The sequence below is a fragment of the Olea europaea genome, chromosome 4, assembly GCF_002742605.1.
Source record: "Olea europaea var. sylvestris chromosome 4, O_europaea_v1, whole genome shotgun sequence".
Taxonomy (NCBI): Eukaryota; Viridiplantae; Streptophyta; class Magnoliopsida; order Lamiales; family Oleaceae; genus Olea; species Olea europaea.
Genome location: NC_036240.1, coordinates 5,823,591 through 5,895,679, shown reverse-complemented (window position 1 = coordinate 5,895,679; position 72,089 = coordinate 5,823,591). Strand labels below are relative to the sequence as shown.

At 34.7% G+C, this 72,089-nt stretch overlaps 1 protein-coding gene and 1 long non-coding RNA gene across 3 annotated transcripts; both read right to left on the bottom strand.

Annotated features, from left to right (window-relative positions):
- Nucleotides 1-16,709: 16,709 nt before the first annotated feature.
- LOC111393393 lies at nucleotides 16,710-20,659 on the bottom strand. Of its 2 annotated transcripts, none has more exons than XM_023018900.1 (3): nucleotides 20,463-20,659; nucleotides 18,954-20,317; nucleotides 16,710-17,191 (listed from the first exon to the last, which is right to left on the bottom strand). In XM_023018900.1, the coding sequence occupies exons 2-3, from the start codon at nucleotides 20,262-20,264 to the stop codon at nucleotides 17,015-17,017; spliced, it is 1,488 nt and encodes a 495-aa protein (XP_022874668.1). In that variant the 5' UTR covers nucleotides 20,265-20,317; nucleotides 20,463-20,659; the 3' UTR covers nucleotides 16,710-17,014. The 2 variants fall into 2 exon arrangements, with proteins under 2 accessions (XP_022874668.1, XP_022874667.1); XM_023018899.1 differs by having other exon boundaries at nucleotides 18,954-20,347; nucleotides 20,463-20,658.
- Nucleotides 20,660-33,033: 12,374 nt separating this feature from the next.
- LOC111393392 lies at nucleotides 33,034-39,345 on the bottom strand. Its single transcript, XR_002702412.1, has 2 exons — nucleotides 39,100-39,345; nucleotides 33,034-33,283 (listed from the first exon to the last, which is right to left on the bottom strand). It is a non-coding gene; the product is annotated as an uncharacterized LOC111393392 (long non-coding RNA).
- Between the last annotated feature and the right edge of the window lie 32,744 nt (nucleotides 39,346-72,089).

Below are 72,089 nucleotides of genomic sequence, written 5' to 3'. Positions count from 1 at the left end.
TTAACTTTGATTTTCCTCTATTTATAATCATAAAGAGAAAATTGCACACGTATCACTTTTTGGATTGACAATTACAAAAAAGTCGCATTTTAAAGAATTTGACAAAACCGTCACTTTTGAACTTTTTTGAATTTTTAAATATTTTACATATCCTTCATTAATTTTTAATTTAACTAATTGAAAACATCACACCAAATCCATCCCCACCTCATCCTACACTTGCGTACTAAACTCACAGCCCACATCATTGCTAGAATTTTCTCCACTTCTTTCTCACATCCTCTTCATTATTATTTTCATTTTGTTGACAAAAGAAGCTCCAACAGCAACTGAGACGAAGAAACTTCTTTTTTTTTTTTTTTTTTTCCCAAATAATGGAGAAATATGAAACTCCGACTCATGAAAAACTCAACACACTCATTATCCCTCAAAAGAAAACTGATCTCAAGTTAAATTTCTTGTTTACTATCAGCCTTGAATTTATGGCTTGCTATTTATAATTTTTTAGCTTATAACTTTTTGATTTGATTTTATGCGGCAGTGGGACAAAATCTAAGCTAGAAACTAAAAAGGCAAAGGAAATCATGCTTTTGGCTATTAAGTTCACAAAACCATTCATCCATCGTCGTTGTCTTAGCTCCACCCAGTATGGTCCAAAGTCTAGTTGAATCTGTCATCAACGTCCCAGTTGCTGCTATTGTTTCAAAGGCTGTTCTCACTTTGGTCCATATCCCTCCTCATCCCTCTTTGCTTCTGGTAATTAAGCTGCTTAAATTTTTGTTTTAATTTCTTAACAATTTGTTGATTTTATGTTCTTGAATTTTGTAATTTACATGCTATTTCTTTTTATATGTAGATTTACGTAACATATAACAGGCGAAACTGTAGAGAAATTCAAAGAACTGTCGAGATCTACTTTTGAATTGTCTAAACTAAATGCTATGTATTATTTTCGGCATGCAAACGAATGATTTTCTAAATAATTTAATGTTTATGCGTAGTTTTAGGATTTTTGGGAAAATATATTTATGTTCATTGTGGATGTTTGTAGTTTATGTTCATGTATGAAAAATTAGTTTTATTATGGAGTACATATCAGTTCGTAAGTTGATTATCACGTAATGTGTAGCACGACGAATTATCGATGAACATAAAATCGAATTGTCAAGACAAGCACTACAACTATAGGACATGTAATGTTTTGTATAAGTTTAATATATCGAACTTTAAATGCATACACAAGACACTTACAAATAAATTACACTGACCAATTGCAAATTTGTTAGTAAAAAAGTTACAATGTCTATCCCAATAGTCTAGAAATGTCAAGATTGACATTTAAATCGTCTATCTTAAGAGTTAGCATCTGACGAGATAATTTTTAAGGTGTATGATAGAAAAACATTATTGATAAACTATTAAGTATGTTTATCATTGCTCAACAACCAAATGATCAAATCTTTACAAAGAATTTGCACAATGCAATATTAGATTTTGAATATTCCAAAAATTTATAGAGAAAATTACTATATTTATCCAAGTTCTCATGTATGGGGGTAGCCCCAATATTACAAAGCACAGTTTCAATAGCATTCTCCTTTGTCACGTTTTGCATTTCTTCGACCACGTGATGTTGTAAGTTTCTCCATCAATATTGTAGAGTATGAAGTTTTTCTATTAATCGTAATGCAAGTCCTGTTAAGATTATATTACTTGAAACTAAGATTGAAGTAGTGAAGCGGTCTTGTTTCCTTGCGATTTCCATTTGTATCTACGTGGAATTGTTCCTCACATGAGACGATGAATATTAGATTATTACTCACATTTGAAAATTTGAGATACCAACGATAACCATTTGGTACATTAATATATCAGATTTTAACATGTAAGTGACAACTACGAATAGATAATACTGAACAGTAGCAAATTGGTGAGTTTTAACTGTAGCAAACCGGCATTTATAAACTGTCAAGTTCGACATTTTAACCGTCAATTTTCACAGTCTAGTTTGACAGTTGACTTGTCAATATTTACGGTTCGCAACTGACGGGAATCATTTAATGGGTGTGATTGGAATACATTCTTCATAAAATTAAGTGTGTTTATTAATGCTCAACTACCAAAGGCCAACATTTTATGGAAGATATTGTCATTCAAAGAAATTTTTAAAAGCAATCCAGATGAATGAATAATAATTTGCAAATAGATATGAGCATACTGTATTTAACAATTCCATACTAATAAGTTATAAAATAAAAACATTAAACAATTTATAAATATTAACCCTCAAACTTGAAGATGAATCCAAAACTACTTTCTTCTTATGTTTTACAATGGAGAAGACTAAAAAACCTTGTGTTTTTTTATGGACGATTATCACTCATTTACATAGCAAAATGTTATGAAGTAAATTTAAGTATTTATTTTTTGGTTAATAATTCTTTTACACATTGTATATTAGATATATGCATAGGATTTTCTTACGCATATCAACTATATAAATCATGATATTAATTAGCATTAAATGTATGCATAATAAAAAAGGTATGCATAATCAAAAAGGTAAATACAAGGGTGTTTTGGACGTTTTGCACCCCAAAAATGACATTTTTGGGAGTGACAATTTTTTTTACAATTGATAATGTAAGAACATCTATACAAAATCTCATATAGTTGTTTCGCGCGGGTTCGTTGCTAACAATTAAAAGGGATCGGACGATTGTGTAAGGGACAAACCTCTTGAGATAAAGTCCCAAAAATGAGCGTTCTTTATTGACGATGACTTTACAATTGGAAATTAAAAATAGAATGTCTCCAAGGGGCGCAAACACACGAGTTATTAAAAGAAGTGTTTAAATCTAAGTTAAGAAATTTAAAATTACATGTTCTCTGTTCGAGAGTTTTTTATTCGGGGGCCTTTTGCTCTATGTCTTTTCTTCCTTTTATACTCCCTGGATGATTTCTTTGTGATCAACCGCCTAAAAACTGCTTGATCATTCTATAACTGCCCACTTTCCTCGTAATGGCCAATTTGTCATGGAACTGCTTTTTTAACTGCTTGCCATTACTCTTCGTCGTTCAACCGTTTTCGATTGAATTCCTTGAATCGTAGAACGTGATAGGGCTGCTTAATAACTGCTTTGATAATTGCACTTCTTGATAACCACAACACTTCATGTTTGCTAAAACCTTGGGCGACTCGAAGGTTTGGGCGAGAACAGAGTAGCATTTCTGGGCGACTGCATGGCACTCCATTCACTCAGGTCCTGGGCGATTTGCAAGCTTGGGATATGGTGTTACCGCGTTCCTAAGCTTCCGTATTTGGGCTTTCACCCTGAATTGTCTGATTGGACTTCATTCTTTAGGCTATCTGATTTGGGGATCCTCCCATTGAGCTTCATTTCTTGGGTCGTTCGATTTGGGCCGAATTTTTATGTGTCAACAATTACTCCCCAATATGGCAGAATTAATACCAATTATTAAATTTTGCCATATTCACTTTTGTGTTTCCAGCAACATTCGAAATTTCCAAGAATTTCAATCATTATTTTCTTCCATAATTTTGAAAAGGTGAGACGTTTTGCAAACCCTTATAACCCCCAAACACGTCATTTCACTGCACCATTAAATCACGCCTCACTTTTTCGCGTTTCTCTCCCACAATTTATTGTTCATCTCTTTGCTTCCCTACTACGTAACTTTGAAAAATTCCGTTTCGTCCCTAATGGCTACTTCACAGTCTCAATCTGACGACTCCTTTAGTTTTGATGACTTTCAGAAACTCCTTAATCGTTTATACATAACTCCGAACTTTCTCGCATCCGCCAATGTCGAACTCAATGAGTTCTACCTAGGTACTTTCTTCAACAATGCAGAGGCAGTCGAACAAGCGGCAGTGGGCCAACTGTTTCCTTGTATTCAAGGCCCTCCATTTCTAAACTCTCTGCCACTGGGGCCACTTTGCGAAAGAGGTATTCGTACTTGGCCCAAATCTGACGTAATTTTCCGTAGGTGGCATGCTCGCCTTGTGGACCATGATCCTACTAAGGCGCTTTTTGATAATGCTAGGATTTCTAATTTGTTAGAAATCTCTCTTCAATCCCCTACTTTTGATTCAGTACTTTTTTCGATCGCTTTAAGTTTTTGGTCTTCTGAATATAATACCTTTGTTTTCCCTCTTAGCCCCATGTCTATTACTTTAAGGGATGTTGGGGCCCTAGTGAATCTGCCACCTTTGGGCGATACCATTTTTCCTGGTATCTTGGTTTCTGGTGGTGCCCCAAAGTTTGGTAAGACCCTCACCGAGTCTTATTTAAGCCTGCAAACCCTTCATAACCATTCGAGCACTGAGTCTTTCCATACTGAGCGAGTGGCTTTTCTTCTGGTTTGGCTTTGTAAATATGTTTTGTGTGTGCCAAGTATAAAGCCGTCCCTGAGTTATTTACCCATAGCGCACGAATTGGCGCGTGGCAGGCCTCTGAATTTATGTTCTTTTTTTTGGCTGCCCTCTATAGAGGCATGGCTCCTCTTCAAACTAAATTGAAGAATGGTGCATCTCCCACTGGCAGTGGACCTCTTTGGTTCACTCAAATGTGGTTGAGATCCTATTTTTCATTGCTTGGAGCTCCATCAATTTCTCGTCCTTCTGCTAGCTGCTATGGGCTAGCCATTGAGCCCCTGGCTCCTGTAAATATGTCTAGAAGGGACATTTTTTTCATTCTTTTATTCTTTGAATTCAATCCCTTCCTTCTTTCCTTTTCATCCCTTTTTGACTCCAGACTATGTGCATCCTCCCTCTACTATAGACAGCGCGAGCAACTCTCTGCTCATTTGGATCCAGTTTTTAATCGGGAGGGAGTTATTTCATGATATTTTGACTGGGACCAATGCTAAGGCAGGGGTAGAAATATATGCTCCCCAAGTTTTTGCTCGCCAACTTGGTTTTGGCCAAACCTGGCCTGTTCTTCATTGCTATTCAAGGAACTTGATAGACCGCTTCCATATTATTAATAAGGCGGATGCAGAGGTTATAAATGATTGCAATCTTCTTTTAACAAGCCATTTTTCATTAACCCCCTTCAATTCTAGCCATGCCATCCATCCCCCTTTTGAACAGCTCTGGTCGTCAGTGAAGCGCAGATTGTTTGCAACTGATGCCAATCGTCCCTTTCATTCACTGGACCAGCCGAGCATTTCTTCCCCTCCTCTTGTTTTAGTCACTCCTTTGTCCATCCGGAGTCCTCCTCCTCGTCGCGCTAAACAGTCTGCTCGTCTATCTTCTTCTCTCCCTGCCAAGCCTACTGCAGCCAAGAGTGCCCCAAGTCGTAAACAACCAGCCTCAACATCTCCCATCCTGGAGGATGATGTTGATGATGATAATGATACCCCTCTTATCATCAGGAGGAAGGTAATTAAATTGGTTTACTCACAAGCATACTTTTCCATACTTGAAAATTTTCTGTGTGCTGATGATTTATTTGGTCTTCTCAGAAAAGTTCAGCCTCTCCTTTAAAGGCTTTAGTATCGGCAGCTCCCGCTCCATCATCCTCCGCTGAGGCTGCCTCATCCAAACCAGCTGATGAAGGGACTACACTTAAAGAGATATCTTCAGTCCTAGAATCCTCATCACAACCAATGAATGAGCCACCTTCCTCCCAAAGCGTCAACCCCCCAAACATTGAAGTAGAAGGTAATTCAGTTTTTTGATGCTTTACCTTTGCTTGTGCTATTGATTTCTGATTTGTTGCTTTTGAGTTCTGCAGATGCTCCTATGAGTTTGCCCGTTGTGGCAACATCTTCTCGCTCAGACAAGGAGAAGTCCTCGCGAATGGTGGAACCACAGGTGGTAGCCTTGGCTGAGGATATGCCATCTTCCAAGATTATTGATGAGGTAATCTTTGCTTCACTTTTATTTCCATCTTGTTCGTTGTAGTGAGAATTTTCAATATTGGCAATTTTCTTTGCAGGATGCTGATAAGATTGTGCGTTCCATCCAAGACTTGTTTGCTTCCTGGGGGCAAGTCAAGACATTTCGCCTGCTCCATCTGGTCGTCCTGCTACTTCTTCAGAGGAAGATATGAAGTTCCTCAAGTAGTTGATATTTGAGTACGTGTCCTTCATGGATATGGACATTGGTAAAGCTAGTGCTGCCAGACATAAGGATAAGCTTGAGCATTTGAATGCGAAGTTAGAGCAAGCACTGACACTTTCGTCGCTCAATCTTTCTGCTGATTTTAAAGCGACGTTGAAAGTTATCCATTTCGAGGTCCTCTCCTTGCTGGCCAAGAATGCTGTACTGAAGGCCAAAAGTACTCAATATCTTCGCGCCGTATCTGAAAAAGAGTCTTTGTGTCAGGAGATCAACAAAGCTGAGGACGAGTTGAAAGAAATCTCTTCCGAAGTCATGATCGAAGACTCTTTGATGGCTAGTTTGGCTGCTCAGATGAAGGAACTTCAGGCCAATATGAACGACTGCAAGGCGAGAATGGCTGCGAAAAAACGTAACGCCTCCCAAGAAATTGAGCGAACTAAGTCCTTGGTTGAGCAGCACAAGAAGTTGGAAGTTGATGATGATATCGTGGCCGAATTGAACATCACTTCCTCTCGGCAGAACGAGGATTAGGAAAAACTTAGGGAACGAATTCGTTCAGTATGGGGTGGATTGTAATTAAGACATATGACGCCTTAACTTTTTCTTTTTGTAATTTCGTATTTGACTTTTCCTTTGTAACCTTGTTCATCATTAATGAACATATATGTTAACTTCTTGTGCATTTATTTGACGTTTGTCTTTTAATCGCCAATTCTTCAAGCATTTAATTGCTTTGTGCTAAAAATCTTGCACATTTTCTCTTGATATTTCCACCTCTTTTCCCAAGACTTTGGGCTACTTAATTCCATTTACTAGGCAGAATGTGGCTGCTCATATTCTGTCTCTTCATCTCCACCCCCTATAAATGTACGTATGCTTCGCACTTTCCATCTTCCATCTTCGTTTTCATTTTTTTCTTCGAAACCAATTTGCTGCCATTGTTTGGCATTCTGACAACCAATCCAAAACCTTCGTCTTCTATAAAAATAGATTGTTTTGGTCCGCTCATTTTACTATTTGCCTTGATGTCACCTTTGGTATGGGAGGTATAGAAAATATTATTTGGCAAGCAGCAAAGTTTTTCCCATCAAAGTTTTTCCCATCGTCTCTTTGTCCTTTACAAGAAGTTCAATGATAGAAGGCAATTTTTGGGATGCTTGCGGGCCACCTTACTTGCTGAGAGTGCTTCTTAACTTCTTTGCCCGCCATTGTAGCGATGCATTTAGGAAGGCGGTGCGAGGCCAATCCACCCTCTTACTCGACGGTCGACCGGGAGATTAACTTACTTTTAATTGTAGCTTGTAGAGCATCTATTATTTGTATCTTGCAACTTTGTAATGAATGTTTGATAATAAAGGACTTTATTCGAACGTATTTCGCTCTGACCTTGTTATCTTTAAACGTTCAACATGTTTTGATTACGCTTTTATCTGTTCACATTCCCATAAAGAAGGAACATATTTTTTCAAATATTTGCTGTTAATGAATCTCACGTGCTTGGTGCCATCTAAATCTTCCAAATGATATGCTCCATTGGGCAACACACTGTTTATTTTGTATGATCCTTCCCAATTGGGCGACCACTTCCCGTACTTTGGATCCTTGCTATCCAAAGGAAGTATCGTCTTCCAAACTAGTTCACCCAGGCTGAACGACTTGGCTATGACTTTTTTATTATAAAACCTAGTCATTCTTTGTTTTTGAACTTGCAATCTATCTAAGACGTCCAACTTTAATTCGTCCAACCCCAATAAATTTTGAACTAGTGATTCGGTATACTCATCATCATTTAACTTATGTTGCAAGAACACTCTAATCGATTGCACGTTGATTTTCATAGGCAAAACGGCCTCCTGTCCGTAAGTAAGTTGGAAAGGAGTAATTTTGGTACTTGACCGAGGTGATGTTCTATAAGCCCATAAGGCCTTATTCAGACATTCGTGCTAATTTCTGGTATTTTCATCTATCATCTTTCTGATGATATTTTTTAGAATCTTATTAGAAGATTCTGCTTGTCCGTTGGATTGAGCGTAATATGGTGTGGAGTTTACTAATTTAACCCCAAACTCGCTCAAAAACTTGTTCACTTGATCTCCATTCAAAGACGTTCCGTGATCCACCATCAACGTTTGTGGGATTCCAAACGTATAAATGATGTGATCACGGATAAACTCTATGATATTCTTTTGGGTGATCTCTTTCAAAGGTACCGCCTCTACCCATTTGGTGAAATAGTCGATTGCAACTATAACAAAAGTATGTTACTTGGACGATGGGAGATAAATCTTCCCTATCAGGTCTATCGCCCAACCCTTGAATGGCCAATGTTTAATAATAGGTGCCATCTCTGGTGCTGGCGCCCTTTGTATTGGAGCATACTTTTGGAATACTAAACAACTCTTTGCATACTGAACACATAATTCTCCCATCTTTGGCCAAAAATATCCACTCCTAATAATTAACCATCTCATCCTTTGGCCAGTTTGATGAGCTCCACATATCCCTTCGTGCACTTCAGCCATGATCGTCCTGGCTTCTTGCAAATTTACACACTTTAGCAAAACACCATCAGAGCGTTTTTTAAACAACTCTTCATCTATTAGTGTATAGTTCAGCAAACATAGCTTCATTTTTCTACTAATCCCTCCATTAGGTTCTTTAAGGAACCTTTTAATCTCTATTCTCTAATCCATTGCATCTTCATTGTATGCAGTGAAGTTTAATCCTTCTCGCCCTTCTTTGAGTTACGGACAATATGGTTTCATACTCACAAGTAGACTTTCGATTCGAAACCTTTGAGTACCCTGAGGCCATTTGGGCCAACTCATTTGCCACGTCGTTATATATCCTATTAACGCATTGAAGTTCTACTTGGTCGAATTCTTCTAACAATTCTTGGGCGATCTCATATTGACTTATAATGGAATCACTTTGACATTTAAAATCACCAATCAATTGGTGAATTACCAATTGAGAATCGCCCCTAACGATCACATTTTTTACCCCCATTTCTATCATTAGTTCTAGGCCTACGATTAGGGTTTCATATTCGGCCTGATTGTTGGTGCACATTCTGTCTAAAATGAACGCGAACTTGTAGCAAATCCCTAAAGGATTAATCAATGCTACTCCTACTCCTGCACATTTAGAGGTTTTTGACTCATCGAAATACAACACCCAAGGTTTTAGCTCGAACAAATTGATTTCTAATTCAATTTTTTCGGGCATGTCAAGGCATGGATGATCGGCTAGAAAGTTAACCAAAGCCTGATTTTTGACTGCCTTTTGAGGTATATATTGTATCTCAAATTCTGATAAAGCTAATGTCTAAAGGCTTACCCTTTGGTGTAAAATAGGGAACGAGAACATATACTTAACTAAATTTACTTTAGAAATTAAATAAACAGTTACGGGTCGTAAATAAGCCCTTAATTTTGTACATGTGAAATACAATGCAAGACATAATTTTTCGATAGCAGAGTAATTACATTCACATTTTGTTAATCGTCTACTTAAGTAGTAAATTGCCCTTTCTTCACCAAATTGGTCTTCCTGTGCGACCATTCCAGCTATTGATTCTTTCTCAGCCAATACGTACACTTTCATTGGCCGTCCTTGGATTGGTGACACCAACACTGGTGGACTTGATAAATATGTCTTCAGGCTTTCAAAAGCCTTTTGATGTTCTTCTTTCCAGACGAATTCGTCCTAATTTTTCAACTTTAAGAGCGGCAAAAAGACTTTAGTTCGCCCTACACAGTTAGAAATAAAGAGTCTTAAAAAGTTTACTTGGCCTAGAAACCTTTGCAATTTTTTTTTGTTGCTAGGTGGTTTGACCTCTAAAATGGCCTTCGCTTTATTTTTATTAGGTTCATCCCTCTTTTGTGTACCAAGAAACCAAGAAAGTTCCCTGCGTTAACACCAAATGCACATTTCAAGGGATTCAACTTTAGCTTATATTGCTTCATTCGCTCAAACGAACATCTTAACTGTTCGAAATGGTCCTCTTCTTTAATGGATTTGGCCACTATGTCATCTACATACACTTCAACAAAATTGCCTATCATATCATGAAAGATTAAATTCATTGCCCTTTGATAAGTTGCCCCTGCATTTTTTAGGCCGAAAGGCATAACCACCAATTCAAAACATCCTAAAGACCCAGGGCATCTAAATGCAGTTTTGTGTATGTCTTCTTCAACTATATAAATTTGATTGTATCCTGAATACCCATCCATGAAAGAATACATGACGTGTCCGGCAGTTGAGTCTACTGAAGAATCCACTGTGGGCATTGGATATTCATCTTTGGGTGTAGTGATGTTTAAATTCCTAAAGTCTATGCACACCCTTAGTTTACCATTCTTTTTTAGTACTGGCACGATATTGGACAATCATTCGATATACCTGGCTGTTCTAATAAAGCCTGCTTTCAATAATTGTTTTATCTCTTTCTTAATTTCAGGGAGTACATTAGGAGCAAAACGTCTAGGAGGCTGCCTATGAGGTTTAAAATTAGGCTTAGTTGGTAACCTATGTTCCACCAAGTCTTTATCTAAACTAGGCATTTGTTCATATTCCCAACCAAAACAATTTTTATACTCCTTTAGCAAAGCGATTAATTTATCACTAACCTTTTGATCGAGCATCTGGCTGATGAATGTTGGACGATCTTCTCCTTCATTGTCAATATTTACTTTGATCAGAGGGTCTTGTGCTTGAGCGTATCCAGGTTTGATGATCCGCATCATTTTGTCGTCCAGTTCCCTTGTAAGTACTTCTTCTTCTAAACAGTCCACCTTGTTGACTTCTCGGCCAATGTTTTGTTCCATCTCGAATACTGCCCATTTGTCTTTCAGTGCTCTTAAGGCTGCCTCTTCTTTTGTTTTGTGCTTGCATTCTTTATTGAAGCCATTAATCTGGCTTTGAAGGCTTGAATATCGGCCATTTGCTTTTATAACTTAGAATTCATTCAAGACTCCTTGATTATTCTTTTGCCAATTACTGGCTCTTCTAGGGCCACTATATTTGGCCTCATCTGTCTGAACATTTCAGTGAGTGCGTCCACTGAAAATGGCTCTTCGCTTTGCGCGACAACTTGAGTTTCTTCTCCATCTTGTACTACCCTGACAGGTCCATAGTTTCCTTCGTACATGAACTTTTCCACCGAGTTTGCTTCTGCGACAAAAGGCCTATGATCGGCCTGAACCACCTCTGCTTCGCCCTTGTTATTCCAAAAAATCAAGCATTGATGAAGCGATGAGGGTATACAACGACTTTCGTGTATCCAATCTCTTCCTAGTAACACATTGTAACTAGTAGGACCATCTATTACAAAGAAGACTGTGGTCCTAGTAGTTGTCCCTATAGTTATGTTTAATGGCATAACTCCCTTAGCTGAAGTTGCTCCTCCATTGAAACTCGTAAGGATGACTTCTGTTGGAATCATGTCACCCTTTGTCTTTGCAAATTTCCTCATCATCCTAGATGAAATGGTGTTTATAGCTGCTCCATTGTCGACAAGCACTTTTGCTACAGGGACGCCGTTAACTAGAGCTTTAACGTACAATGGCCTCAAGTGTTTACTCAATTTCATGGCTGGCCGTTTAAAAATAACCTTTTCGACAGCCTCTATTTCTACTTCTTACTTGTTTTCTGTCGAATTATCCCTCTGTGATAAATCGACGTGCAGCATATCGTGTTGAGCCTCTGTCTCCTGAATTTCCCCTTACTATTTTTTAATGCTTCCTCATCAGTTACCCAACCTGTGGGAGGGGGCATTATTTTTGGAGGTGATCCATACTTTTCAGAGCAAGACACTCTCCTCTTCCTTTTGGGCATCCCGTACAGTACGTAGAAATCGAAAGGACGCCCAGATGGCTCTCCCAACAAGTCTACTTCGTGAACTCCCTCTCGATGTAGTTGTTTCAACAGAGTATTGTGGGTACTCCTCTCCTTCTTCTTTCTACTTCTAGGTCGATTTTTTTTTCGATGTCTGTCATCCCATCTTCTTCTTCATCATTGTAGGCCTCTCCAGAAGTTTGGCCTTCTTCACATTCCAGCATGCAAGCCTCTCCTTCGTTGTCCTCCCTTTCTTCTCCTTCTTTTTCTTTATTCTTGAATTCATTGGCCAGTAAGTAATTATTAGCCACGACAGGAGGTAACATACCGAACTGGATAGTAAGGGGCTGATCTGGATCTTCTCCATCCCTTCTATCTCGCTCAAACTTTGATCTCCCAGAAGAAGTCTTTGGCAGTTCTTTCATTGATTCATCTGTACCGGTCTCTTCACTATCTTTGAGAACATTTTGATTGGCTACCTTGAGTAGTTTAGGCGCTTTAGGATGTGACACTCCCTATTGCTGCCTTATCATTCGTCCATAGTTTCGTTGGAAACGCCTTTATTGGGTTCTAGTCATCTCATCGAAGGGTACTGCTCTTCCTGCATTATATTGGAACGAATGCCATACATTTGGCCGGCGAGGTTGCGGCCTGAATGTTCTCTCATTATCTACTGGCCTGAACTGCCTCTCAAAAGGCAGTCCTTTATAGAATGATGTACCTCACCCTCTACCAGGCTGAGTGTTTGGGAAGAAAGTAGGGCGATGGGGATGCTGCCATATCCCTGGTTTCTCCGTATTTACACTCACTTCTCTTTTACATCTTGCACACAGGACGTCTTTGTCCTTTTTTGGTTCTTTCCCCTTGATTCGTTCAAAGACACTGGGATGTGGTCTAGGATCCTCTTCTCCATCATCTATGACCAACTTGAATTTTGGCAACTTGTTTTTGAAACCAGACGTCACCATGTTCACTCCAAGTGGCTGTGGAAAAAGATTTTCATCCACTGCCATCTTCTTCTTATCGTCGAACGTAATTCGTCCTGATTCAATGGCATCCTGCAATACATGACGAAAAATCAAGCAATTGTTAGTCAAATGTGACCATGCATTATGCCACTTACAATATTTTTTACCCTTAATTTGTTCAGGGTTTGGCAATTTATGCTTATCGCTCAACTTTATCTGCTTATCCCTATATAATTTATCAAATATAAGGTCAGCTTTGGTTACATCGAACGAGAACGTTCTAACCTTTATGTTTCCATCTTTAATGGGCTCATCTTTGCCCGATGGTCTAGGCTTAACCATTATAGGACAAGTATACGTATCTCCTTTGACCAGTTCGGCCGAACACATTTCGGCCTGATTGTATGACTCGTCGCTGATGGTATGAACGTCAAAATTTGGGTCTTTGTAATAAGTCCCTTTACTAGAATTTTTCATCTGCTCTTCCTCTCTTATCAGTCGTTCATATCTAATCACATTCGCACTCAACTGAAAAAAGTTAGGAAATTTCTTGTCCTGGAATTTCTTTTTTAAATCAAAGCTCAAACAACCCTGAGCGATTTTGATAAATTCTTTTTTAGACAGAGGTACAAAACACTTGCTTCTTGCTGTCTTGAACCTTTGGAGAAAACTTTCTGCCCATTCGTTTGGCATTTGACGTAGATTCGCCAAATTAGCCAAAGTGACTTCAGACTCAGTTTTATAAAACTGAGCGTGGAATAACTGTTCCAATTGTTGCCATGTTTGAACAGAGTTCGCTGGCAAGTTGATGAACCAGGAAAAAGCTACTCCTGTTAATGAACTAGGGAAAAGCCTCATTTTATGGTAATCAGTTACATCACCACTTTGCAATGTGAATCGCCCTATGTGTTCTAGAGTAGAAACCTCTCCTAAACCGGTAAACAGTGAGAATTCTGACACTTTATACCCTCTAGGCCATGGATATGCTTGGTTTACCCAATCAGGATATGGCTTTGTGTAAGTCGGCCTGATGACAGGACGCACCCCAAAAGCCACCTGATCCTGTACGATTTTCATAATCTGATTCCTCAACATAACGTTGGGGTCATATGGAATTCCTACAGGTTGGTTAACCGGTTGATTTGCATGAGGCCTGATGTTTGGTCCTCGATTGGCAACAAAGTTACCATGATTAGGGCCATTACCATTAGCTTAAACATCTATTCCCTCATTAACACGTGGGGTATTCTGTCCATTGTTTAGGACATTATCTCTTACATTTGGATTACCCCCCAAGTTAGGCATACCACTACCATTGTTCTGAATTGGCACTGCACCACCCCATTGGTTTGAAGTAGAGGGACCAGAAAGTGGTTCTACTCCTTGATTCGAATTTAGGACTGAGGGATTATGTCCCACAATTGTCCTAATTTGAAAGTGGTTTGCAAGAGGCATAACCGGTTGACATATTTGGCCTACTAACTTATTCATTATTTTGTTCAAAGTGTTTAGTTGTTTGGCCATGTTGTCATAATGTGCATTCCCATTTTGGGCAAATCTTTCCATATTATGAATATTTCGAAGATTTACCTGTTCAACGACATCTTGTGTGAGTTCTCCAAGTAGTGCACGCATGGTTCGAGGACTCAACTCTGTCATTGGTTCGTAACGACTGTTAGTGCTCTAATTCTGTCCATCTGTTCGTGGAAAGGTATGCTGTTCCTCATATCGCTCGATCATAGACTGGATTCCTCCCTGACTTGCTGCTTCCTTATCGGATCTCTAAGGTATATTGTTTCATCTTTTGTATTTTCAACACCAAACACCACTGTCCCATTGGGCGTGCCAAATTGTTTCGAGCGGGTTCGTCGCTAACAATTAAAAGGGATCAGACGATTGTGTAAGGGACAAACCTCTTGAGACAAAGTCCCAAAAAGGGGTGTTATTTATTGGCGATGACTTTACAATTGGAAATTAAAAACAGAATGCCTCCAAGGGGCGCAAGCACACGAGTTACTGAAAGAAGTGTTTAAATCTAAGCTAAGAAATTTAAAATTACATGTTCTCTGTTCGAGAGTTTTGATTCGGGGTCCTTTTGCTCTATGTCTTTTCTTCCTTTTATTCTCCCCGGATGATCTCTTTGTAATCAACCGCCTAAAAACTGCTTAATCGTTCTATAACTGCCCACTTTCCTCGTAATGACCAACTTGTCATGGAACTGCCTTTTTTAACTGCATGCCATTACTCTTCGTCGTTCAACCGTTTTCGATTGAATTTCTTGAATCGTGGAACGTGATAGGGCTGCTTAATAACTGCTTTGATAATTGCGCTTCTTGATAACCACAACACTTCATGTTTGCTAAGACCTTGGGCGACTCGAAGGTTTGGGTGAGAACAGAGTAACATTTCTGGGTGACTGCATGGCACTCCGTTGGCTCAGGTCCTGGGCGATTTGCAAACTTGGGTGATGGTGTTACCGCGTTCCTGAGCTTCCCTATTTGGGCTTTCACCCTAAATTGTCTGATTGGGCTTCATTCTTTGGGCTATCTGATTTGGGGATCCTCCCATTGTGCTTCATTCTTTGGGCCGAGTTTTTATGTGTCAACAATAGTCAATTTGTTATTTGAAATATGGCAAAAGTCTTTAAAATCAAAAGACGCCACTAGTAAATGTCTTCTCAATTAAGACATGACCATTACAAAAGGTTCTTCAAAACTTTTCCCTATTTCAACATAGCAAAATTTAATTTGGAATAAATGATAACCGAAAAAGGGAGATATCCCAAAAAGCGAGCAAAAGAAAGAGTGCATTTGATTATGAGTATGAAACTTGTATGGAAAGAAAATAAATTTTAGATTATTAAATTGTGTGGAACCTTATTTGTATGAAAATTATTAATTAAATGTGTTTGATTCATTTAGTTATTAACCTAGAAAATTTTATACCGGTCTACTTTTTAGTGGTGAGTAAATAATAGATAGGAGATAGATGGAAGAGAGAAAGTGATAATAAATTATCTAAAAAATAGAAATCACCATTCCCTAAAGAAAACGTTTTCCTTGTTTTTGAGAAAAATATGATCACGTAATCAAAAGTTAAAAAGTATTTTTTATGAATAAAATTGTCAATCAAACACCCCAAAAATAAGAAATTTGAATGGAATAAAATTACATTTTTCCATAGAAAAATAACGTTAACCGAACATACTCTAAATTCTTTTCTCAAAGAAACATGTCATTCAACTCCATTTGACTACAACCTTCTTTTTTGCTTTATTTCGAAAGGGAACCATTAGATTTAAGTAAGTTCATCTTCAAATTTAAAACAAAAAAGATTCACAAATTTAATGATTTTTTTACATGTGAACCAAGAAATGTAAAATATAGAAAGCGTAAATACATGTCGGTCTGTTGATTTTTATATTTAACGCATTAATTAAAAATAATGTAAAAAAAATTAAATCCTTACCTCTTGTCTCTCTAGATACAAAGAAAATTAAATTACGTGATAAAAATAAAATCTCAAAAATCATAAAAAAAAATCGTTGTCCAAGCTAATTTACCCACCAACACATTCACGGTCATTTACCCAAAATATCGAAATAATAAAAAAATATTTTTTTTGTAATAATTTCCATCGGTAGAGGTTTATGGTCACATGAGATCCAATACAATGAAATAAAACCATTGTGGTACTAAAATATTCAATTTTCAATTCCTACCCAGAGTTAGCTTTCTGTACTAGCTAAACTTAATTTTAGAAAGTCGGGACCATCCACAACTTTTATTTTATTTTTAACACAACCAAACACGTCAAAAGGAATCTACAATTCATTCAAGAAACATAACAGCAGAAAAATTTGAGGTTTAAAATTGCCATCACAAAGCAATCCTTGAAACAAAATGGACAACTTTCCTTCCAAAAGCGAGTGTAAACCATGATGTATGAGTGTAAACCATGATGTATGACCGTACGTAATTGCAAGACAACAACTGACTCAATATCAAATTTCCAAGAAATATTGGATGATGATTTCCAACATATTGTATTAAGAGGGGGAATGATGCATCAGACTGATGGGAGGTGAAGAAAGAATTTTCTTTTGGAAACTTCTCTAATAGCCAGCCATCTTAGTCAAACGATGAATGGTACTTCTAGCAACTCTATTGCCAGGATCGAGTTTCATAACAGTCCTGAGGTCTTCGGCCCCGAGCTTGTATTTCTCCATGCTCTCGTAAAGAAGAGCACGTTGTACGAGGACTGATACATTTGAGTCATCATGCTCCAGCACCTGCACAAGATAATGCAGCCTATGAGCCTTTTTTATCCTGAAGGGCAATGCAATGCCAATGAAATGATGCCACAACACAAAAATGAAGGTACTATCGCGTAGTGTTCATAGAAAAGCAATTGGAGACAAATTAGGTCATCCACAAACTGATGCTTCCTTTGCACAGATCAAACTTCATAAACTCCTTTTGAGACACACAACAAATAACATATTACAAATATAAATAAAAGTGGCTTTCGATTAAAATTACAGAAAGGGTAATGCACGTATTGTGACACTAAATTTCAACGTGCCAATTTGACTGGTACATAAATATTCTTGAGGGCAGAGCTAGACATTGAATTGCAAAATGCACAAAGAAAAATAACGAGAAAATGTAAGTGGTAGGGGCAAGATCTGCAGAAACATGTCCTAAATTAGACTGCCACACAGCAGCTTCCTTCTCTATATCTCATGAGCAATCATGCAGACAACTTGTGCACACTCAGTCACAGTCCTCTGTCCCTCATCCCATCCCACACGCGCAAGCATTTGCAAACATACAAATAGATCATGTTGGAGTACACAATTGAGGTGGTTATGGAGTCGATATTTACTTGCTGTGGCGATGATTAGATCTTGAAACGAGGAGGGAAGGGGGGTTGAATTTTAGGAGGTTCTCTTTATCTCTCTGCACATTCTCTGTTTGACATTGGGGGATAGCGGTCAGAGGGGGATGCTGCTACCAATGGCAGAGGCTGTAAGCCTGCGACGCCTTCATGCCCTTCATCTTCTCTTTTACTTGTAAGTTTGTAGAAATTTTCTGGGTGTCAATCATTTTAAGACAGATTCGAGAATTTGAAATCGATAAGGGGTCGAGAGTTGAAGGAGAGATGTAATCAATATTGGGAAGAAAATTGATTGTGTTGTTGAATAGTGAGGTATGACACTGGTTGTGGCAAAAGAGTATAGAGAGAGATGCCAGATGGCATTAAGTCGGCAGTGATCGCCAGCGCCTTGCAATAGCATTATGGTCTGTCAGGTTGTTGTGTAGAAAATGGAGGGCACAATATGGCCAATGAAAAATAAAAGCAAAATGCCTTGGTAGGTAATAAATTTGACAAAATTATAAATGTTAATACATCAGCAAGAATGACCATTTTGTTCAATATTACTTAGGAAAATGTTTACAACGGGGCACATTGACCAATTATAAAACCTAAAACAGGAAGATTCAGAAAAAAATTAAACTTGCAGGTAAAATCAAACTAGTGAAATTTAGTGATCTGGTAAAAAACACACTTCACACTTCTACAAAATTATTCGAAGAAACAGCAAGAATAGATGTGAAAAGCAAGCTTTATCATCTCTTTTGAGTAGAGAGTGATAACCTTTTCCCAGTTTTAAAGGAAGCTCGATCATCTCTTCACAATTAACCATTGATGTCAAATGAGCATAGAGATTGAGTTGACAACAACGAGTCTATACCACATTCATCCTCCAACAATCCCAATAGTTTCACTTTGAAATTGTGCCTTTCAATATCATTAGAAATCTATACAGAACATCTTCCAAGAATCATAGCATGACTTACCTTTTAAGGTTTTCAGAATAATATTTCAAGAAGCAATAATTAGAGCTAGCATAACTTTGGATCAAGCAAAAATTATATCCTCCGATTCCACTTTCTCAGGTTCAATTTATTTGTCAGGTCCCATAGACATCACAAATTATTTCAATAAACTGATATTGGGAGATGACATCGTTAACAAAACAATCTAACCTTTGTGCAGTCGGCCACAGCCTTTTTGTACTCTCCAACTTCCTTGTAACATGAAGCTCTGCAGGTTAAAACCTCTGTAGTCCCATCATCATCACCGGCCTTCTCAAGTAGAATAACAGCCCAAGACAACCATTTGATAGCATCAGCATACTGCCCCTGCTTAAGATTATCCATACCCTTAGTCTTTGCAGCTGAACCGGTAACTCCGGTGGGTGGGGGTGGAAGCCCTTCAATCTCGGTGGTCCCACCAGTATCATGCCCTCCAAATTCTGAATCCATACCCCAATCATCACCCCCTGAAAACTGCTGGCTTTCAAATCCTTGACTCTGGTTTGCACCACCACCGGAAGAAGAAAACAATGCGTCAAAATCATTTACCCCCACAGACTGCCCTGATGGCTGACTTTGACTCTGAGGCTGAGGACTTGAAAACCCAAAATCACCCATTGGATCGCTTTTAGTCGTGGGAAAAGCACTTGATGGAAATGACGATCCACTTGTCTTTGGAGCCACATTCTTAAAATCCCCAAACTCGTCTTCAAGACCACTCTTCTTGCTCCCTTTATTCTCTGATTTCATACCACCAGTTGGCTTAGAGCTGAAATCAACCAAAGATCCAAAAGGGTCCTTATTTGAACTCATACCACCACTTCCTGCCATACTCTTCATAGACGGACCACCTAGATTCGAACTCTTAGCATTATTCCCACTCAAATTCACATTCCCACCACCTATACTCGAACTCTTTGGATAATTTCCATCCCAATTCATAGTTCCACTGCTATAACTAACATTAGTCCCCGAACTTCCACCATTGTTCACAGAACTGTTCATTTTGGGCAATGAATCAGCCATTTCCCCCATCGAGAGCGTGCTTTTACTTGCAGTTGGAGCTGCGTTTTTCAATGGCACATTGGTGCTGTTCTTGTTGCCACCGATTGCCGAGCTCACCAAATCCCCAAACAAATTCGGGTTCTTACTATTCACAATCCCGATACCCAAGCCACCAGAGTTCATTGGAGCTGAAGAATTCCAGCTCTTCCCCAAAATATCTCCCACCATGGAAGTCGGGCCGGACAAAGACCCAGATCCACTAGACTGGATGGGATTCACCGGTTTATGGGTCCATGCCGGTGTCGTACTGGGCTTCGAATACGCAGATGAATGCGTATACGAGGTGGATGAATACGAGGACGTCTGTATTTTCTGATCGTTCAAAGATTTGGGGCGTCCCGTCCCGATCCCAATATCGAAATCAAAAGCATTCAGTGAGCCAGACTTGTTATTATATTTTCCATGACTCGAATTCATCCTTACTTCCTAGTTATTTTGTGGATTTTTGATTTCTCGATATATGATGAAAACTTTAAGGAAATTGGGGGAAAAAAATAAATCTGTAAATATATTGCAGATCAGAAAGAAGGAAAATGGGATATTGGGAAATCGATAAAAAAAAGAAAAAAAAAAAAAAAAATAATAATAATAATAATAAATAAAAAAATAACGTACCTGATTATTATCCGAATGTTTTTATTTTTTCCTCTGTTTACACAATAAAAATTTGGATCGGAGATAAAGAAGGGGGTAGTGAAAATTCTGCGTGTCGAAGAAGCTCGATTTTTCTGCGGCTGGAGCTATAAATTAAGGCGGTGATGTGTTTTTTTGGGATCAACGATTCTTCCAAATTTTAAGATGGAAGAGAATGGCGACGTAATTTCATGTCTAAAGAGGTAAAAGTAAAAGCCAATTTTAATGGTATGAGGTGAAAAGTGACACTTACTTAAATTTAGTTTCAACTTATTTATTCAGCCCTTAATGAAAAGTTATATTTTAAAATTGTATTCTCGATATTTTAAATATCGTTCTCGACATTTGATTTTTTTTATCAATTTATCACGAATTTTGAAAAGTGACTTTCATTAGAAGTTACATTAAAATAATGTTTCTAGACATTTCATACGTCATTATCGACATTTAAACACCGTTTCATTTGTTTAGAATTATATTTTATTTTGAATATGACATTTCTTTACATTTAAAAATGTCGTTCTCGACATTTCTGAATCAATGAAAAATATAATATTTATTGTGATTTGACATGTAACTTTTTGAAATAAATATGACAGGTTATGTGTGAAAATTTTATTGATCAATAACAATATTACAAAAATGTACATTTTTTTGTCTTAGTGTGGAATTATAAATTGTTAATAAGGATATTTTTGTCCAAATTCTTCCAAATTAGACATTTTTGCAATGATGGACATTTTTGGAAATAACTAGGTAAAAATGAACATTTTGTGAAATTTTCTCAAAGTAAAATTGATCAGAAAGGGGCTACTTTTAAAAATGGAATAGTCAAAGAATGGAGATTCTACTTCGACTTGTTCAATCCTCCTATTGAGTGTTAAAAGAAGAAAAATACCCTTAAGTATATTATATATTAACAAAAGGAGGTTTTGTTTAAAAGACATTACTCCCTTTTTGTTAATAAATAAAAATCAAACATTTTCAACTTAAAATGTCAAAATTAGCAAACTTCTCATATTTGTTTACTCAAACATAGATAAAAACACATTTATCTTTCATCTGCTTCAACCTCAAAATTGAGAAATTCATCGAACGCGGTAACTGAAATTCTTTTATATCAATCTTATTAAATCAGTAAGTTTATAATACACATATTTAATTTATTTCGTTAAATTATTTTACGTTTACATAGATAAAGGTTATTTCGACATATAATGTTAATGTGGATAATTTTATTAATAGATTTGTGAAAAATTTTAAGTTTTTGACGAGAAAAAATTAATCTGCATTAATATTGAAAAATTAATCTGCAAAAGTTTGGTGTGTTTATTCTGCCGGACAGCGAATTTGGACTGTCGCTGTCCAGTTAACAATTGAAAAAATTCGACTGTATAACCTGACTATTTAACATCCGACTGGACAGTTGGATTGAACAAACTGCGGTCGAAAAATGGTCGGCTATTTTTTAAATAGTCGGCTGTTTCTTAACTGCCGGCTGTTTAAATTTTTTTATTTCGTTCAATATTTTCTTACAATTAAAAATTCTTTTTCGTCATACAGATATGGTTATAGTCTCAATTTGTTATTTTGATAATTTCGAATTGGACGAAAGAGATCGATAGGTCTGAAAATGGATAAGTGATAAGCGTGGTGGTATCCCAATTTTCATAATAGAAACAACAACGTATGCAAAACTCCATAATGTTTTACAAAACAAACTAAATGTCGATCTCTCTCAGTATGACATGGAATTGAAATTTAAATTCAGCGATCAGGAAGTTCCGAGTCCACCTATGACAATTTCTTTTGATGTCAGAGTGAATTATCTGTTTGAAATGAACTATAAGCACTCGACTCCTATTTGAGTGACTTTAGTGTGGAAAAATATCTTCGAAGATGAACAAGTAGACTCAGATAGAGGGGATCACAATGCAACTGATTTTTGAGATACGGTCCACATAGTCCGTGAAGATGATGCGATTATTCCAGAGACAGTTACTCACAGAATTCTGTCTGTAATTCACGACAATGAGTGTGAAAATGCAAATACTTTTACAGACAATGATTTGATCGCTTTATCCCGACAGAGACATGAGCAGGGTCAGACCTCAAGAGCTGGATCGAGTGAACCGTTCTTAATTTCTCCCGTGTGGTTCCGATAGTGAGGATTTGTATGTCCAGCAATTGTTTGAAACGAAAAAGATTTGCAGGAAGCTGTGCATCTAATTACGCTGAAATACAACTTTGAGTTCAAAGTGAAAAAATCGAACAAGTTGTTGTTGACAATTGCCTGCATAGACGACAGTTGCCATTGGCGTTTGCGAGCGACGAAAATGAATATGAATGAATGCTTTGTAGTTCGCAAGTACACATGAGAACATACTTATGAAGTGAGATTACGTCGAAATGATCACAATCAAGCCCGAGCTTGGTTTATTGGTCGACAGATAATGTACAAGTATCAGGATCCTCGTACGATCTACAAACCATCGGACATCATTAACAACGTTCGTCGAGAGTACGGAGTAATTTTGAGCTACCAGAAGGCCTGGAAGGCCAAGGAATGTGCGTTCAAGGATTTAATGGGCTCTACAGAGGAGAGCTATGCTAAATTGGCCAGGTATTGTCATAACATGGGGAAAACTAATCCTGACTCGAAAATTTTTATTGAAACGGAAGGTGGGAATTGCTTCAAATTCTTCTTCATGGCTTATGGACAATGCATTCGGGGATTTCGAAATGCAGTGCGACCCCTAATTCTAGTTGATGGTACAACATTGAAATCTAAATATCAAGGTAAGTTGATTATTCCTACATGTCAATATGCCAACATCCAAATTTACCCTCTTGCGTTCGGCATAGTCGATAGTGAGAATCACCTGTCGATGCGGTGGTTCTTCACAAAGTTAATGGAAATAAACGGGGAAATCAAGGACCTTGCATTTGTAACAGATCGAGGACATACTTTAATAAGTGGTATCGCTGAAATTTTTCCATATGCACATCATCGGTATTACATGTACTATATTCAAGATAATTTGAAGACCGGGTATCGGAGCAAAGGTATCGTTTCATTATTTAGGAGAGCGACTGAAGTCTACACTGTTGAAGAGTGTAATAAATTCATAGTTGAAATAGGAAGTAAATCATTTGATGCATGGGATTATCTAACGAAAATGGGGATTGAACATTGGGCGCACTTATTTTTTTCAGGACGTCGATACAACATGATGACGTTAAACAATACGGAGTCTCTCAATGCATTATTCAAGAAGGATCGAGAATTACCCATTCTTACACTGATTGAGAATATCCGTATCAAGTTGCAGCAGTGGTTACACGATCGACGTGCGGAATCATAGAATTGCACGAGCGTGCTAACCCCGACACAAGAGGGAAGACCATTCAAAGTTGCAGAACTTGCAAGACAGTTGAATGTCGAACCACTAGACGAGCTGCGCTTTTCAGTGGAAGGTACACGTAATACGGCATACATGGTGGACTTAACTGATAACACATGCAGTTGTAAAAAATTTCAGTTGGAGACTTTTCCGTGTGAGCATACAGTCGCGGTGAGGACAGCTATAACATTGTACTTTTATTACTACACGATTGATTATTGAAGAGCTGCGTATGCTGAGACAATATTTCCTCTGTCGAACGAAGCTAAGTGGGAAGTCCACGATCATATTCGCCTACTGAATACATTGTTGCCACCTCTCATTGAACCGAGTGGTCCTGGACGTCCAAGTACGTCTAAAATATCATCTACCGAAGAATTCCCACGACCTCGTAGGTGTAGCCAGTGCAAATCAGTAGGGCATACTCGCCTATTATTGTACAAGTCACGTTCATCTTAGATCATTTGGTAATATTGTCCATCTGAATTAAACAGCGTTTGCATTTATTTTACGATATTTCAAAAGTCGTCGTAGTTAATAATCATTTCATAATCCATTACAGTGTGTTACAAACATTTCATAAATACGACAAATCAATATTTACAGTGTTTACAATTATTTCGTAATTACAAAAAATTACAACTAATAATTACAATAAATCTATGAATCATTTTTAAAATAGAATAAACGCCAACTTATTCCGCCAACTTTGTATCCAGGATTAGTTGATTCCATCAACCTTATGTGCTATACTCAGAAATTCGATGTACTTTAATGCAAAAATGGCACAATCGCCCCTACAACTCCTATCAGTTCTAGACGCAGTGCGCCGACCTCCCTTGATATAACTCTTGCACCATAAATTCAGTCAAGCGATGGTACAAATCATCAGAATAATCACCCTGAGGGAGAGGAAGTGACACCGGCAATAGAGGTGATGCCTTTGGCGGAGGTGATGCCCTCAGCGAAGGTGACGCCCGATCAACAGGCTCGCGGTCCTACACAAACTTACATATTATTAACTTATCAATAATTGCTAATTCATATAAAATATTAATGAATAATTCACTTACCCAGTCTCGATCGAGGATCGAATCGGACATCTAGTCGTCTTGGGTCATGCCTCCTCCTCCATCGACGGCATTAAAAGAGTTATTACTTCAAGCTAACATATTGACATTTTAAAAAAATAAAATCATGTAATGAGATTTTAAACTATGTACAATATAAATCACAAATTTATAATGCTCACCTAAAGATCGTCGAGGAGAGCCGATAATTATTTCTCAGTGGGACATCCTTCCGCTCGAGATGCTCGCCAATGGTGCATCCGAGGGCAGCGTATTTTCTCTCGCCGCGCAAAGCGGATACCCAATATGGGGATGGTTTCATACGCCTAGACCTGCAACACATAAATTAATACATACAAATTTAATAGAAAAAAATATTTTAACATTAATTGCGTTAATCACTTACCTGTAGCGCCAAGGGGAATCCATACGTGTCGTACTTACGAACGAGCCCCTTGGGCTTCGAGTGCAGTCTGGTGAAGTTGTGGACGATGTTCTCGAAACATCGGCGGCCCCATGGATAGCTGTTGAAGCGATCTATGTCGGTGACGATCTCGAGGTGGAAGAGGTCGATCGCAGTCTTCTTATGGTGACATCGCATCGCGCTCTCAATGATGTAGACCAGACCTAACTTTAGTCTGTCCAACATCTCGTCACTCCTCCTGATTGCGCCATCAGCTGAGACAAACCACCCCCCCGTCCCTAAAAGTAAGTGTCCTGTAGCCTATTTCTTCTCTGAGTCCCACCGTTAGCTGCCTCATCGCCTGTAATTTTCAATACAGTCAGCAGGGCAAACTCGAATATGGAAAATCTAGCGACTTTGCCCTCGAGGTCGAAGTGGAGGGCATCACTTTCAATTGGACTCAGCAGCTAACATAAAAGAGCATCGATCATCTGACCTGAATACTGCAACTCTCTTTTAGGGTATCTAGGCCACAGAAAGTACCGACGCAGTATATCTGCATGCTTGTCGTTCAGCAGCTCCAAGACTTAAGGTGAAACTGTCAAAGTTACTGTTAACTTTGCCTAACATCTGTCTCAGCTCTGTATCCAGATTATAATCCATCCTGCAAAAATTGAGACAGAATATTAGAAGATTGTATATGAAATAATGGAATGAAGCATAATAATCCAAAATTAAGCAAACCGAATTTTTAACCGTATTATCGAAAATTAATAATTACCATAGAAATAAAAATTAAAATAACAAAATATCAAAATAAAATGGAAATTAAAATTAAATTTATAATAACAATGTCTTTAACTAGTGTTTTCGTTTTTTTTTTTTAAATCAGTCAAAGGACAAAGTGAAAATAAGGGTGGGTCAAATGACCATTTTCACTTATTTCCTCTCAAAAGGAGGAAATTAGGCTTGAGCCCCATTTTCTTTAAAAATGATTTTTATAATAGTAATATTTTTTTTGATATGATTGAAAGTAAGATTTTTTTAAAATAATTTATTAACAAATTATTTTTTTGAAAAAAATGTGATTAAAAATAAAATTTTAAAATAATGAATTTTAAAAAAAGTGTCTCAAACATGAGCTTCGATTAAGACTAGACAAAACTCTTGACTCGAACTCAAATTGAGTGGTTATCTTAAATTAAATACTTGAATGGATTTTTGAATCGATAACCAATGAGTTCGGTTTAGTTCTCAATTCTAAACTAAGAATTGAATCTCCCTAATTTTATTAACTTAAATAAGTCAAACAATTTTATTTTTTCTAAATAAATTTGCTAATTAATTAATTTAATCCAAAGCCAAAATATGAATTTTCTATTTCTACTTATTAACCCAAGCCCAACTTAATCAAAGTTTTACCCAAATATCTCATTCTACCACTTTTTGTTGTTCTAGAGAAGTTGAATTGAAAGCTTGATTACGCATCTTTTCGTTATTGTGACATCGCTATTTTTCTCTTCATGTGATTTTAATGGTCAAATCTATAAAAATTCAACAAGGAAGAGGCGCAAAAAGATATTGAGATTGGACTAAGTTATTTTATAAGAGCTGGTAATGTCAAATTTCAAATTTTTACGAGTTTAGATATAAAAATGTAAAAAGTGACTATACGATAAAGTAAGTTTTATATTTGATTGTGCATTTTAAAATATAGGTTGAAGTAATCTCGGCAGCTTGGAGAATCCCAAAGTATCTAGTAAACTTACCTATTATTGTAGTTTGAGCCCCGTTCTTAGGAAAAAACGCATTATCAAACAATGTTTTAACATCATTTTAATCACAGATTCTTTAATAAAATAGTATTACGCACAAATTCAAAATTTCTCCTATTTTTTGACCTCAAATTTTCCATCAACGCATTATTTAAAAATACATTTTTTCCTCAGTTGTAATATTTATTTTTGCCTAATGCAAAGACAGATGGATATTCCAGTTAGTGCAACTTTGAATTTTATTGGCCACAATGTCCGAAACACTAAATTGAGAGATGGTTCCTCTTCATTTCCCTCTATTTTTCTATTTTATGAAAATTCAATAGACTTTTGGACTTGGTCCAGAATATATCATTCTCTCCATTAAAACTTGCAATTAGACCATCAAATTTAAACTCAAACATGATCTTCTCGTAAAAGTGAATACGCCTTTATCTTCTTGTCCTCAATTTTGATATTAGTACTCTATATCGTAAATTTGATTGATCATTTTAAACAAAAAGTTGCAAAATTGGAGATGAAAATAAAACGATAGATATCGTAGGTACATACTAAATAGGGTCACAATCATATCGATTATCACCACAATCATGATTCTAATATAAATATATCCGTGTATACTTTCTCTTTCTATCTTTTAATCAGTATTTCAAAATTTATTTACCTTTTTAATTTTTAAAAACAAAATGCTTATACAATTTTATTTACCCTTCATGAGGCCAGGTGAAAATGTAGAAACCTATTTATTCTTGTTATTTTAAGTTTTTATTATTTGTTTTGCTATTAGAAGTTTAAAATTGATACTATCGAATTTATCATTTTGATATACTATTTAGGTTATTGAATATAAAAGATATGAATATGACCGTTTCGTTCCTTCTTGCCATTATAATGAGTTTATGATAGTTGATTTTTTTTTTTTTTTTTAAAACTAAATTCTCATAGTCTTGATATTTTTTATTGCATAAATTTTCTTCAAATTCTTATTCATGTTTATATTCTTCTAATTATAATGTTGTCTTGAATATCAAAAGCAAGAAAAATAAAATTTAACATAAAGTTCACCTCAAATTTGTGAAATGATACATGCTCAATGATGGTTGAGAAGCGTTTGATTTGTTTTAACCTGATATTTTTAATCTACAAATTTAATTGTTAATTAGTTTAGCCTTGTTTTCATTGTCGTTTTATTTTTTGTTGAGTGTAGTAGGTCGTTTAATTTATTTTAAGTGATATTTTGCGTTTTATAGATTATATTTTAGTTGAAATAGCTACTTAGTGTAGCTTCCCTTGAGCTAAGTGCAATTTGGGACATTTTTCAACCTAGCAAATATTTTGCAGTTGTAATAGTTTATTCTTTTTATATTCGAACTTTGATTGCTATTTTTTTAGTTATTAAACAATACAGTATTCTCATACACGACTCTTCAGTACTATTTATTGTTAAAAAATCACTTATTAATCCTGACAAGGTCCCTTAAAAAATTTTGGCCTTACCCCCAGAATGCTTGAGCAAGATATGCTATAATTACATCAATGCAGAATTCATTCGTTGGTATGAAGATACATTATGTTTGTAACATTTTGTCAAATGCTTAGAGTTGTCACTCTACAGGCCTTTGAAAATTTATTGAAATAATTAGGATAATTCGGCTATATTTTTCCTTTTAAGAAATAACAAAAGTAAGAGCCAATGTAATTGCGACAAAAAAAGTCTCTTGTTAGAATGAAGCGGTCATTAAGCATAAAAATATATATCTTATGATAGCAAATCCCATGACTACAAGCGTGCTAGCTAAAGTTCATAAACATCGGATCGAGAACATGCCTTTTCTTTTCAATAATTTTGTTCTACATTTGGAACGATGTTGTCGGGCATCCATTGTGGTTATTGCAGTTTGAACCCCGAATTACATGATGTTTATTCGTAGAGCAAAGTACCTTTTTGGAGATGGTATTTGTGATACATGAAAGGAAAGTATTGTGAATTTCTATTGAATTACGTTGTTGGCGGTTTTAGTACATGGTCTGTTAATTACTCACCTAAAGGTTAACCGTCGAGGCTGTGACCAAGTGGAAGAATGTAACCATATACATGGCGCTCACATTTTTTTGGGCAAGATAGTTACAATATCATACGTCATTTTTTTGGATGAAGAAAGGGAATTGACAGGCCTCGAACGTACTGCTTCCGCCTAGATACAACAGTGATCTCTTCGGGGTTTGCTGTATCTATATGTGTCTGGAGATGGGTATTAAAGCTGATGAAACTTCAATTGTACAAAAAAATGTTACAATCCAACCCATTAGAACTTTGTGCCCTTGTTCACCCCGACTAAAGAAACAAGCACCAAATCAAGGGAATATTTGAACTACCATTGCCATTGTGACTTAAGGGTAGGAGGGCCTTTGTCAAAGAACACCTCAACACCACAACTAGCTGGAAAAAGACTTTTCACCATCTTGTACTAATGACATACCACTATATGCCAAATTCCTGGTGGAATATGATGAAATTTAATAGAAATTTTGTTCTTCAGTGAGACATTTCTATTTGAGAAAAGGGGAATGAGCCGGCTCGAACACACTGCTTTGGCCTTAAAAGGACCGTGCTTTGATCAGGATTGGTTAGAGGGGAGGGAGGGGAGGGGAGGAGCTGAAGAATGCTGATTTAATACTAAAGCTGATAACAATTCATTCCATAAAACAAAGTGTTAAGATTTCATCTACACCAGTAAAACTGCGGTGTGACTAATATATACACAAGTGACTCCCCATTTGTATCATACAAAGGGGGCATACTTCACTACGTACACACGCACACACATCCTATTGCATGTAAACACAGTCCAGAAGAGAGTACGCTATTATGCTATAGCATGAGATTTCTTAGTAAAATCCTTAATTATTCCGCTATCATATAACTGCAACACCGTGTGATCATATTCTCATCTGGTTTTTCGTGAACCTGGCATGGTTCGCACATGTAAAGACAAGCCTGATTACATTCTTTTGGAACATAAGGTTTTTGTTGATTAGGCCTCGCCCAATTTCCGTGGAACGCTTCTAGAGTTTTGAATCCTTCCTCTCCTATTCTTGCAAGATCTGCCTTGGATAACGTTTTTTAAGGCACTATAAAGAAGTATGAAGAGGTTACAAGGAAATGTTTTGTGTTGCTCTTGATGCTTTGGATATAAGGTGAAATCTCTTTATATAGAAGCTCAATGTCTAGTGTGAGGGTAAAGTAACTAAGAAATATCTAAACAAGTGGACTTTGGATTCTATCTTGTGAGATTCCTTTCAGATGTGTATTTTGAGCACTTTTCCAATCCCTTTTTCTTTTCAAGAGTAATAATAATCAGAAAAGAAATGAAAAATGAATAAAGCACAAATAGATTAATTTATAGTGGCTATATCTATAGGTTTTCAGTGTAATGGAGAGCAGTACAAGTTTTTCCTACCTCCTCTTCCACCCAGAAAACCCCACAAATGTGCAGGAATATAAGAGCAATTTGATACGTGTATGACATAGTCAATACACCCTTGGTCTTGAAATGTGGTCAAATTAACCTCTATACAGTATGCTAGAAAAAATATTTGTGAAAGCGATTCAAGCTCTGACAAAATAATATAGTTATCATTACTACTAACACTTGTCACTCCGATTTCTGCCAAGTTGTGTGGGGAAAAACGAGATTTTTTTTTCTGATCTTATCAGTGGCTTATCCATGCTCAGATTCTAATTCGAGAAAGCTTTACTAGTAACCGAGTCAAATTGTTCATATTATATTTTATCCTTCGCAACTTTTTACGGATTCGATTTATCTAAACAAGCCCATTTGACAAGAAACTAGAATTACTACATCAGCAGCATACGGTCTGATGTAATTAGCTCAGAAGCTAAAGAAAATTGTTCACAGATTGTTCGACTTCGCTTGCCATTTTCTTGCAGGAGTGTATGGAGCTGAATCGTATATATATTAGGCCATCTTACAATAAAAATGAAATCCTTAGAGGACTTCTTCTCCAATACAGAGAAACCTACAGCAGGAAGTGGAATGTAACTCTTACCATTCAAAGGCGATCACTAGAATTTTGTGGGAGTGCTTTGCTTTCTCAGTTTTCATTCAGTTATTATTCCTTTTATAAGATGGGATTAACGTTTAATCCCAAACCTCTCATGTTAGACTAAACTTTGTTACATACATGGCCTGCTAACCCGGTTGCAACATAGCCATCACAGACAATATAGGTGGTTCAACTTGTGTAGAAGAGCGAAATAAGATCTTATGTTCAAGTCTAACCATCAATTAATATTCCACGTGCCATACTCCTGATGAAAAATCAATAATATCCTGCACACAGCACGATGTGTTGGAGGCAAAATATAAATAAATAAATTTATTCTTTTCTAATAGATCAAACTTCAAAAGAGGTGGCCGGTATCAGAACTTTATATATTAATATTATATCTTCAGAAAGAGTTCTACTTGAAGGTTACTTTGTAAGTGGAATATGATTCTCCTGAACTTCTCTGATTCTCTAATGACATGAGAATTGGCCGCGGATTAATGACCTAACCAAAAATATTTTTGTCAAATACTCCATAGTTGAGCGGACTAATTGTTGTTTTTAGTCCAACCCAAATGACCGAATCTGATGCCTTGCCTAAACCATTTCGAAACTCATGGTAGCAGAAGGATTCCAGGATGCCCTTTTACGTGAAGTAGTTCAATATGGTATTAGAGCTTTGCGACAATCTATCCATGAAAAATTTGTCCTGTTCTAGACTTTATGTAAGAAATGCATCTGGCCAGTGGACGGGTGTGTTTAAGACATAATTTAAATAAATATGGATCGTCTCATTTCTAACTGCTTAAGTTTTCCCAAGAGTCGGTACATATCTTCCATCGCTAGCTTTATGATTGAACCCCAATGATTTGAAGATCACAAGAATATAATAGACAAACTGTACTATATGAAAGTGATTACGGTGCTAATGCATTGTGTTGCAAAACAAATTGATTCTTCTCTAGAATGGAGTTGATTTATCACATTGACATCGTTGGCGCAAAACACAATCAAACTTCACTGTATTACGAAAAGAGGTCCTCATGCATCGTATTGCACGTCAAAACAAAAACTGACTAGAGATGGATTATGCTTCAAGAAAAAGAATATTGTCCCACGTGCTCAAGTTCTACAGCTAATTAATTTTTTTAGCATCACGAATTTAACTTGCCAAATCAGATACTTTAATTTAGACACTGAAAGAGAGAGAAAGCAGAAAATCATAATCTAAAGAGGGATGGCATATTATCTAAATAAATACAATTAATATTTTTAACCAATTGAATAAGTCCATCAAAATTTTGAAAATTTCCAACATTTTAGTTGCCAAAAAGGCTTCGAAATTCATCCTGAATAATACGCAAGAAAACAGTGTCACATTTACCTCTGTCTTCTTGATTATAATATCACCTTTTTAACTTGAGCGTCGGAGTGTCTTCTTCGTATGGCATTCAAAACCTCGACTTGCAAGACTACAACACATCCAAACCTTCAATAAGACTGAGGAAACACAACTAACCTGAAAAAGACTTCACCACATAGTATTAATGGCATACCACTTGATCATGATGTATGTTGTACTTCATGATCAAATATTCACTCTTAGTTATAATTTTTGTAAAATTTCATCTCTGCCGCCTCATTGTAAGACATCATGATTTAGTTTTACCCTTCTATATGGCAAATTCCTATTAGAACATGATGAAATTAAATAAAATTTTTGCACTTCAGTAAGCTACTTTTTTAATTGAGTAAAGGGAACTGAGGGGATCAAATGCACAGCTTCCACCTTGATAGGACGGTGCTCTGATCAGTGGAGGGGGGCTCCGATTCAATACTAAAGCTGATAATTATTCAATTCATATAAAAAAGTGTGATAAATTTTGTCTACACCTAAAAACTTCCGGGTGACTAGTATTTATACAGTGACTCCGCATTTGTATCATACAAAGGGAGCCTGCTAACTATGTAGATATATTTTATAACATATAGACTGTCCAAAAAAGAGAGTCTAATAAGACATAGCTTGAGATTTACTGGTATAATCCTTAACCATCACGCCTTCATGAAGCTGCAACACCTTGTAGGAGTTCATAGTCTCATCCTGTTTTACCTGATAAACTAGTGCCTGTTGTGGTTGGTACTGGTAAAGACAAGTCTGTTCAGGTTCTTGTGGACCATAAGTCTTTTGTGGATTAGACCTGCCCTTCTTTCCATAGTACGCGTCCAGTATTGCAAAACCTTCCATTCCTATTTTTACAAGGTCTGCCTTGGATGACATTGTTTTGGTGCGAGAAATATATTTATGAAGAAGTTACAAGGAAATGCTTTGTCTTGTTTTTGATGAATTGGATATCAAGTGAAAGCCCTTTATATAGAAATCTCAAGGAAAATCTGAACATAGTGGCCGGTGGATTCCTATCTTGCGGGATTCCTTTTAGGTGTGTATTGAGCACTTTTCCAAGATTAGGAAATCCTTTGTCTTTCTAAGAAGAAGTGGTTTTACCCTTGTTATGAGATTAATTTATTGTGGTTTTACCCTTGTTATGAGAGCTATATCTATACGTATTCAGTGTAATGGAGAGAAGCACAAGTTTTTCCTACCGCCTCTTTCACCCAGAACACCCCACAAATATGCAGGAATATTAGAGCAATCTGATATGTGTATGAAATACTCTATACACCCTTGGTCCCGCAATGTGTTCCAATTAGCCTCTATATAGTATGCTAGAAAAAATATTTGTGAAGGCAATTCAAGCTCTTCTATGACGTCAAAATAATATAGTTATCATTACTACCAACACTTGTGTGGTGAAAAACAAGATATTTTTTCTGATCTTATCAGTGACTTATCCATGTGCAGATTCTAATTCCAAAAAGCTTTACTAGTCAATTGAGTTAAATTATTCATAATATACTTTATCCTCTACAACGTTTTACGGATTCGATTTATCTAAACAAGTCCACTTTGACAAGAAACTAGAACACTACATCAGCAGCATACGGTCTGATGTAATTAGCTCACAAGCTACAGAAAATTGTTCACAGATTGTTAGACATCACTTGCCATTTTCTTTCTGGATTGTATGGAGCTGAATCATATATATATTAGGCCATCTTACGGTAAAAATTAAATCCTTCGAGGACTACTCCTCCAATACAGCGAAACCTACAGCAGGAAGTGGAATGTAACTCTTACAATTCGAAGGTGATCACCATAATTGCTTTTTCAGTTTTCATTCAGTTATTTAGCGCTTAATCCCAAACCTCTCATGTTCGACTAAAATTTGTTACTTACATGGCCTGCTAACCCGGTTGCAACATAGCCATCACAGACAATATAGGTGGTTCAACCTGTGTAGAAAAGCGAAATAAGATCTCATGTTCAAGTCTCACCATCGATTAATATTCCACGTGTCATACTCTTGATGAAAAATGCACACAATATATATAAATAAATTTATTCATCTCTATAAACTTCTAAAGAGGTGGTTGGTGTCAGAACTTTATATATTAATATTATATCTTCAGAAAGAGTCGAGAGTTCTACTTGAAGATTACCTTTGTAAGTGGAATATGATTCTCTTGAACATCTCTGATTCTTTTGTGAGATGAGAATTGGCACCGTATTAACTGAACTAACCAAAAGCATTTTCGGCAAATATTCCATAGTTGAACTGACTAGTTGTTGTTTTTAGTCTAACCCGTATGAATGAATCTGATCCTTTGCTTAAACCATTTCGAAACTCACTGTAACAAACAGATTCCAGGATGCTTTTTCAAATGAAGTAGTTCAATGGATATTGTCACATGCGCTCAAGTTCTACAGCTAATTAATTTTTTTAGCATCACGAATTTAACTTGCCAAAGAGAAAAAGAACAGAATATCATAATCTAATAAGGGATGGCATATTCATATTACCTAAATATATGCGATTTATATTTTAATCAATCGAATTAGATTACAAAATTTTGAAAATTTCCAGCATTATACTTGCAAGAAGAGGCTTCGAAATTGATTCTGAATAATACATAAGAACCACCACATTCACTTTTGTCTTCTTGATTATAATATCACCTTTTTGACTTGAGCATTTGGCCTTTTTCGTATGACACTCAAAACCTCGACTTGCAGGACTACAACACATCCAAACCTTCAATAAAGCGGAGGAAACACATCTAACCTGAAAAAGACTTTATGATCAAATATTAAGAGCCTGTTTGGGAGGGATTTTTTATCCAAAAAAATTGATTTTTTGACTGTTATTTCACTATTCCAGCCGTAATTTTTGATTTCTTCTCTCACGGATAGACCCCACTTTTCTTCTAACGGTTAAAAAATCAATTCTCAAAATCCCTCCCAAACGGAGCCTAACTGTCAGTTATAATTTTTGTGAAATTTCATCTCAGCCGCCTCATCGTAAGACATCATGATTTAGTTTTACCCTTCTATATGTCAAATTCCTATTAGAACATGATGAAATTAAATAAAACTTTTGCTCTTCAGTAAGCAACTTTTTTAATTGAGTAAAGGGGACTGAAGGGGACAAATGCACAAATTTCACCTTGATAGGAAATGCTCTGATCCAGGGGGGAGACTCTTATTCAGTACTAAAGCTGATAATAGTTCAATTCATATAAAAAAGTGTTACAAACTTTGTCTACACCCTAAAAACTTCCAGGTGACTAGTATTTATACACTGACTCCGCATTTGTGCATCATCATGAATGTACATCTTAGTAGGTACACTAGCAAAGTAGGCACAGTAATACCCCATAAATAGTCATAAATCGATTCGGCAGTTTCTAGCCACTCTTCTGGCAAGATATCAATAAGAAGGTGGGTGGCTCGACAACCAGTGACCAAATAGCCTAGTTGTATCACCTCTCGCCACCTTACAAGCATCTCTCAAATGTACTCACGCATATTGTGCGTTGGATTCCACCGGTGCTCTTCATACTATCTCATGATCTCACATCGACGAGGCATCAATGAACTCATCTTCCTACAAGTTATTCAAAGTCCAATTAGCGGGTATCTAATAGGTTTTAGTTAATTCTTGAGGACTTAAATAAACATTTAATATGGTCACATTCTCAAAATACTTTGCAAAATAATGATTATTCACAAAAGGTATTCAGCTCAAACATATATTAATATTCATAAATACATTTCAAATGTTGTATCTGAAATAACTATTCCATAATTATCATATAGATACAAGTATAATCATAAAATTTTCTTTACCTCAAAATTGGCATGGCGCGGCTATGGCGGGCATAGTGCTCAAGATCCTCATAAAAAAATTTCTTTAACTTTATATGTGACACAACACTCCTAAGATATGGTTTCTATTGCAAGTCTACAGAAAAATAAACTTAGGCTCTGATACCAAGTTGTAACGCCCCTAATTCTCGAAAAACCGAAGCGTTAAAAAAATATTCGTTTCTTTATTTGGTTTGACCCCTTTAACGCTAGCCAAAGTATTTTATAAATCCAATTTTTTTTAAATATATAAAATATAATGGAAGGTAGTTATCCATATAAACTTAGGCAGATGTAGCAAAATTTGATTTGTAAAAGATTTGAAGGCAAATCGATAATTATGGATTTAACAACAGCGGAAGGATAATATATTTGACCTAGCGAATGTCTATTAAAATTTATGAAATTTTTACAGGGACTAAAGCATTCATATATGTACCACATATAAAAATTTTGGGTTTTGACGATAACGTTTGAAGCACGAAAATATTACTCGAATAGGCTGGACAGAAATCTCGGATTTGACACGACGCAGTTTACTAAAACGGGCATAACTTTATTTTTAGATAATATTTTCGAGAAATTCCAAAGGACACTATTAGAAGACTCATAAACCTTTCAAACCCCACTAATTTCACTTAAAAACATGCAACGTAGTCCAAGTTATACCATTTTCAAATAGGAGGACAGAATCTGAAATTTAACCCAGCATAAATTTAAACTTCATACATATTCAATCCAACACCTCTAAATTCTAATTATCATGCATCGTCTATGGAACTAGACAAAATAAACATTAAAACATTTCTAAAAAGTTTCGTCTAAGTATCCATAAAATATTTACATAAATAGAAATATTTACTAGAAATTGAAAGCATTAGAGATCGCCGAACACTTGCCACAATGCCAACCACTGCCATGCCTCGATCTTAACCTGTAAAATTATTTGTAGGGATGAGTAGTATAAATAATACTCAGTAGGAAACACTTAAGTAAACAGTAAAAATATATATTTTCAGAAATGCAAACTTTGGTCAATTGTGTTATCGTCAATTTCAAGCGAATTGGTGATCAGTCAGTCCGCTTACTCTTAGGTTTTGATAACCCCATTTCATTTGTCATAATCATCTCTTTATCTTTTGTTTAAACTACCAAACGGTGATTCCATCATGAGCAACACAATAACACATTTAATGCAAACGAAAATATATAAATCTTATATCACTTACATAAGTGCCGAAATACCCGTACCTTGATGTTTGGAGTTTGAATACCCTTTTCGCGTTCAATATATAGATTTAAAATGCAGCGTACTTCTTGCCTCTTCTTCAAATAAATTTTCAGATTTAAAGATACTTTAGTTTATGGGAAATGGGCAAAAGAATTAGGGGAGAAAATGGGGCTAAAGAAGTTTTTAAATTTGAGCTATCAAAACAAACTTATGATTTAAAAATAAAGGGACCCCCCCTTTTATATATATATATATCATATGATGTGGCCGTGTAATGCACTTAAAATGGGAGTTACAATTCCTCAAATGAAGTGGTCGTGGGATGTTAATTAGGTGCTTAATTGGTGGGTAAACATGTAGGTTGTTATTTTCTGTGGTAGCAGTTAACCAATTGGAAATTAAGGAAGTATTTGTAATAATTAATATCTATCAATAACTTTATGGAAGTGGCCGGCAGTTAACTGATGTGGGGAAATAAAAAAAAACATGGTTAGTGGGGAGTTAAAATGATAATTGTTGGCAGTTAACAAAATGGAGATTAATATGCTAAGATAGGGTTGGTTAAAATTGGAGGTTACAATGGATAATAAAGTGGGGGTAATAAATGGATAAAAATTGGAGTTGTAATTTTATTTTCAAATGAATGATCGGGTACGGTTTTTGGCATTGACAAAAATGGAAGTTTATTAAAATGATAAGTTGGAAAATAAATGATGGATGATGAAACATGCAAGTAATTTGTCCAATTTAAAAAAAAATAGTTTACATAATGGAAATAAAAATGGTAGTATTAAAATAAAGTGTGTCGTAAGAAAAATAATGTAACCAAATTAACATAAAATTTTGTTGGTTAAAAGCGATTTTAACACTTTGTAAAATTTAAGAAAATCAAGTACGCGGAATTTTACTTTGGTGACCAAAATTTAATTTGAACTATTAGGAAGTGTCGTAGCGACATAATAATATAACCCAATTTATATTTGAGTCCTATAAGAAAATTTTATTTGAAATGAAACAAAACACATTATTATTTTTTATTTATTTATTTATTTATTTTTTCCGATCGCTGCAGCTACTTTTTTAATTGAGTAAACGGAACTGAGGGAATCAAATGCACAGCTTCCACCTTGATAGGACGGTGCTCTGATCGGTGGAGGGGGGCTCTGATTCAATACTAAAGCTGATAACAGTTCAATTCATATAAAAAAGTGTTATAAATTTTGTCTACACCCTAAAAACTTCTGGGTGGCTAGTATTTATACAGTGACACTGCATTTGTATCATACAAAGGGAGCATGCTAATATATTTTATAACATATAGACTGTCCAAAAAAGAGAGTCTAATAAGACATAGCTTCAGATTTACTGGTATAATTCTTAACTCATGAAGCTGCAACACCTTGTAGGAGTTCATAATCTCATCCTGTTTTACCTGATAAACTAGTGCCTGTTGTGGTTGCTACTGGTAAAGACAAGTCAGTTTAGGTTCTTGTGGACCATAAGGCTTTTGTGGATTAGACCTGCCCTTCTTTCCATAGTACGCATCCAGTATTGCAAAACCTTCCATTCCTATTTTTACAAGGTCTGTCTTGGATGACATTGTTTTGGTGCAAGAAATAAATTTATGAAGAAGTTACAAGGAAATGTTTTGTCTTGTTCTTGATGAACTCGACATCATGTGAAAGCCCTTTATATAGAAAGCTCAAGGAAAATCTGAACATAGTGGCCGGTGGATTCCTATCTTGCGGGATTCCTTTTAGGTGTGTATTGAGCACTTTTCCAAGATTCGAAATCCTTCGTCTTTCTAAGAAGAAGCGGTCCTTGCAAGAGGGTGGTTACATGTGTGTGTGACCAAAAAAATGAAGATATCTATTGTTTTATTGAAATAAGTAGGATATATACTAGGCCATCTTAAGGTAAATTGATCAAAGATTGTTGGACATCACTTGCCATTTTCTTGCTGGATTGTGTGGGGCTGAATCGTATATATATTAGGCCATCTTATGGTAAAAATGAAATCCTTCGAGGACTACTCCTCCAATACAGCGAAACCTACAGCAGGAAGTGGAATGTAACTCTTACAATTCGAAGGTGATCACTATAATTGCTTTTTCAGTTTTCATTCAGTTATTTAGTGCTTAATCCCAAACCTCTCATGTTCGACTAAACTTTGTTACATACATGGCCTGCTATCCCGGTTGCAACATAGCCATCACAGACAATATAGGTGGTTCAACCTGTGTAGAAAAGCGAAATAAGATCTCATGTTCAAGTCTCACCATCGATTAATATTCCACGTGTCATACTCTTGATGAAAAATGCACACAATATATATAAATAAATTTATTCATCTCTATAAACTTCTAAAGAGGTGGTTGGTGTCAGAACTTTATATATTAATATTATATCTTCAGAAAGAGTCGAGAGTTCTACTTGAAGATTACCTTTGTAAGTGGAATATGATTCTCTTGAACATCTCTGATTCTTTTGTGAGATGAGAATTGGCACCGTATTAACTGAACTAACCAAAAGCATTTTCGGCAAATATTCCATAGTTGAACTGACTAGTTGTTGTTTTTAGTCTAACCCGTATGAATGAATCTGATCCCTTGCTTAAACCATTTCGAAACTCACTGTAACAAACAGATTCCAGGATGCCTTTCAAATGAAGTAGTTCAATGGATATTGTCACATGCGCTCAAGTTCTACAGCTAATTAATTTTTTTAGCATCACGAATTTAACTTGCCAAAGAGAAAGAACAGAATATCATAATCTAATAAGGGATGGCATATTCATATTACCTAAATATATGCGATTTATATTTTAATCAATCGAATTAGATTACAAAATTTTGAAAATTTCCAGCATTATACTTGCAAGAAAAGGCTTCGAAATTCATTCTGAATAATACATAAGAACCACCACATTCACTTTTGTCTTCTTGATTATAATATCACCTTTTTGACTTGAGCATCTGGCCTTTTTCGTATGACACTCAAAACCTCGACTTGCAGGACTACAACACATCCAAACCTTCAATAAAGCGGAGGAAACACATCTAACCTGAAAAAGACTTTATGATCAAATATTAAGAGCCTGTTTAGGAGGGATTTTTTATCCAAAAAAATTGATTTTTTGACCGTTATTTCACTATTCCAACCGTAATTTTTGATTTCTTCTCTCACGGGTGGACCCACTTTTCTTTTAACGGTCAAAAAATCAATTCTCAAAATTTCTCCCAAACGGAGCCTAGCTATCAGTTATAATTTTTGTGAAATTTCATCTCAGCCGCCTCATCGTAAGACATCATGATTTAGTTTTACCCTCCTATATGCCAAATTCCTATTAGAACATGATGAAATTAAATAAAACTTTTGCTCTTCAGTAAGCAACTTTTTTAATTGAGTAAAGGGGACTGAAGGGGACAAATGCACAACTTTCACCTTGATAGGAAATGCTCTGGTCCAGGGGAGAGACTCTTATTCAGTACTAAAGCTGATAACAGTTCAATTCATATAAAAAGTGTTACAAAATTTGTCTACACCCTAAAAACTTCCGGGTGACTAGTATTTATGCAGTGACTCCGCATTTGTATCATACAAAGGGAGCATACTAACTATGTAAATTTATTTTATAACATATAGACTGCCCAAAAAAAGAGAGTCTAATAAGACATAGATTGAGATTTCCTGGTATAATCCTTAACCATCACGCCTTCATGAAACTGAAACACCTTGTAAGAGTTCATAACCTCATCCTGTTTTACTTGATAAACGCGTGCCTGTTGTGGTTGGTACTGGTAAAGACAAACCGATTTAGGTTCTTGTGGACCATAAGGTTTTTGTGGATTAGACTTGCCCTTCTTTCCATAGTACTCGTCCAGTATTGCGAAACCTTCCATTCCTATTTTTACAAGGTCTGCCTTGGATGACATTGTTTTGGTTTGAGAAATAAATTTATGAAGAAGTTACAAGGAAACGTTTTGTGTTGTTCTTAATGAATTGGATATCAGGTGAAAGCCTTTTATATAGAAAGCTCAAGGAAAATCTGAACATAGTGGCCGGTGGATTCCTATCTTGTGAGATTCCTTTTAGATGTGTATTGAGCAATTTTTCAAGATTTGGAAATCCTTTGTCTTTCAAAGAAAAGCGGTCCTTGAAAGAATGACTTCTTTTTAAGAGGAGGGTTGCATGTGTAAGTGTGACCAAAAAAATGAAGATATCTATGTTTCATTGTGCAAAGTTTAGATTTGCCCATTGCCAATGTCTTTACCTTCAAAAAGCTAGCTGAGGATGAAGTCCATAATTTCAAGACTAATAAAAATTAGACACAAGCAAAAAAAGGCCCCCTGAAAAATCCTTTATGTATGCATGAACATTAGGGCAATCTAATGCATGTATGAAATACACAATTATCACAGAAACAAAAATATTCTAAGCTCCATAGAATATAAAACATTAATGCCAACAATTCAAGCTTTTATATGAAGTTGAAATGTCATAGTTACCGTTATTAACACTGTCGCTCGGATCATATCTATATTATATAATGAAAAAGAAGATTTCTTGTTTTTATCTGCCACCCCCTTATCAGTGGCTTAGCCATGTTTAGATTCTATTTCCTTTCAGAAAGCTTAGTCAATTGACTCAATATAGGGAAAGTCCTGGTACTCTTTTATCCTTCCACAACTTTTGACAGATTCGATTTATTTGAACAAGATCGTTTCAAAAGGTGGAACCCCAACCTTAAGAGCCCCCACCGCCCCTTCCCTAGAGTTTTGTGAGGGAAATAAATCGTAGGACGTGCCTCAACAGGCCAGGGAATAAGAGCTGCCTGTACACTGCGCTTACAAGGAGTCCAATTCTATGTCTCAGGAATCGAACTTCCACACTGCGGCTGCCAGCAAGACGTGAGATAAATTTACTCATGTCCTTTGCACCACTAGATTGTGTCCCAAGGGGCGAACAAGATCGTTTGAACAAAAGACCAGGATTACTACTTAGATTGTGGAGTATGATTAGATATAATAAATTCACATGCCTCAAAAAACCATTTACATATTGTTGAACTTGTCATTCTCTTTGCAGACTATGGAGCCTAATCATAAATGTATTGGGTCGTTCTACTAAATGATGGATTTTAGGGGCTGGTTTTGAGGGTACAAGACGCATGAGAAACCCTTTATATACTTCTTTCAAATTATATCGAAACCTATAATGTAAGTGGATATAACTTCTGAATTGAGGGTGAATCACTGAATTTTGTGTGTTTGCTTTGCGTGTTTTATGGTTTTTATTCCGTTTATTATTGATCTCATTAATGTCATAAGAAGAGACTAGTGCTGAATTCTTTATCACCATGGTGGTCATGCTTGTTTAATACTACGAGTGAAACTGCTTTTTGAGAATTCAACTTTTTGACTTTCATTATTTGTGTAAGCATAAATCACCCATAGCCACCATTTTCTCTGTGTTCGTAAAAAGAGCGTATTCAATGCTCTTTTTCTTCTGTTATAGCTATTTGTGAACAACGAAGTCGTATTTCTATTTTGTGAAGATCAAGCTTGGGTGTTGTACTCAGTATTTTTAGAGGAATCCATTTTTTGTGCTCTTTTTCTAGTGTTATGACTATTTGTGAACAATGTAAATAACAATGCATTGTTATCCTTTTCTCCATTGCTTATCAATTAGGTAGAGCCATTTTTAATGTTTCCCTTCAAAATTGTAGCATATTAGTTAAGCAATTTAGGGATGACAAAAATACCAGTCAAACTCAATACCCGTGGGGTCGTCCCCGTTCACCCGCTTAATCAGGTAATCGGATTGGATATGGGACATGGAATTTCATCCCGAAGCGGGTACGGATAATAGGGGCCCTTCTTGATTTATTATTATTTTTTAAAATAAAGAATTCTATACTTTAAATAAAAACCTCTATAAAATTTCATTAATTTTAATAGAAGATGACAACTAAGATTATTAAAAGAATATGATAAACAATAAAAACTTAATTTGTCAAATATATTTGAATAATTTAACTTTTCAAAATAAATAAATTAATTAAGAATTTTAATAACTATATTATTATCTCACTTGAATGAATGGGGGCAATAAAATGAATTATCAAAAATTATAAAAATAAAATTAAACGGATACGTAAACAGGGCAACCATCCCCCAACCTTAAATGGGTAACAGGACAGGTACGGAGCTAGAAAATGCTTGGCGGGGCGAGGGGCGGGACAGGTATTTGTCACTTTTCTTTATAGATGGTGTATGACCAAGAGTTATAGGCAGATGGTTGAAACAATTGTGATTGAAGCTCTTGAAATTTTGGAGTTCAGGCAATCAATTCTCTGCTGCATAAACGTATGGTATTATGATTTTGGCACTTGCTTAAAATCATAGAAATGAAGAATACTTCAAACTCTTAACTAATATGAGAAATAGTCAATGCCTTCCTGACGTGTCCACACACAAAGACCTGATTGAAGGAGTGTTTTTGGTTGGAAAGATTGCGGGAAGCTTGTAGAGTTTTGGATGAGATGACCAAGTTAGGCTACCCTCCCTATGTTAAATACAACTATTTCCTAAAAGTTCATACATGACGTGAAGCCCTAGAATGAGAAAATCAAAAAGAAAGAGGCTAATTCTTCCTATAGCTAAGGAAAGAAGGCTGCGAAGTGAGCTTGACCCTCCATAAGCAGCTGTTTAGTGTATAAGCAATTCTTTAGTGGTCGCACCGAAAGGTACGTACGGTGGAGGTTGGTTCTACAGCATGCTCCTCGCTGCCCTATGGAGTAATAAGGAAGGGGGGGGCTTCACTCTCTTTCTCAAAGGCTCTGTTCATGCTAGCCCCCAAAGAGTAACTCGTTTTCCACTATCTCTCATCTGGCGTCTCAGTGCAGTCCTACAGCTCATAGCCTATCTTACCACAACAAAAAGATTGTAGGTAGGCCCTCTCGAAGCGCTTCCAGAAGGCATTGCTTTCTTCACCAATCATAACACCCGGAAAGATGGGCTTCTGCAGATCTAATTCATTACATACCTTGGCAAAGAAACCACGGCAGATCTGTGATTATCTCATGGGGGAGGTGTCAAGCTTGATTGGTTTCCTAAAAGTTCATACATGACGTGAAACCTAGATTTATGAGTGTTATCATTTAATTATCTTAAAATCCTATTGCGAAAAAATGATTTAATTAGTTGTCACTCAATTTTCATTTTTTTTTAATATTTATCACTTTTTGAATTTTTGTCACTTTATTGAATAGTTTCCAAATTCAAGTTTATATGTTAGTTAATAGAAGTGAAATATAATTACAAAGAGAACATAGAAAAAGAAAATCAATTGTTCTCCAAATCTCTTCTAAGGTTTTGACTGATATTAAATACTATTTGTCACTTTTTAGAATGTTTGTCACTCACATTTTTTTGTCATTTTTTGAGTGTTTGTTATTTCTTGAGTACCTGTTGCTTTTTTTAGCATTAACCCCCCTTTTTGAATTCCTGTCACATTTTTTTTTTTTTTTAAGTATTTGTCACTTCTTTTAGTCCCCATTATTTGGTATTATGATTTTTGGAATAGTATTTTTTGGAGAATATATGGTTGAAAAAGAATAATTTTTTTTGATTTACCTATAATATTATTTTATGAGAAATTGTATAATTGAAAATAAGAGAAAAAAATTATAATGTGAAATAATGGGACCAAATGGGGGCTGAATGTTTGTTACTTTTTTAGTATTGTCTTTTTTTATTATTAGAATTTCTATAATTTTTTGAGTATTTGTTACTTTTTTTTGTCATTTTTTTTGGAATTTTTGGAATTGTTTGTAACCTGTTTTGAATTTTTGCAATTTTTTTGAGTGTTTGTCATCTTTTTAAAAAAAATTTGTCACTTTTTTGAAATTTAATCACTTTTTTTGAACTTATGTCACTTTTTTAATAAAGATGTTTGGCGTTTTTAATATAGATGGAAAAGATAGACTAAATTAGGAGTTTTAAATAAAAGCTTCATCTCCTTCAATTGTTTTCGTGCGAGAAATAAATTTATGAAGAAGTTACAAGGAAATGTTTTGTGTTGTTCTTGATGAATTTGATATCGGGTGAAAGCCATTTATATAGAAAGCTCAAGGAAAATCTGAACGTAGTGGCCGGTGGATTCCTATCTTGTGAGATTCCTTTTAGACGTGTATTGAGCACTTTTTCAAGTTTCGAAAATCCTTTGTCTTTCTAAGAAGCAGCGGTCCTTGCAAGAATGACTTCTTTTCAAGAGGGGGATTACATGTGTATGTGTGAACAAAAAATGAAGATATCTATAGTTCATTGTACAAAGTTTAGATTTACCCATTACCAATGTCTTTACCTTCAAAAAGCTAGCTGAGGTCGAAGTCCATAATTTTGAGACTAATAACAATTTGAAACGAGCCAAAAAGGCCCCCTGAAAAATCCTTTATGTATTCATGAACATTAGGGCAATCTAATGCATCTATGAAATACACAATAAATCCCTGAAACAAAAATATTCTAAGCTCTATAGAATAAAAAATATTAATACCAACAATTCAAGCTCTTATATGAAGTTGAAATGTTGTAGTTTTTGTTACTAACACTGTCACTCGGATCATATCTATATTATATAATGAAAAAGAAGATTTCTTGTTTTTATCTGCCACCCCCTTATCAGTGGCTTATCCCTGTATAGATTCTATTTCCTTCCAGAAAGCTTAGTCGATTGACTCAATACAGGGAAAGTCATGGTACTCCATCCACAACTTTTGATAGATTCGATTTATTTGAACAAGATCGTTTCAACAAAAGACCAGGACTACTACTTGGATTGCAGCGTATGATTAGATATAATAAACTCACATGCCTCAGAAAACTATTTACATATCGTTGAACTTGTCATTCTCTTTGCAGACTACGGAGCCTAGTCATAAATGTATGGGTTGGTTTTGAGGGTACGGGCGCATGAGAAACCCTTTGTATACTTCTTTTCAATTATATCAAAACCTATAAAGCAAGTGGATGTAACTCCTGAATTGAGGGTGAACCACTATGAATTTTGTGTGTTTGCTTTGCGTGTTTTGTGGTTTTCATTCCGTTTTTTATCGATCTCATTATTGTCATAAGAAGAGACTAGTACTTAATTCTTTATCACCATGGTGGTTATGTTTGTTTAATACCACGAGTGAAACTGCTTTTTGAGAATTCAACTTTTTGACTCTCATTCTTTGTATAAGCATAAATCACCCATTGCCACCATTTTCTCTGTGTTCGTAAAAAAAGAGCGTATTCAATGCTCTTTTTCTTCTGTTATAGCTATTTGTGGACAACAAAGTTGTATTTTTGTTTTAGAGGAATCCATTTTTTGTGCTCTTTTTCTAGTGTTATGGTTAGGGGTGGGCGCGGGTCGATTCGGTTTGGTTCTAAAGAGAATTGAACCGAACCAAAATTTTCGGGTATCTAGTAAATAGAACCGTCGGGTCTAAATATAATTATGAAACCGTTCGGGTTAGGATCCATTTGGTTTAGTTCGGTTCGATTCGGTTCGATTCGGTTTTGTACTACAATTAAAATTTTTAACATTTATAACAATATTATATAAATACAACTAATGATACATTTAATGGTTTTGGAATGTCAGAAACTAGTAGACTACCTTGTTCAAATGATCGCTACGGTCAAAGTTTCGGTCGGCGGAGGTCACAGCGTCGACTGACGATTGTATAGGTTTTGGAATGTTAGCGAGGCTGCGAGAGTGAGTGTGAGAGTCAAGACAACGTTATGCACTTTAGTGTAGGTGTTTAGAGTTATTTAGTGGATTGGATCTTGTTGGGCTAAGAAATGAAACAATAAAATGGATAATTGGGCCAAAAAATTAAAAAATTAAAAATGAAACAAATTATTGGGCCAAAAATTTTGATTTAGAAATTGTTAATTTGTTTAGAAAAAATAAAAATTAAAATAATTTACTCAATAAAAAAAATAGAAAGATTTGGTTATTCGGTTCTTGGTCTAGAATCGAGAATCGAACCGTACCCGTTGATTTTCAATTCAGATACCCGTTTAGGTGTTTAATTTGACAAGAACCGTCGGGTTCGGTTCGGTTCGGTTCAGTTCGGTTCGATTTATTCGATTCGAAAAATTTGTCCAGCCCTAGTTATGGTTATTTGTGAACAATGTAGATAACAAACTTTTCTCCATTGCTTAGCAATTAGGCAGTAGAGCCATTTTTTATGTTTCCCTTCAAAATTGTAGCAGATTAGTGAAGCAATTTAAGGATGGCAAAAATACTCGTTAAACTTGATACTTGCGGGGCCCGTCCAGTTCACCCACTTAATCAGGTAATCAAGTTGGATATGGGATAGGGAATTTCATCCCGAGGCGGGTACGGGTAACAGAGGCCCCGCCCCATTTATTATTATTTTTTAAAATAAAGTATTCAATATTTTAAATGAAAAAACTCTACGAAATTTCATTATTTCTAATAGAAGATGACAACTAAAATTATCTAAGGAATATGATAAACAATAAAATCTTAGTTTATCAAATATATTCGAAAATTTAACTTTTAATTAGTTAAAAATTTTAATAACTATATTATTGTTTCGCTTGAATGAATGGGGGTAATAAAATGAATTATAAAAAATTATAAAAAAATTAAACGGGTACGTAAACAGAGCAACCGTCTCGCCCTGCCTTAAAACGGGTAACGGGACAGGTACAAAGCTGGAAAATGCTCGACGGGGTGGAGGCGGGACAGATATTTGTCACTTTTCTCTATAGATGTTGTATGACCAAGAGTTTTAGACAGATGGTTGAAACAATTGTGATTGAAGCTCTTAAATTTTGGAGTTCATGCAATCAATTCTCTACTGCATAAACTTATGGTATTATGATTTTGGCACTTGCTTAAAATAATAGAAATGAAGAATACTTCAAACTCTTAATTGATATGAGAAATAGTCGATGCCTTCGTAACGTGTCCACACACAAGACCTGATTGAAGGAGTGTGTTTGGTTGGAAAGATTGAGGAAAGCCTATAGAGTTTTGGATGAGATGAGCAAATCAGGCTACCCGTCCAATGTTAAATACAACCGTTTCCTAAAAGTTCATAAATGACGTGAAACCTAGATTTATGAGTATTATCATTTAGCCCTTGTTTGAACCCTATTTTGATAGAAAAATATATTTTTGAACAGTATATTGATGTGAAATGTATGGTTAAAAAATAAAAAAAAATTTGAATTTGTGTGTAATATTATTTTATTGAAAAATGTGTGGTTGAAATAATGTCAAAATACTGTTGAAAAATGCATTTTTCCCCCAAAATGAGGCTCAAACGAGCTTAATTATCCTAAAATCGTAATGCGAAAAAATGATTTAGGCCTCATTTGATTCCCGTTTTTCTAAGAATTAAAATGAAGAATATAGTCGTAATGAGACTCACACAAAATATAGAAAGTCAAATATAGTAGCTTAATATGATGGATAATGGTCATATTTTTCATTTTTGTAGTCAAATAATGGGAATCAAACGAGGCTTAAATAGTTGCCGCTCAAATTATTATTATTATTATTATTATTATTATTATTATTATTATTATTATTGTTATTATTATTTATCACTTTTTGAATTTTTGTCACTTTATTGAATAGTTTCCAAATTCAAGTTAATATGTTAGTTAATAAAAATGAAATATAATTACAAAGAGACAACATAGAAAAAGAAAATCATTGATTCTTTGGATCTTTTCTAAGGTTTTGATTGATGTTAAATATTATTTATTACTTTTTAGAATGTTTGTCAATTTTTTTAGTTTTTGTCACTCATATTTTTTTGGTCATTTTTTGAGTATTTGTCACTTTTTTAGTGTTAACCCCCTCCCCTTTTTGAATTCCTTTTTTTTTTTTTTTTGGTACTTGTTACCTTTTTGAGCTCCCGATTGATTCCATTATTTGGTATTATAATTTTTGGAATAGTATTTTTTGAGAACGTGTGATTAAAAAAGAATAAAATTTTTTAATTTACCTGTAATATTATTTTATGTAAGATTGTATGGTGGAAAATAAGAGAGAGAGAGAAAAATTATAATGTGAAATAATGAGGCCAAACGGGAGGCTAAATGTTTCTCACCTTTTTAGCATTGTCTTTTTTTATTATTTTATTATTAGAATTTCTATTATTTTTTGAGTATTTGTTACTTTTTTTTGTCATTTTTTTGTAATTTTTGTAACTTTTTCTTAATTGTTTGTTAGCTATTTTGAATTTTTGTAACTTTTTTTGAGTGTATGTCATTTTTTTAAAATCTTGTGTCACCTTTTTGAAATTTCATCACTTTTTTTATTTGTTACTTATTTTGAAGTTCTGTTGCTTTTTTAATACAGATGTTTGACGTTTTGATTGGTGTTTGGTGAATTGACTTGTATCACTTTTTTCTATCACTTTATTGAATTAATTATAATGTTTTAATTAGTATTTTGTCATTTTTTTTAGTATTTATTACTTTTTTGAATTTTTGTCATTTTTAGTGTTTGTCACTCTTTTTGTGTTTTTCATTTTTTTTTTTGAATTTCTATAACTTTTTTAGTATTTCTCATTTTTTTCTATTACTTTTTTGAAAGTTCTGTTACTTTTTTTTGGTGACAAACATCACTTTTTAGTGAAAATATAATAAAAAAAAGTGACACCTAACTTAAAAAATTGACATTGTGTCACTTTTTGATAGAAAAGGTGACATTTTTAATAGAAAAAGTAACACTTAATTTTACACTCTACTTTTTATCCTTTTTTGTCGTTATTTTTTGAGTGGCAAAATCATTTTTTTATATTAAAAAGTGACTTAAATAAAAAAAAAAAAAAGTGACACAAGGACACTGAATTTTACAAAGTATTTATTTATTTATTTATTTTTTACCTTCAAATACTTTTCATATAATTAATTTTTCAAAAGATCTTGAACTTTAGGGGTATTTTTGCAAGCTGTCCTTAAAGTTACATCTGTCAAATGAATATGATTCTATGAGAAGAATTTGTTATTAATATTCCATGTTGAACTGACTAATCCTGTCTGAATCTGCTTCCTTGCTTAAACCAATATGAAACTCACAAATTGTTGAATAGGATTTAAACAATTCTAGATGCCTTAAGGTTTCTTCATAAGTTTTTATAGTCCAACATTAGGATTTTAAGGAGTAAGAATATAATAGACTGCAGAATAGGATTTAAACAATTCTAGATGCCTTAAGGTTTCTTCATAAGTTTTAATAGTCCAACATGAGGATTTTAAGGAGTAGGAATATAATAGACTGCAGAAAGTCATTACAGTGTAAATATGTCAAGTGTTGTAAAACAATGATTCAGTTCCAAAATGCAGTTGAACTTTGTGTTGAAATTTGCCAAGATTATGATCAATCGATTTTTATTTTTTTTTCATACGGTAACAACATATTTGGGGCCCATTTAATTCTCATTTTTTGGCCTCAAAAATAAGAAATATGACTGTTATCTATCACATCAAATCATTATATTTGACTTTCTATCTTTTGTGTGAGTCCGATAATGACTATATTTTTCATTCTCATTCTTAGAAAAATTATAATCAAACGGGCTCTTGATTGAAGATACGATATAATATGATTGCAATTTCTTGTAATAGTATATTTACTTTCAGGTCCATTATGTATCTTCATTTTCTTATCCCGTCCAGGAAAATTGTAGCTAGGGTCCCAAACATTTTAATTAGTATGTTATATCTAAATCTTTTGTTTTTGCACCCACATTTCCAAATCTTTTATTTCGACCGCGGATGGAGGATGAATTGATGGAATCTATCCATTACTTCATTAGTTGATCAAAAGTCAACAATCTAACTACAGCTTGACCAATTTTCAAAGAGTAAAATGGTAATTTTATATTATCTCATATAAAACAATTAAACTAATTAAATGAAAAAATAAAAAATAAAAAATCATCTTCTTTGCCAACCCCACCTCCCAAAACCAGTGAATGCAGCCACCGCTACCAGCATAACTCCTCCATAAGGGTCTAAAATTACCTTTTTATGTGGGGAAAAAATGTGTTCACTACTAATTTTTGCCATAGCTCCTCCATAAGTGTCTAAAATTATGTACCCTTCGGGTTTTTTTCTCTAGTACATGTATCGTATCAGCAGGGACGGATTTTGGTGGGGGTGGAGGCCCAACAACTTTTTTTTAAAGGTATTTTATATTTTTTTGGTAAAAAATCAAATTTTTATGTGTAATTTTTTTTCTCCCCACGTAGTAGCCTAATTTGAAATTTTATATACAACCTCGATCCGTAGTGCTAATAAGTTATTCCATTGCTTAATATTGGAGCTCTCAGGTATTTGGCCTTATCATCTTATGAGAGAAAGAAATTCCAAGATGCTTGAGCGCATAGCGGATGTGGCCTTAATAGAAGTGAAGCAAGAACTGGATCAAAAGGCATGGAATCAGCTACCGTCAAAGCTCTGGTCAGCCATATATTTCGGTAAGTTATTTTTCTAGTTAAGAAGAGAAGACGAGAGGATGGAGTGGGGTGGAGGGTTCCTGAAGAATACTACTAATTCATTATTAAATCTGATAACACCAATTCATATAACAAAGCGTTACAGACTTCATCTACGCACTTAAAACTGCCAGATGACTAGTATGTATACAACTGACTCCACTTTTGTATCATACAAAGGGAAGCATACTTAACTTTGCCTATTTGCATATCCTATATTACATATAAACACAGTGCAGAAAAGAGAGTCTAATAAGGTATAGCTTGAGATTTGCCGCCATAATTCTTAATGTTCACACCTTCGTGAAACTGCAACACCTCATAGGAGTTCATAATCTCATTCGGTTTTACCTGATAAACAAGAGCCTGTTGTGGATGGTATCGGTAAAGACAGGCCGGTTTATGCTCTTGCTTGGGGTGTGAATTAGGCCTTGTCTTTTTTCCCTGATATGCTTCAAGTATGTCGAAGGCCTCCTTTCCTATTCTGGCAAGATCTGCTTTGGATGACATTTTTTAATGTACAAGAAAGAAGTATGAAGAAGTTAAGGTAAGGAAATGATTTGTGTTGTTTTTTATGTAAACAAGGTGAAATCCCTTTATATAGCTGAATGTTTAGTGGGAGGAAAAAGCATCTAAGAAAAATCTGAGTAAAGTGGCCAATGGATACCTATCTTGTGAGATTCCTTTTAGATGTGTATTGGGAACTTTTCCAATCCATAAATTTGAGAAAAATAATAATAGAAAAGTAGTCGGAAAGAGTGCAACTCACTACCAAATTAGTTTTTACTATAAATAGTTATTCCCCTTGTAGAGGGATTATTCCCAGGTTTTTTTTTTTTTTTTTTTGGCCAACTATGAACGAAAAATTAACAAGTATTTCTCTGTATAAATCCCAACAAAATTCTCTGTACGTGTAGCAGCTTTCTTAATATAAGAGCTACATCGTCAGGTTTTAATAGAGAAGAATGATACAAGTTATCTCTCACACCTCTCTTGCACACAAAGCAGCCTCTCCATAAATCCTTTATTTATGCAAAAATATGATGACAACTTAATGTATGTATGAATTAATAGGACATAACTTAGTGGTGTAAAGGAAAGGAGTGAGGTAATTTCAGTCTTACTGACTGACGCAGTGTGAGAGTTCGGTTCCTGAGATACGGAATTGGACTCTTTATGGGCACCAGTGTACGGGCAAGCTCTTCTTCTCTGACTTGTTGGGGCACATTTCGTAATTTACCTCCCTCACGATACTTCAAGAACGGGACGATGAGGACTTTCAATGTTGGAGTTCAACCTTTTGAAATACTAAACAAATCCCTGAATCTAAAACAATTTTAAGTATGCAATATAATTAAGCTTCTGTCAATAGTGTACTATCAGAAATTATTTAGTACCGGCAATTAAATCTCTTTTCTGACATCTATCTGGATACATATTATCTTAACTAACAATCGTCAGCTTGATTATGTCAGCTGAATTATGCCATATCATATAGTGAGAAACAATATTTCTTGTTTGCCCCTTATCCCTGGCTTGTCCATGTGATAGATTCTATTTCCAGAAAGCTTTACTGAGTCAATTGACTCAATACTGTGGAAATCATGGCATACACTCGTCAGCTTGATTATGTCAGCTGAATTATGCCATATCATATAGTGAGAAACAAGATTTCTTGTTTGCCCCTTATCCGTGGCTTGTCCATGTGATAGATTCTATTTCCAGAAAGCTTTACTGAGTCAATTGACTCAATACAGTGGAAATCATGGCATACACTTTATGCTTCACATCTTTTGGAAAGATTCGATCACTTGAACAGAAATCTATGATTACTACATGGATAAACATATCAGATGTAATTATCAGAAGCTTCAGATTAAACTTAACATTTTTTATTTCCTTTTATGCTTCAGATCTTGTTTTTCTTTTATGTGAAAAAAGGCCTCGATAGTAGTTTAAACGAGTTTTCTTTGTATAAAACACAACCTTTCCTTTCCTGGGCAATTCTTGGAGGTTAAGACTAAACCTTGTTACACACATGGCCTATTAACCTAGTACCGTTGCTGCTCTAGAAAGGATAGAGAAAAAGCTAAACCTTGGACTTCATCACAAGTATGTAAATATTCCTCTATATCCAAAAATGAAAAAGCAGGGTTTAGGATGGCAGAATAAGAAAGTTTTGGCATATCTTCTTTTCCAAATAATTGAGATTCTAAAGCGTATACAGGAACATTATTTTGTTCCCAAGCATTCACACAGTTCCAGTTCCTGGGAGATATGTGGTTATTTGTTCAAAGATATATCCAAAAAAGAAAAAGCAGGGTTTAGGGTGGCAGAATAAGAAAGTTTTGTCTCATCTTCTTTTCCAAATAATTGAGATTCTAAAGCGTATACAGGAACATGATTTTGTTCCAAAGCATTCACACAGTTTCGGTTCCTGGGAGATATGCAGTTATTTGTTCAAAGATATTGAAGACAAATAGGTGGTCTAACTTGGTATCTAGATCATGTAAAATGTCTCCACCAATTTGGAGCTTTTTTTATGCCACTAGATTGTTGCCCCGTTGTAAGAAGCACAAAAAATATAATAGCCCTGTTTGGGAGCCATTTTGGCTAAATTGAAATTCATTTTTTTACCGTTTGAGAAGGTAAGTGGGATGCAGACATGCAGTAATTATTGAACATTATAGTGACTTTCAAAATGGTCAAATATAGTGGGTATGCAAAATGACATGAGTGCCTCCTCCAAGTAGAGATGGCAACGGGACGGGTTTGGGGTAGAGTGGGAAACTTTTTGCACCGTTTAATTTTCTTTTTACATTTTCAAAGTTTTGAGTTATGTTATTATTAGAGAATAAAATACAAATTCAAAATAAATTTTTAACGGGTGAATTGTCTAAAAATAAAATTATTTTTTATTTTATTTTATTTTTTTCCTTCACGGGACGGGTTCGGGGTGTCCTGCCTTGCATCGCCCCGCCAACCTGTTCGGGGCGAGTTTTTTTGCCATTACTACTTCCTAGATTTTAAACTTGTCTAGCAATGAGGGGCAAAAGTGACAACTGACATAATATGGTATATATTTAAATTGTCAATTGTGGTGGATATGTCAGTTTTGCCAGAAATTGACCCATTCCAACGATCAAAAAAAGTATAATGTGAAAAAAATGCCTCCCAAACAGGGGCAAATAACTTTCTCTTATGAGTAAAGTTTTAAACCTAACCAAATATGCTATAAGCTCTAATAGCTACTTTCAATGATCACAAAATTATCAGAAAAATGAGCAAAAGACACACATCAATTTTGAGGGGTTCACCCACCTTAGAAGATCTACGCACTCGTGGCTGCATGTTTTTACTGCAAAGAGAGAAATATAAATCTTTCCTCACACCTTTCTTGCATAGAAAATGAATCCTTGGAAAAATCCTTTTATGCACATTGGATTATTAAGATAACTATTACATGTCTTAAACTCACTATCACTCTGTTTTGATAGAAATTAAAATCAAAATTTTAATATAAATTAAAGTCAACAATTAATTTTATCTCCATATTTTATGGAACTCGCTACTTTTCAATCACACATTTTATCAATTTCTATCAAAATTTGTTGAAAATCTAATTTCAATCCACTCCGAACAAGGGCTATATACACATGAACCTAAAATACACCATGATTAGACTCCCCAAAGTCCTAAAAATACACTACTAAACGTATTATTAATGCTGGCAATTCAATCTCTATAATGTCTAAATTTCATAGTTATCTTATCATTATTAAAACCTGTCCCTCCGATCCTTGCCACATCGTCTAGTTAAGAACAAGATTTCTTGATCCGATCTCCTCCCTTATATGTGGCCTATCCACGTGATAAATTCTATTTCCAGAAAGCTTTACTCAGTCAAAACAGTGGAAATCATGGTTCACTTTATATATCCTTCACAACTTTTGACAGATACTGTCTGTCTAAACAAGATCGCTTCAACAAGAAGCTAAGATTACTGATAGCAGCATATGAACAGTTGTAAGAAGCTTAAAAGCTGTTAGAATATTTTGAATGAATATTTTGAATGATGAATGAAAAGTTAATGCATGTTGAATATTTTGAATGATGAATGAAAAGTTAATGCATGTTGAATGCTGTCAGTTTCATCATTTTGAATGCATTAGAATATTTTGAATGAATATTTTGAATAATGAATGAAAAGTTAATGCATGTTTAATGCTGTCAGTTTCATCATTTTGAATGCATGTTGAATGCATATGAAAACATGTTGTAACTTCCCATTTGAAATATGTCGGTTTCACCCTATTCATTCATCCATGTTGTAACTCCCTATTCAATGTATTTATGAGCAAGCTCCTCCTATATTGGTATAAATAGAGGATCACTCTAGGCTAGAATGAACAAAAAAAAGGAAAACACAACAAAGAAAAAAAAAGTTCAGTTTCTTCCTCCATTTCCAGCAGCCCAGGTTTCTTTTTTTTTTTTCTTTTCTTTGCTAAAGTTCTTTGAGAGATAGACACAACTAGTTCGTAGGTCGGTAACATTGTGCAGCGTGAACCGTCAATCGACTGTATCCTGGGAATCGAACACCGATTAACACCTCTTGCACTCCGGTGAGGTGGCGAATTCGATTTAAGGAAACCGTGTAAACACGGACCTTCGGTTTTGGTTGATTTATTTGATTTATTCTGATTCTCCAATTTTTCCCTACAAGAGCTTCAGAAAACTTTTCAAAAATATTTTTTGGACGTCGAATTTCCGTTTCTTTCTAAATAGTGTGGAACATAATCATTATGCGTTAAGTCTATGTATAAGGATTTTAGTAGGCCACTTGGGAGAGCGTGAGAGACGTGCGAAAAAAATTGTATACTTCTCCATTATAGTGAGACCCACAGCAGCAAGTGGAACGATACTGATGTAGAATGTAACAAACAAAGAATGAGGCTTGAAGAAGAAGGTGAAAGAAAAGGAAGAGAGGGAGAAAGAGAAGAAGGTGGAGATACAAGGGAAGAAGACTACGCACATAGAGAGCACAGAGCAAATAAAATTATTAGAGGGAAAAAATATAAGTTTAAGGCCCTTTTGGTACCCATTTTTTTGAAAATACATTTTTCTCTCTCTTCTCTTCAATCACACATTTTTTATTAAAATAATATTACACGTAAATCAAAAAAATTTCCTTATTTTTCAACCACATATTTTCCATCAATTTACTATTCAAAAATACATTTTTACATACAAATGTCTTCCAAACATCCTCTTATTCAATAATCAAATTGTTATATTAGTTGGGTTACCTCACCATTTCTTGTTGGCCCAGATTGCGACTTGTGGGCTTGGTCTGTTTGGAATTAAGTTCGGGTTGTAAATTGTGTTTTAAAGAACACACGCTTTTGCCTCTTAAATGGTTGAGGTTCAGCCTTACACGTGGCTTCACTCTCACCCTTGGATGGTTGACTGATCAGATACTTACTTGGTTTTGGCCTTGATTCTAGATCATTCGAAGTCTCTCAACCTTTCGTCTCTCTCTCCTTTTCTTCGAGTGATAGATTAGGGTTATTGGGTTACTGTAATTCGATATGTTCTTGGTGATTTCTCAATCTGTAATCTTAGTGATGGTTTCTGATTGTGTTGTATAGTCTATTAGTGATTGAGAGAAAGTTGGATTACAGTTTTGAATAGAGGCGAAAGAATATTCGAAGAAACCTTTGGTTTCGTCGTACATGGTGTACTGTTCTTGGTTGATAATTAGTGGATCTTGAGCTTTATCACCTTTTGGTGATGCTCAACAGGTGACTAGGTCACAAGGCCGAACATCTGGGCCCTTTTTAGGGCAAAACATATTTTCGTGTTCGATTTTTAATTTTTTGCAAATCTATTTTTTACTGCAAAGAGATTAATTTTTGAGACTTAACGATCCTTCGACTTAACAAGTGGTATCAGAGCCACTATTTTTCTGAAAAGAAATTTTCAAAAAGTTTTTCTTTAAGGATTCTTTGGGATCTTAGATCTGGTGTTTTCTGGAAAATCGTTTTTTTTATTCTTGAAAGCTGAAATTTTAATTTTCTTTATGACTCGTTTTAACTCGTTCTAACTCTGTTTGATCTGTTGTTTTTTGTACTGGGTTGTTCGAGTTGAGTTTACTTGGTCCGGGTTGCGGTGAGTTCTTGACTCACTACTGAGTTCACACTGAGTTCTGGTGACTCGTTGGCTTCTTGAACCTGCATTGCCCCTCTTATTCCGGTTCTGACACTTCCTTACTGTTTCCTATACTCTAAAACATTAAGTTTTAGACTCTGGTATTTTCTAGTACCCGCTTTATTAAACTGTAATTGTAATCTGTTTGGAGTTTTGGTCATTAAGGTAAGTAATCTTCCACTGCTTACCTTTGTCCAAGATCTCCTGTGAGAATCTGGGAATCTGAGGAAGTAGTGGGTTGCAAAGATTATCACTCCTTAGACCACTCTTAAATTGACTTTCAGTTCCTGTACTTTTGAATTGAATTGTGTATTGCATGATAGGAAGATACAATTATATATTCTGCCTTATTAATTCTGTCACATTTTTATCAATTCAAATAAACTACTTGAATTAATATACATTGTGTGCTGTATAAATTTTGTGTGTACAAATCTATCATCATGTTCACGTCTCAAAAATTTGAAGTTGAGAGATGGAATGGTACTGGAGACTTCAGTCTCTAGCACTAAAAACAGAGGGCACTATTGCTGCAGCAGAGATGTGCTGCAACCATTGATGGTAACTAGCCTATAGAAACTAGTGCCTATAGGAGACAGGAGTTAGATGATACTACATGGAGCTAGTGATGGCAATGAGCATAGTCGAGCCTGGTCGGCCCTTTAACCCACGAGCTCGGCTTGGGCGCATGGCGAGCCGAACTTGGCTCAGCCCACGAGCTCGTGGGTCGAGCCAAGCCGAGCTGAGTCCACAAGCAGCTCGCGAGCTCGTGTTTTTTTTGGCACATTTTTTAAAAAAAATTTTCATATTTTTGGATGACGTGGGCTCGTGGGCTCAACGAGCCAAGCACGCTCGGCTCGTGGGATCAAGCCCCCTGCTCGTCTCAGGCTCGTCAGCCCACGAGCCGAGTTTTAACGAGCCGACGAGCTGCTCGGCCCATTTGACATCCCTACATGGAGCACAATTTTCTTGCACTTATCTGATAGTGTAATTAGGAAAGTTGGAGAAACTACTTTTGCTCAGGCTCTTTGGACTAAGTTAGGAACATTATATCTAACTAGAACCTTGCCTAATAAATGCTACCTTCTAAGGCAATTCTATAATTTCAGATTTGATCCTACCTCAAATCTGGAAGATAACCTTGACAGATTCACAAAACTGATTCAGGACTTTGACTAACTGTGATGAAGAAATTTTTGATGATCAACAAGCTGTGGCATTGTTAAGTTCAATAAGTTATAAGTATAGAGACATTAGAAATGCATTAGAATATGGGGGCAAGAACTTACCATTGATAGAATAACCTCAACCCTGAGAAATAGAGAACTTGAAATAAAATCTGAGTCTAAAGACTCCAGGTATGGTGAGGGGTTATTCATAAAGGAGAAACAGGACCAAAATAAAAAACAATATCCCTTAAATCAAAATTTAAATAAGAAAGGGAAAACTCAATTTTCCAGATCTAAGGGAAAGAATAAAAATCGATGGAAAACTAAAAACCAGATCAGGTAATGTTATTACTGTGGTAAAACTGGCCATGTAATAAAAGACTGCTTCAAGAAAATCTCAGATATGAAAGAGAATACTAATACTGAGGGATCTGCAGCTGTAGTCTGCAGAGATGAATCTGATATTCAAGGGGTTGTTTTAGTAACAACAACCAGAAGAGACCCAAATGAATGGGTCCTTGACTCTGGCTGCACCTTTCACAAGTGTCCCGCAAAAGAATATTTTTCTGAATTTGTTGACCTAAATGAAGGACAAATTCAGATGGAAAATGATATGAGTTGTCAAATTAAGGGGACGGGAAAGGTTAAACTCTCATTAAATAACAATTGTACCCTAGAGCTTGAGAACACCAGATATGTCCCAGAGTTAAAAAGAAATCTTATTTCCTTGGGTGAGCTAGATGATAAATATAGCATTATGATTCATAAAGGTTTGTTAACACTTATGCAAGGAAATAAAACTATCATATCCTCTCAAAAGATAAATGGCATCTATACTGTATGTGCTCAATCTGTGATAGATCACTATTCTACAGCCTTAAACTATGATTCCAATAAGCCTTTAATTTGTCATAAAAGACTTGGCCACATCTCGGAAAAGGGACTAATAATCTTAAATAAACTTGGATGTTTTGGTAAGGACAATGTTAAGGGTTTGGATTTTTGTGAAAATTGTGTATTTGGAAAATAGAAAAAATTGCCTTTTAAAACTAGTATTCATAAATCTACTTCTATATTAGAATATTTACATGCTGATATTTGGGGACCAGCATCTGTAAATACTCTGAGTGGATTTAGATTCTATCTATTAATAGTAGACGATTTTTCAAGGAAAATCTAGACTTTTCTTGTAAAACAAAAATTTGATACTTTTTAAACCTTTAAACATTGGAAATTATGATCGAAAACCAAACAAACAAGAAAATCAAGGCTTTAAGGACTGATAATGGTCTTGAGTTTCGCAACTCTGAATTTGACTTGTTTTGTAAAGATTATGGAATCTTAAGACACAAAACTGTAACATACACTCCTCAGCAAAATGGTGTTGCTGAGAGAATGAATAGATACTTATTGGAAAAAGTGAGATGTATGCTCTATAGTTCTGGTCTTCCTAAGTTCTTTTAGGGAGAGGCCCTAAAAATAGCAACTTATCTAATAAATAGAAGTCCATCAAGCGCCATTGATTTTCAAGTCCCTGAAAAGATATGGTCAGGAAAAACTCCTGATTATAGCAAACTGAAAGTTTTTGGCTGTACTGCCTATTCACATCAGAGTGAAGGGAAATTAGAACCTAGGTCCTTAAAGTGTGTTTTTCTAGGTTATGGAGAGGAAATAAAAGGGTACAAACTGTGGGTTAGAGACCAAAATGGTTTTAAGGTCATTATTAGTAGAAATGTCATCTTCAATGAAAATGACATGCCTTGTGTGAAATCAACTGATCTTAAAACTTCAGAACCTGCACTATTGAAAGAAACCATCCTGGAGAACAAAACTGATGAATCTGAAAATCTAGATGGTCTAATTGAGGTGGAGACCTCTCAGTCTGAGGAAAACCCTGATCAAAATGAAACTGAAATTGAGGTGGAGCCTTCAAATCCTACCCTTGCTGATTATCAGTTAACTAGGGATAGAGAAAGGAGAAATATAAGACTTCCAATCAGATTTAATAATGAAGATTTTGTCACCTTTTTCTCTGGTCTGGACTTATTAAATTCTTAACTTATTTCATTTGATGAAGCAAATAAATGTCCAGATTCTAAGTTCTGGAAAGAGGCCACGAATGAAGAAATGAACTCCCTCATCAAAAATAAAACTTGGGTTTTGGTTGATAGGCCTAAAAACCAAAAGATAATTGACTGCAAGTGGATTTTTAAAATTAAACAAGGGGACTCTAACTCTCAAGATAAAAGATATAAGGCCAGATTAGTGGCCAAGGGTTTTACTCAAAAGAAGGGGGTGGATAACAATGAAATCTTTTCCCCAGTGGCAAAATATACCTCTATAAAAATAGTGTTGGCACTAACTGCTCATTTTGACTGAGAATTAGATCAACTAGATGTCAAAACTGCATTCCTCAATGGGGATCTTGACGAAACCATATACATGAGTCAACCTCTGGGGTTTGAAATAAAGTCCAAGATCAATAAGGTTTGTTTGTTGAAGAAGTCCCTTTATGGACTAAAACAAGCTCCGAGGCAATGGTATATCAAATTTAACTCCTATGTGCAGACTTTGGATTTTGTCAAAAGCAATTATGATTCCTGTTTTTTCTATAAAGGTTCAGGCGGACCTGAATCCATTCATCTGTTATTATATGTTGATGACATATTGCTTGCCTGTCACGACAGATCTGAAATTAACTTCATTAAATTAAAATTAAAATCTGAATTTGAAATGAAAGACTCAAGACAAGCAAAAAGGATTCTTGGAATAGAAATAGAAAGAGATGGGAATAATTGCATGTTAATATTAAAACAAGACATATATATGAAGAAAATGCTTGAGTGTAAACCTGTAACCTTACCCATTGCTAATCATTTTAAATTGTCAAGTGAAAGTTCACCTAAAACAGATAATGAATTTATAAGAATGGAAAAGATTCCTTATGCAAATGCTGTAGGATCAATAATTTACCTAATGGTCTGTACCGGACCTGACTTAGCTCATGGCATTAATACCTTGAGTAGGTTTATGTCAAATTCAGGTGAAACACACTGGTGAGCCATGAAGTGGATGCTAAGATACTTAAAAGAAAACTCTAAATTAGGTTTAATGTTTAAAAGAAGTAATGAAAGAATAAAGTTAAAGGGCTACACCGATTCTGATTTTGCTGGTGATTTAGATAAAAGAAGGTCAACATCTTCATATGTTTTCACTTTGTGTGATGGCTGCATTAGTTGGAAATCACAACTGCAAAAATTAGTTGCTCTTTTCTCTACAGAAGCTGAATATATTGCTACTTGTGATGCAGTAAAAGAAAGTCTTTGGCTTAGGGGTTTGTTAAATGAAATAGGTTTTGAAAATAATACTTTTAGGATCTATACAAATAACCAAAGTGCCATACATTTGAGTAAAAATCCTATCTATCATGACAGAACTAAACATATAGATATAAAATTTCACTTTGTGAGAAATATGGCAGAAAAAGGTTTGACAAGTCTGGTAAAAATTCCTACAGAATTTAACCTTTCTGATTTTGAAACTAAGGTATTACCTTTGAGTAAATTTCAAAATTGCTTGAAGATTCTGAATATTACTTGAGATGGTAAAATCAGAACTTCAAGTGTTTAGCATTGGAAAGATTTGAACTAATGTGTTTATTTTTTTGCAGGTATTTAAAACAAATGAGCCAACGGTCGCTATAGCTCTAGATTCACTAGTAGAGACCAAGAAATAGTTCAACAAGGTGGAGATTGTTATATTAGTTGGGTTGCCTCACCATTTCTTGCTGGCCTAGATTGAGACTTGTGGGCTTGGTCTATTTGGAATTAAGTTTGGGTTGTAAATCGTGTTTTAAAGAAATACGCCTTTGCCTCTTAAATGGTTGAGGTTCAGCCGTACACGTGGCTTCACTCTCACCCTTGGATGGTTGACTGATCAAATACTTACTTGGTTTTGGCCCCGATTCTAGATCATTCGAAGTCTTTCAACCTTTCGTCTTTCTCTCCTTTTCTTTGAGCGATAGATTAGGGTTCTTGGGTTACCGTAATTCGATATGTTCTTGGTGATTTCTCAATCTGTAATCTTAGTGATGGTTTCTGATTGTGTTGTATAGTCTGTTAGTGATTGAGAGTGAGTTGGATTACAGTTTTGAATAGAGGCGAAAGAATATTCGAAAAAACCTTTGGTTTCTTCGTACATGGTGTACTGTTATTGGTTGATACTTAGTGGATTTTAAGCTTTATCACCTTTTGGTGATGCTCAACGGGCGACTAGGTCGCAAGACCGAACATTTGGGCCCTTTTTAGGGCAAAACATATCTTTGTGTTCGATTTTTAATTTTCTGTAAATCTATTTTTTACTGCAAAGCGATTAATTTTTGAGACTTAACGATCCTTCGACTTAACACAAATCTAAGTATTATTAATAGTGCATAAATCCTCTTTATATTGGGTTTAAACTAATATTATTTAAGTTTGAAATAACTAATAAAATACTAAAAAAATCTATTACCCTAATTATCTTTTCTGAAAACAAGACTCCAAACTTGAAGAGTCTTCATATAATATATCTAATTTCATATTCATCGATAACTCTTTATTTCAAGGCAAACCCGCTGTAAATTTCTTGTATTTTTCGATTTTCATTCCATTTAATGTTGCTCTCATAAGACAGGAATGGGGTTTACCCTGTAACATCACGTGTTAGACTAAACCTTCTTACTTACATGCCTATTAACCTAGGATCTTTGCTGATATGGAGAGGACACAAGAAAGAAAAAACCTTGAATTATATTTCGAGTATGCAAATATGTTGGAAAAAATGGTTAATGGGTCAACTTTGAGCCCAAATTTCAGTGGGATCCACCTTTTAATTAATACGGGACCTAGCATATTCACGTTCTACTCCGCGAGATGATTAACGTGATATATTTATTTATCGAAAACCATTTAAAATTGAATAAAATATTAAGTGTTAAAGTAACCAACATAAACTAAGGATTATGGAAGAATTTGATTTTCCAAACACTTATCCCACATAGGAAAGTTAGGAAACTTTGGTATGGTTTATAAGGTGGAAGTTTGGAATTGGGTTTGAGCTCGAAGGGGTACCAATAGTTTTTGGAAGGGGGAAGACCTATATCCTATTGGGTTCGGTCATAAACCCACACGCGCGCGCCGCCGTCACTGTCCGTCTGACCGGCTCGGCTCGGCACGGCACGAGCACCTGCCCATGTCCGAGTCCGGGCCGGTTTGGTGCAGGTGCGGGTGGACCTTTACACTATATTAACTTTTTAGACAAAATTTATTTAAAGTTTTGGGCCAAATTGTAAATAATCAAATTCTTGGGTACAATATGAAATTTAAATTTTGGCTTATTCCGGGTGTTTTATTTTCTTTTAACAGTCGACTGTTTCGACTGTTTACCGACCAAACAATCGACTGTTAACTGACTTAACAGATGCGACTTTTAAGAACAGCATGTCTGTTCGGATTTTTGAGGCTTGTCTGAAAGGTGATGACTGTTCGAATGGCCACGAACAAGTCTATAAATAGCCATCCTTTCTACCAGAAAATTCACACCATTTTCATTGCAAACTTTCTGTACTTTGAATCCCATTTTCCTCTCTCTCATTCTGATATTGTCTCGAAGTAAAACACACTTCGTTGAGTTCGTTGGAACTCCTGCAGACTGCAGTGCTACTTTCGTAGGAGACGAAAATTCGTTCTATCCTGGGAAACGATTGCTGGACGCCTTTAGCACCATTGAAGGTAGCAAATTCGTTTTAAGGAAACATCGTGAAGTCGGTGGGCTCGAATTACAATTTTGAATCCTGTTGATCAATTCTTGCATTCAGGTGATTCTGTCGAATTGTTTTCGAAAGAGTAACTTCAAACTCCAGAACAACAATCTTAAAACGAATTTTGTTCTATTATTATTTTGTTTCTGTTTCTACTCCTTCTTACCGTTGATCTTCTGATTGTGTTTCAGAAATGGCAACTTCTGGTACCACACTCCCGAATACGACCGGGGAAAAACCAGAAAAGTTTAATGGGTCAGATTTCAAGCGTTGGCAACAAAAAATGCTTTTTTATCTGACGACATTAAATCTGACTAAATTTCTCAAAGAAAACGCGCTTTCATATACCAAGCAAGACAGTGATGCTGAAAAATTGGCTGCGGTTGATGCATGGAAGTATTCTGATTTCTTATACAGAAATTATGTACTTAATGGACTGGATAACACATTATATAATGTGTACTGCAATGCTAAGTCCGCAAAAGAACTGTGAGAATCTTTGGACACAAAGTACAAAATCGAAGATGCCGGCACTAAGAAATTCATTGTCGGTCGTTTTTTGGATTATAAAATGGTTGACAACAAGACTGTCATATCCCAAGTTCAAGAACTTTAGATCATACTTAGCGACATCTATGCCGAAGGAATGAAACTAAGTGAATCATTTCAAGTCGCACTAATGGGGATTGAACATTGGGCGCACTAATTTTTTCCAGGACGTCGATACAACATGATGACGTCGATACAACATGATACATGGGATTATTTAACGAAAATGGCGCACTAATTTTTTCCAGGACGTCGATACAACATGATGACGTCAAATAACGTGGAGTCTCTCAATGCATTATTCAAGAAGGATCGAGAATTACCCATTTTTACACTGATTGAGAATATCCGTACCCAGCTGCAGCAGTGGTTTCACGACCGACGTCCGGAATCACAGAATTGCACGAGCGTGCTAACCCCGGCACAAGAGGAAATGCTGTTCAAAGTTGCAGAACTTGCAAGATAGTTGAATGTCGAACCACTAGACGAGCGCCGCTTCTCAGTGGAATGTACACGTAATAGGCACACATGGTGGACTTAACTGATAACACATGCAGTTGTAAAAAATTTCAGTTGGAGACTTTTCCGTGTGAGCATGCAGTCGTTGTTGCTATGTACCGAGGACAACTAGAACATTGTGCTCTTATTACCACACCACTAATTATTGGAAAGCTGCGTATGCTGAGATAATATTTCCTCTGCCGAACGAAGCTGAGTGGGAAGTTCATGATCATATTCGCCTACTGAATACATTGTTGCCACCTCTCATTGAATCGCGTGATCTTGAACGTCCAAATACGTCTAAAATATCATCTACCGGAGAATTCCCTCGACCGCGTAGGTGCGGCCGGTACAAATCAGTAGGGCATGCTCGCCTATATTGTACAAGTCTATTCATCTAAATGATAGTTAGATCATTTGATAATGTTGTCCATCTGAATTAAACAGTGTTTGTATTTATTCTACGATATTTCAAAAGTCCTCGTATTTAATAATCATTTCATAATCCATTACAGTGTGTTACAAACATTTCGTAAGTACAACAAATTAATATTTATAGTGTTTACAATTATTTCGTAATTACAAAAAATTACAACTAATAATTACAATAAATCTATGAATCATCTTTAAAATAGAATAAACGCCAACTTATTTCACCAATTCTATATCCAGGATTAGTTGATTCCATCAATCTTATATGCTATACTCAGAAATTCGATGTATTTTAATGCAAAAATGGCACAATCGCCCCTGCAGCTCCTATTAGCTCTTGACGCAGCGTGCCGACCTCTCCTGATATAACTCCTGCTGGTTCTCGACGTGGCGCGCTGATCTCCTGCACCATAAATTCAGTCAGTCGATGGTACAGATCATCAGAATAATCACCCTGAGGGAGAGGAAGTAACGCCGGCGGCAGAGGTGATGCCTTGGGCGAAGGTGAATCCCGATCAACTGGCTCGCGGTCCTGCAAAAATTTACATATTATTAACTTATTCAAAAATTGCTAATTCATACAAAATATTAATTAATAATTCACTTACCCAGTCTCGATCGGGGATCGAATCGGACACTAGTTGTCTTAGGCTGCTCCTCCTCCTCCTCCATCGACGACGTCAAATGAGTTATTACTTTAAAGTGACATATTGACATTTTAAGAAGATAAAATCATGTAATGAGATTTTAAACTATGTACAATATAAATCACAAATTTATAATACTCACATGAGGGTCGTCGAGGAGAGCTGATAATTATTTCTCAGTAGGACATCCCTCCGCTCGAGATGCTCGCCAATGGTGCATTCGAGGACAGCGTGTCTCCTCTCGCCGCGCAAAGCAGGTAACCAATATGGATATGGTCTTATATGCCCAGACCTGCAACACATAAATTAATACATACAAATTCAATAAAAAAAATATTTTAACATTAATTGCGTTAATCATTTACCTATAGCGCCAAGGGGAATCCGTACGTGTCGTACTTACGCACGGGCCCCTTGGGCTTCGAGTGCAGTCTGGTGAAGTTGTGAACAATGTTCTCGAAATATCAGCGGCCCCATGGATAGTTGTTGAAGCGATTTATGTTGTCGACGATCTCGAGGTGGAAGAGGTCGATCGCAGTCTTCTCGTGGTGACATAGCATCACACTTTCAATGATGTAGATCAGACCTAACTTCAGTCTGTCCAACATCTCGTCACTCCTCCTGATTGCGTCCATCAGCTGAGACAAACCACTGTCCCCTGTCCTTAGAAGTAAGTGTCCTGTAGCCTATTTCTTTTTTGAGTCCCGCCGCTAGTTGCCTCATCGCCCGTAATCTTCAATACACTTAGCAGGGCAAACTCGAATATGGAAAAGCTAGCGACTTTGCCCCCGAGGTCGAAGTGGAGGGCATCGCCCTCAACTGGACTCGACAGCCGATATAAAAGAGTAACGATCATCTGACCCAAATAGTGCAACTCTCTCTTAGGGTATAGAGGCCACAGAAAGGACCAACGCAGCATATCTACATGCTTGTCGTCCAGCAGCTCCAGGACCTGGGTGAATTACTGCTAACTTTGCTTCACATCTGTCTCAGCTCTGCATTCAGATGATAATTTATCCTGCAAAAATTGAAATAGAATATTAGAAAATTGTATATGAAATAATGGAATGAAGCATAATAACCCAAAATTAAGCGAACCGAATTTTTAACCGTATTATCGAAAATTAATAATTACCATAGAAATAAAAATTAAAATAACAAAATAAAATGGAAATTAAAATTAAATTTATAATTAAATTTAAAATAAAAAGTTAAAATTAGAATTAAAAAAGTAATTTTAAAATTAATTTTAAAATAACAAATTTCTTCAAATTAAAATTATATAAAATGAAAATTGAAATTTAAAATAAAAAGTTAAAATTAGAATTAAAAAAGTAATTTCTAACTTAATTTTAAAATCACAAATTTCTTTACATTAAAATTATAACTAAGATGAAAATTTAAATTTAAAATTAAATAAAATAAAAAATTAAAATTAAATAAAAATAAAAGTTTACAATTAGAATTAAAAAAGTAATTTTAAAATAACAAATTTCTTCAAATTAAAATTATATAAAATGAAAATTTAAATTTAAAATAAAATTACCATTACAATTAAATTTAAAATTAGAATTAAAAAAGTAATTTTAAAATAACAAATTTCTTCAAATTAAAATTATATAAAATGAAAATTTAAATTTAAAATAAAATTACCATTACAATTAAATTTAAAATTAGAATTAAAAAAGTAATTTTAAAATAACAAATTTCTTCAAATTAAAATTATATAAAATGAAAATTTAAATTTAAAATAAAATTACCATTACAATTAAATTTAAAATTAGAATTAAAAAAGTAATTTTAAAATAAAAAATTCTTCAAATTAAAATTATATAAAATGAAAATTTAAATTTAAAATAAAATTACCATTACAATTAAATTTAAAATAAAGAGGTAAAATTAGAATTAAAAAAGTAATTTCAAAATTAATTTTAAAATCACAAATTTCTTTACATTAAACTATAACTAAAATGAAAATTTAAATTTAAAAATAAATAAATTAAAAAAAATTAAATAAAAACACTTAAAATCTGAATTAAAAAATTAATTTAAAAATAACATATTTCTTCAAATTAAAATTATATAAAATGAAAATTTAAAATTAAAATAAAATTATCATTACAATTAAATTTAAAATAAAAAGTTAAAATTCGAATTAAAAAAGTAATTTTAAAATAATTTTAAAACAAGAAATTTCTTCAAATTAAAATTATGTAAAATAAAATTTAAATTTAAAATAAATTACCATTACAATTAAATTTAAAATAAAAAGTTAAAATTGAAATTAAAAAAGTAATTTCAAAATTAATTTTAAAATCACAAATTTCTCTACATTAAAATTATAACTAAGATGAAAATTTAAATTTAAAATAAAATAAAATAAAAAATGAAAATTTAATAAAAATAAAAATTAAAAATTAGAATTAAAAATTTAATTTGAAATTAATTTTGAAATAACAAATTTCTTTACATTAAAATTAGAATTAAAAAACTGTAAATTTAAAATAAAATTACAATAACAATTAAAATTAACATAAAAAGTTGAAATTAGAATTAAAAAAAATTAATTTGAAAATTAATTTTAACAATAAATATCTTTAAATTGAGATTATATAAAATGAAAATTTAAATTTAAAATAAAATTACCATTACAATTAAACTTAAAATAAAAATTTGAAATTAAAATGAAAAAAGTAATTTGAAAATTAATTTTAAAATAAAAAATTTCTTTAAATTAAAATTATATCTATAATGAAAATTTAAATTTAAAATAAAAAACTGAAACTAAAATTAAATTAAAAATTTAAATTAAACATTTTTTTTAAATTAATTTTAAAATAACAAATTTCTTTACATTAAAATTATAATTAAAAAATGTAAATTTGAGATAAAATTACCATTAAAATTAAATTTAACATAAAAAATTGAAATTAGAATTAAAAAAGGAATTTTAAAATAAAAAATTTCTTTAAATTAAAATTATAACTAAAATGAAAATTTAAATTTAAAATAAAATAAATTTAATTAAATTAAAAATAAAAAGTTAAAATTCGGATTAAATAATTAATTTAAAAATAAATTCTAAAATAAGAAATTTCTTTAAATTAAAATTAAAATTAAAATGAAAATTTAAACTTAAAATAAAAATAAAAATTTAATTTCAAATGTGGAGTTTAAATTAGAATTAAAAAAATAATTTTAGAATAACAAATTCATTTAAATTTGATCAAGAAAAAAATGTAATTAACAATTCCAAACATTTAATGATTTAAATTAATTTAGGAAATTTAATATTTAAAAAAAAAATAGGCGATTCTAGGACAGGCAGAACCGCCTGTTAACTGCCGGGTTGAACATAGAACTGGCTGTTAACAGCCGACTGTTTGTTGGCCGGCTTCAACATCTTCATCTCCACTCGAAGGATTCTACCATTTTCGGCAAGTTGGAGCTCCCCAAACAATAAAAATTGTCCAATATACTTTATCTATACGCAAATCTAGCTTAAATCATGCCTTTCATACCACAAAAGTAATATTCCAACCAATAATTTAACTAAAACTCAACAAAACCCAATAATCTAATTATAATTCCACAAAGACTAACCTTTACAACTGTTAACAGTCGACAAGCGAAAGTTCTTTGGTGAGGGAGATGTCTGGATGGCGACTGTCAGTGAATCTGATTTCTTGTCTCTAAATTGTCAAGAGATCGAGAGGGAGAGGAAGATGGAGGGGTATTTTTGGAAAAACTGTCTTTAAATTGTGTTTTCGTTTTTTTTTTTTTTTTTAAATCAGTCAAAGGACAAAGTGAAAATAAGGGTGGGTCAAATGGCAATTTTCACTTATTTCCTCTCAGAAGGGGGAAATTAGGCTCGAGCCCCATTTTTTTTTCACTTATTTCCTCTCAAAAGGAGGAAATTAGGCTTGAGCCCCATTTTCTTTAAAAATGATTTTTATAATAGTAATATTTTTTTTGATATGATTGAAAGTAAGATTTTTTTAAAATAATTTATTAACAAATTATTTTTTTGAAAAAAATGTGATTAAAAATAAAATTTTAAAATAATGAATTTTAAAAAAAGTGTCTCAAACATGAGCTTCGATTAAGACTAGACAAAACTCTTGACTCGAACTCAAATTGAGTGGTTATCTTAAATTAAATACTTGAATGGATTTTTGAATCGATAACCAATGAGTTCGGTTTAGTTCTCAATTCTAAACTAAGAATTGAATCTCCCTAATTTTATTAACTTAAATAAGTCAAACAATTTTATTTTTTCTAAATAAATTTGCTAATTAATTAATTTAATCCAAAGCCAAAATATGAATTTTCTATTTCTACTTATTAACCCAAGCCCAACTTAATCAAAGTTTTACCCAAATATCTCATTCTACCACTTTTTGTTGTTCTAGAGAAGTTGAATTGAAAGCTTGATTACGCATCTTTTCGTTATTGTGACATCGCTATTTTTCTCTTCATGTGATTTTAATGGTCAAATCTATAAAAATTCAACAAGGAAGAGGCGCAAAAAGATATTGAGATTGG

What these genes read in the sequence shown, in the direction of transcription:
- LOC111393393 (XM_023018900.1), bottom strand. Translation starts at nt 20,264, where the DNA reads ATGAATTCGAGTCATGGAAAATATAATAACAAGTCTGGCTCACTGAAT. An exon ending in CTGTGGCCGACTGCACAAAG is followed by an intron (nt 17,192 to 18,953) that starts GTTAGATTGTTT and finishes TATCTTGTGCAG; the next exon opens with GTGCTGGAGCATGATGACTC.